Here is a 72,089-nt window from a genome sequence, read left to right on the forward strand (position 1 = left end):
GTCCCACATGGAGCAGATCTCCACGCTGCAGCCCCCCCATGGGTGGAGGAGGCCCCGGTGGAGCAGGTGGATGTGGCCTGGAGGAGGCTGCGGCCCATGGAGAGCCCCCGCAGGAGCAGGGGATCCAGCAAAGCTTCCTTTTTGAATGTTTCCTATGTACATTTGTATGAACAAAATATATCTTCCACTGCCATTTACAGCTGTGAATCATTCTTGTAGGAAAAATATCTCCTCCAAAATGTTACTAATCTGAACATAAAAGCAGATGCCAAACAGCCGTAGAAGGTGTAACAGAACACTTAATGAATGAGTCCAAGAGAAGAATGAGACAAGTTGCACACTTCATGTCTACAGTAAAAATCCTTCAAAGCTTACATACAGACTAACAAAAAAGGGCTAATATTTAAGTCTATTTTTGGCTTCATAAATTAGGTATTAATCCCTATTATACTGTCCAGTCCCATTTTTAATCCTTTAATCCGTGGATTTTCCCTATTTGTGAGTACTGCAGATAGGTTTTTCTTTACAAGTAGAGGGAGCCAGGTTTGTTGATGATAGTGGTGGTGGTTCTTTGTTTGTTTGTTTTAATGTAAAATAGATGTTTATATTCTAGTAATGCTTGAACACATCATTATTAGAACAGATTTTTGGCTTTCTTCTTGAAGATATTTATCTGTGTTTTTCACAATGCATTAGAAACTCTACCCATTCACATCCCTTTCTACTTCATTATTGTAAAATCACTCAGCATTTTTAATCAGGCTAGCTACTTTCCTAATCTGTTGATAATTTTGAAAACAAAGCACATAAAAATAATCTGTTCAAAATGTACTATTAAATATGCTTCTAAGGAAAATGTTTTTATATTTGCTTTTACTAAATATAATTGTAGCCTTAACCATGTCAGCTCATTCTTTTTTTTTTTCTATTTTTTTTTTTTGTCATTTTTATATAAATTTAGTTGAGAGAAAATTCAAAATAACAAACTAATAGCACTTTTTGCACACTAAAACTGTTCTACTACACAAGAAATTAAAACTAAGGTTTTTCAACAAAAGAAGAGATATTCCTCTGAGTTCTTTAATTGCCTGTATGAACTGTTTAATTTCCATTAAAAAATAAAAATAAAAATAAAAACAAAAATAAAAATAAAAATAAAAATAAAAATACTAAGTGTCAAAAGCTACAAGCTTTCTAACATTTCTCAGTGTGCTGAACTTCTTACTACACTTGCCTCTATACACGCTGTATCAAATATTTTTGGACTTTGTGAAACTGCATATCTTTGTGATATCTTTGTTGCAGTGACAAATTTTCTCACGTGAGACAATGTAATCATTTTCATTGTTCTCCCTGTACTCTTTGATTCTACTGTACCAAAATATCTCTGATATAGGCCTGCATGAAGTAGGAGACAAACCAGTGGGAATACTTGTTCAAGCTCACTCTGACAACTTTACAGAGATTCTACATCACAGATGTGACTGTGTTTTTTTTTTGTTTCTTGAACTCTTCCTTACTCTTTTTTTCTGCTCCAGTCCATTTGTCATAACCAGTTCTGATTCCTGCCCTTTTTGCAGCGAGGACAATGGGATTGAAGTTATTTCACTCAGATGAGATCCATTAGAGTGGACAGGGAGAGGAATAGGACCTTTTCTATAATTTCTGAAGAATATATTTACTTTTTTCATACTTTGGTTTTCCTTACAATGCCTAACTTTAGATGGATAGTATCACTAATAACTAATATCTAAATCCTGTCATTATGAGTAAGAATTTGGGTTTGGATTTTAAGAGTCTTGTGTGGATTCTTCTCATCTTCCATGGAATTGGTTGTGCCTACTGTGTTCAGTGGAAACAAACCATTAGAGCTGCTGAGGATCTGGTCCAAATAAAAAAAAATGTTAATCACCACTTGATCTCAAACTAACTAAACCTTAAAACCTTAACTCTGTTTCTAGCCATTTGTTATTTCTCATACAACATGATTGATAAGAGCAATTGAAGTGAAAGGATGAGAAAAAGACTGGAACTGGACATCACACTGGGAATGATCACCTATGAAAATATATGAAAATAACTTATTTATTTTAATTGCACTTTTTTTAAAAAGTTTAAATAATGATCTACAGTACATCAAGTATCTGATCTAGAAATACTAAAGATGGCAGATGGACATGCAGGATGCCAAAGATGAAGCTATTGTTCAAACAAACCTCCAGAAAGATATGCACTGTCTTTCTGGCCTGGTTTTGGCTAGGATAGAGTTAATTTTCCAATTTTCCTCTTTGTACCTGATATGGTGATGTGTTTTGGATTTAAGATGAGAACAATGCTGATAACATGATAATGTTTTAGTTGTCACAGAGCAGTCCTTACACAGAGACAAGAACTTTCCAGCTTCTCATGCTGCCCCACCAGCAAAGAGGTTGGGGTTGCACAAGGAGCTGGGAGGGGACATGGCCAGGACAACTAACCCCAGCTGGCCAAAGGGATGTCCCATAGCATGTGGTGTCATGTGGGACAATAGCACTGGGGGCATTGGACAAGACCAGGGGTTGCTGCTTGGGGATGGACTGGGCATTGGTCAGTGGGCGGTCATCAGTCACAATTGCATGATGCACCACAATTGCACAATTGCATTGTGCATCACTAGCTTTCTATATTCTATTATTATTATTATAATTACCTTCATTTTCTGTCATCATAGAATATCCCAAGTTGGAAGGGACTCATAAGGATCGTCAAGTCTAACTCCTGTCCTACTAAACTGTCTTTATCTTATATTAAAAGTTTTACTTTTTTTCCAATTCTCTCCCCCATCCCACTGAGGGGGGAGTTGGCAAATGGCTGTGTGGTGCTGAGCTGCTTGCAAGGTTAAACAACAACACTTTCTCAGATGATATTTACTCTAGGTGAAACTAAGATGTTGTGCTAAAGGACAACATTTAAGTCATTCCACAACTTGCAGTCTTTCAACGGATGGAGCAAAAAGGATCAACAACATTAGAGAACATGCTCAGCTACTCTAGGCCTGAGGCATGGCCATACCTAGAAAACAGTCCTAGGATGTGAAGCAGAAGTAGGTAGGGTGTTCAACATAAGCAAAAGGAATCTATTTTTTTCATGCAACATGTATTTCTTCATGTTGGATGCTTGTATGGGTTATACTTCTTAAACACACATCCAGACAAATTTGTGGAAAAAAAATCCATTGATAACTGTGGAAGTACATAAGGCACAATTCAAAGGAGGCTGCAAGCATCTTCTGCACAATTATGATACATTTTTTCCCCTCTCTTATGCTGTTCTTGGGCATTTGATGTAGGAATAACCAGAGCAAAGGTACTTGGCAAAATGCTGTTTTGATTTGTCATAGTTCTGACATCTCTATAACTGTGAAGCAGGTACAGGTATTGATGTGCCTTGCTATCTCCCCATTTCTAATTCTCATTTGGGACATACACATCTAAACTTTAGGCAATTCTAGTTTGCTCAAGAGTCTCACTGATGAAATTTTGCAGCCCATCAAACACCATAAGTGCATAAGTGCTACCAAAAATATCTGTCTCAAAATGTCTTTTTTTTTTCTTCTTATATAAATACAGTTATCAAATAAAAAGTTCCAGAAGAGAAACAGAAACTTATTATAAAGCAGAGTTCATTACAACCACAACTATCTCAAAGTCCTCTGGCAGCTGAGATTGTATTAGATTTTCTGTCTGGATCTTTTTGAGGCCATGAGAGTGAACCAGATAATAGAAATCAAAGGTTTATAACTAATACCTATTTCTATAAACCTCGGAGCAGCTTATGATAGATGAGAAATACAATGAAAGAAAGAAAAAGAAAAAAAGTTTGTTGTTAAGCAAACTGATAAGCTGTCAGGCTGAACTTTAGCCACCTTTGTAGAGAGGGCTTACATTTTAGCTTGCAACAATAAAGAAACCTCTAAGTAAACTCCAGTGTTTTGTCATTGCACTAAAAATTTCATTGCAACATGCTGAAGTTCTTTGCTACCCTCACTGGGAGTTAATATATTTAGAACACTCTGAAATCATGTTTTAAGCACAAAAGCTAGAGTTTGCTCAAACCAAACTCCCAAGGTATTGAATGGCAATTTGGCTCAGCAGGAAATTGTTATTACAGTGACTGATTTTCAGGAACATTAAGCACAAGCATGACTTTCATATTCTTAGAGATAGAAGTAAAGTTTCTGAAATAAAACGGCAAATACTTTTTTATATTATAATGTAGTAGCTTTAGGTTAAACTTAATTAGCTTTACTGGAGCTCAATAGTGCTCTTGTTAGAGTTGTGAAAGTACCACCCATAAGGAGTAAAAAGCCTGTGAGTCCATTGTGTTACAGCATAAATTGACTATAACGTTAATGCTGTGTTGGAATATACAGAATAGAATTGAAGATGTAAGACATTATCTTAATTATTTATCTTTTCCTGAGAATATACTAAGTTATTTACCTGGTCACCTCAGAGTGATCCTCAAGCACTGGTGTGTTAAACTGAATGCTTAGTCATCTCCCATATGGACTACCACAATTCCTTTTATTTTCTCTTTTCTTTGTGCGTGTGTGCTATTAGCATTGTCACAGCAATTTCCTCAGTGTTGGCCCCCCCAGCCCCTTTTTTTGGATGCATGCTCTTTTTCAACTTAAAATAGGCAACATTTGTATCTTAGGATAATAATATTAAGAGTTTTACTGAGATAATCCTAAAGTTCTCCATGTCGGTATTAGAGGTTTTTTGGTTGGTTGGTTTGTATTTTGTTTTGTTTGTTTTGTTTTCTGCTCTGGTTAAAGAGTTATATTAATGATTTTGCCACTGCATTTCTCTCCAAAAGTTTGTGAAAATGCACATACCAACTGCAGCCTGATGCCTTCAGGAAATAAAAAAATACTGAAGTGCTCCTATCCAGAAATGTAATCCATGTTGATATTAACTTCAGTCTCCAATTAATACGCAAAAAAAAAAAAAAAGGGGGGGGGGGGGGGGGGGGAGGGGAGAAGGGAGACTTGTTAAATCCCTGTTTAGACAAAATCTTTTTTCTCCCCCTTTTTATTGCTTATCATCAGTTAATGTGTTCACATTGTTCTTCAACTCATCATAGCAAATTCATCAAACAGAAAAATGTAGTCTAATTCAATTACAATTCAGGATATCTCATCCCATGTGTTACCAGGTATCTCTGAGGAGATTTGCAGGATTTATTTTATAGTTGCAGATTCCTTTTTTCAGTCTCTTAAAATCCAGAGGAAAAGAGGAAGCTAGTGATTAACAAAGTAGTACATCTAACTTTTGTGACACTGACAGTCAAAAAAGAAATGTAACATCAACGTGACAGTTCAGCAGAGCTCCAACAAGGAACATGCAGAAAGATTCATTTCAGAAGCAGGAACTTTGTGAAATCCAGCTCATTTTGAGGACAGACTGGTTGTCACGTGAAGTACATTTAGAAAACAAGTACCTCTAAGTCACTTAAATGGTTCACTGATCCTTGAAATAAAACCTTTCTGCCTTTCAGTTTGTTTGCATTTTTCTGCAACATAGGCTAGACTTTGCAAGGAGCTTTGTTTTGCTGTTATAGTCCTATTCTGAAACCTCAGAAGATACTTTAAACTTTTTTTTTTTTCATAGACCAAGCAAGAGACATTTTTGAGCTTAAGCGTGCCGTTTTTGCATGTAAGCAAGCCTTTTCTTACCTGTCTACCACAGGAGGAAGAGAGCACATGGCACCCATCTCTCTCTCTCATAAATTGATATTACAACCTTCAAAAAATATAACAGCCAGTAGAAGATTGATTTGTACCTTTCCCTACATACAGAAAACAGCAAAAAGTACTGCCAGCATAAAATTCTCTATCCATCACACACTCATTACAATCTCCCCTCCTATACCCATTCAAACAAGGCTTATTAAAATGTCTGTATCTTAGCCCTGAAATTCCAATGAATTTGTGATCTCTGGTATAACTGACTGCAATGTATAACGGCGCTAAGGAAAACTGCACCACCTATTTTCCTAAATAAAGGCTAGCAATAATAGCTAATTTTTCCACAGTAGCTAATGAACAACATACATGTATAAAGCAACAACCTGTTTTGCAATTTGGAAATGGGCATCAAATGACATTGAAGAGAACAAATCCTGTGTTGAGTTTAACCTTCCTTTCCATTGTATAAGGGCTTTGTTGGGGGCTGTGTGTGTACCAGTATAAGGTATATTCACTGCCATCCGAGCACAACCAGTGACAAATCAGAGGTCCCCAGCAGTTTCACTGGATTTCAGACCTGGAATGAAAGCAAGGGTGAAATAGGCAGTCATCCCCAGGTCCTCTTGTAAAACTGGCAAGATGTAACTCTTGTTCCTGTCAAGGCACTCTTCCTTTGAACCCCAACAGAATCCTTTATAACAGTATTTGAGATACCTAGTCCATTTCTGACCTGCTACTGGAAATCACAAAGGCGCTTCTAAGACTACCAGGCTTGAAGTAACATTGAAGTAACAGACATTGCAGTTCATTAACTGATTATAACCTTTTTTTTTTTTTTTTTTTTTTTTGGCACTATGAATACTATAAATAGGCTCTTTCGCTATGTGTGAAAATCAAATCAAAAGACATTACTACCAGCCACAACAGCAAATTTCAATTCAAAGTTATGCAAGTATGTAAGGGTTGATTTTATACCAGTTCTTTTCAAGGTCTAACTGTTTTGATACCATTACTTTTTATAAGTTTAGAAACTGCATGGACATCTTCCGCATTTTTCAATATGCAACAAGTTCATAGAAGAAGGATTACTGGTTACACTGGAAAAGGGTTATGTTCTTTTTGCCATGGAAGCCAAAGGACATCTCTTCAATAAAATTCAGCAATACTTAGCTTGGGTCAAAAGACACATTTATTGTTTTGAAGCTACATGTAGGATTAGTGCACAGTTAAAGGGCTGGATTTATGACAAGAACTGCTATTTCTTATGACAAGAACTGCTATTCTGCTCCCACTAAGCAGGAATTCTTTTTCTTTTCCCCACACATCCCAACAAATCAAACTTCAGAAGGGGAAAAAAAGGTAGTGTTTTTCTCATTACTATCAACATATTGATATATCTAAGCACATTTGAAAGAAAACAAAATGAGGATTTAATTAGTTTGAATTATTTTGAATCCTGGCATCACCAGAATCCTTAACTATGGATTTTATTTCCATGTTTTTTTTTGTTGTTTTTTTTTTTAGATAGAGTCCATTTGATGAAATGAACCTCTGTATCCAACAGTGTATGCTAATATGAGTTTTTGTTCAAACAAGTTTTACCATTCACAAAGCCAGAGATGGCTGCTTCACAGTCTTAGAAGAGCTCAGAGCAAAGATTTCAAGAGTCTGAAACAGAGTCTGTAAATGTGTTTATAAAATAATCTTATCAAATAAAATGGTTTATTGATAGGTAATTTTAGATTTTGAGAAACTTAGACAAATAAGGAATATTGGAATGTATGTGAAAATTAAGCACCAGAAGAGAGTAACAGCTAACTAAGAATGTCTAGAGAGGTTAGGAAAAGAAATTACCTGTCACCTTTCTTATCAGGTGATGTCATAATGCCAAACTGGGAGAACAATTTTGGAGCTGTTTCAAATTGGGAAATGTCTATCAAGGAATAGGTTAAGTAGAATAGTTTGAGAAGAGTGTCACATGCCCGAAAGGGGAAAGTAAAAAGGTGAATTACGGATTTTTTCCTTATTTGTTTGAAGAATTTTGAGGGAGCCAGGAGTGCTGCAATACTGACATTCCACAGAAGGAGCATTCTTGTGGCACAAAATTTGTGGTTTTCCAGTCTAAACCCATTTCTAGTTTCATTAGTATTTCTGGAAAGTTTTTGGTTGCTCATGTTTGGTATGCATTCATTGTGTAACTTTGCTCCTGCAAACTGCCCTACCAAAACTATCGTACAACTTGAAATGAGAAATGGACAAAAATCTTTGCTACTTTATTTCATACATCTATACTTCTTATATACATAGACCTATATGCTTATAAATATACAAACAAACAGACACACACATATATAAATATGATTTTACTCTAGTTTAGGGCAAAAACATCATAATATCTGAATGAAATGAAAATTCCATCCAAGAAATCCCAATAAGAAACAAGCAAAGATGAAAGTGTCAGTAGAAAATGCACAGCAGGAATAAGATATACCAGATTCTAAGGAACATGTTAATTTTTGTGTTTTCAGGTAAGAAAACAGTCACTGAAAAATCTCTATTCAGAAATATTCCAGATTTTTAGCTGGCATAATACTCCTGAAATTAGTGGACTTGTGTGAGCAGAGCGTCAGAAAAAAAGAAACTGCAGTTAAAAAAAAAAAAAAAAAAAAAAAAAAAAAAAAAAAAAAGACAGGAACACTGAATGTTTTTTAATCTGGAATTTCTCTTTCGTTAAAGACTGATCACAGAATCACAGAATCACAGAATTTCTAGGTTGGAAGAGACCTCAAGATCATCAAGTCCAACCTCTGACCTAACACTAACAGTCCCCACTAAACCATATCCCTAAGCTCTACATCTAAACGTCTTTTAAAGACTTCCAGGGATGGGGACTCCACCACTTCCCTGGGCAGCCTGTTCCAATGTCTAACAACCCTTTCGGTAAAGAAGGTCTTCCTAACATCCAACCTAAAACTCCCCTGGTGCAACTTTAGCCCATTCCCCCTCGTCCTGTCACCAGGCACGTGGGAGAACAGACCAACCCTCACCTCGCTACAGCCTCCTTTAATGTACTTATAAAGAGCAATAAGATCGCCCCTGAGCCTCCTTTTCTCCAGGCTGAACAAGCCCAGCTCCCTCAGCCACTCCTCGTAGGACTTGTTCTCCAGACCCCTCACCAGCTTCGTCGCCCTTCTCTGGACTTGCTCAAGCACCTCCATGTCTTTCTTGTAGTGAGGAGCCCAAAACTGAACACAGTACTCGACGTGCGGCCTCACCAGAGCCGAGTACAGGGGGACGATCACCTCCCTAGCCCTGCTGGTCACACTGCTTCTTATGCAAGCCAGGATGCTGTTGGCCTTCTTGGCCACCTGAGCACACTGCTGGCTCATATTCAGCCAACTATCAACCATCACTCCCAGGTTCTTCTCTGCCTGGCAGCTCTCCAACCACTCCTCTCCCAGCCTGTAGCTCTGCTTGGGGTTATTGCGCCCCAGGTGCAGGACCCGGCACTTGACCTTGTTGAACTTCATGCAGTTAATGAAAGATGAACCTGAAAGGTAACAAAACTTACCCAACTTCATGGAACGAGTAAAAGGGTATTTGAAAATCAACTTTCTGACCATCCAACAAAACATTTTAGAGTTTTTATGTGTTTGGTTACTATTAAGCCTTCAGAGAATCTAAAAAATATTGCTGATATAAAACTTTAATTTCCAAGTATGAATAAAATTCCCCAGTTTTCATCACTGTAAAAGCACTGGTAAGATGAATTTGTGCCTGTTGGCCAAGTCTTTTTATGAAAGTTTTAAATATCTTGCAAAGATGGCAAGAAGCCAGAAAGCCTTCATTTGTAACTCTCAAATGACGTATTTTCCCATCTGTCACCATGTGTTACTGCAGGACTGCACCTACATACATTAGATCACATGAGGCTGGAGCCTAATTTACTCTGTCTGAGAGTATGAAGTCTGTTCATATGATTTGGTTCAGCATTTACTGACTTTTCTTCCTCATGTTACAGTCCTTATGTTACAGTCCTTCCTCATGTTACAGTCCTTATTTTCAACCTGATAAATGTCATCATTTATCAGGTTCCCTAGTGGAGTTAACAATAAAAGTAGAATATAAATGTACAGTTGCATAAAATAGCAATTAACACCTCTTTGAGTCACATAATTGACTGGGTAAAAGTATTTTTCCTCACCTATTAGTTTAGCAAGATCATAACTTTATTTACTCATTAACACTGTAATAGTTCACAATGTGAGTGCTGAGGGCATCACTTTATCTTACTGCAATTACTGGATGTGATATACAGAATCACAGAATCACAGAATCACAGAATTTCTAGGTTGGAAGAGACCTCAAGATCATCAAGTCCAACCTCTGACCTAACACTAACAGTCCCCGCTAAACCATATCCCTAAGCTCTACATCTAAACATCTTTTAAAGACTTTTAAAGATACAAATACACAAATGAAACAACAACCTTCTGGAAGAAGTCATGTTCAGAACGATCAGACAGATGACTGTATGGGTTGAAGGGAATAACTTTGCCAGCTCACATTTATAAGCAGTATCTTAGAACTAGCACAGCAAGATGCCTTTAGAGTTGTAGGATCACAACACACAGTGTCAAAAGGGAAATGCGGTTAAAAGGCACTGAAAGAAAATCCAAAATGAAGAGAAGCTTTAATGATTTTCTCCTGCTGCTACGATCGCAGGCGCCCAGGGACACTGTGTTAAGAAGTACCACATGCTCTGTAACACAGCTGTGTGACACCAATGGTCCTGGTAAATTAGCAGCCTGCATTCTACTGAATCATCTCCTGGGGGCAGAGATACAAAGCAGGGGCAATGTCCCCTGCACTGCTCCTATGGATCCACGGTCCAATTCTGACCTTGTAGGAGATCACTACACCACTCTCACCTGTGCTACTGCTGCTAACCCTTCTCCAGCTTCTCTAGCCACAGAAAACCCCCGGGGCCAAACAGCTTTGGTCTGATCTTGCATGAGTTGCAGTGCTGTGTCCACTTGGAAGTTACTACACCAACAGATGACACATTAAAAACTAGTGCTTCTCTAGCTGCTTTTATGCCCTGATGAGCGCAGCTCCAGGGAAAGATCATGAACAGGTTTTGACAAAGCAAACTCTTGTTGTGTTTACTGCCTGGTCCCTGCTGGAATACTGCTTGTGTTCCCATCAGCAAAGGAACAGGAATGAAAAGCTGTTTATGATGTAACAACTTTTAAGTTGTTTTTACCAACTTTTATTTCTAAAAAAAATATAGTCTCTATTTAAAGTTGAACTCCTGAAAGAAGCCTGGGGTTCTACCACAGAAAGAAAATGTGTAAGATTTTGACAAGATTGAATGCTACTGGAGAGATGGAGAGAATGATAGATGTTTACTTACAAACTTTTTAAATTCATGTGAGAGTGATGTGAGCTATTGAAAACAAAACAAAACAACAACAACAAAAAAATGGTCCACTAAAACAGTAGGTATACAAACAATGTGAGATATGAGAGTAACTTACCCTGCTCTGTAAAAGGATTTCAAAACTCAATTGCTAACAAAATCAGTGTTAAGTAAAAAAATGTCTCTTTAGATGACAGTTATCATGGGCAAGAAAAGCCTTTTGCATGCTCACCCCTCTAAGTTAAGGGATCTTAAGTTATAACTGCTTGTATCTCCTGGATGTGCTGACCCAGCGCAGAGCCACTAAGGCTGATGCATGCTGTTTAGGTACGGTCAGCACCCACTTGGTCCTGTGACCATCACCCCAAGTGTTAGTATGTGCTGTTTGCCAGATGACAGCTCTGCATTCAATGCTGTAAAGCAGCCTGGGAGTAAGAAGTGAGAAGAGGAGAGAGAGGGATGTGCAACAGCAATGTTCCCTATTCCTCCTCTAGAGAATGAGCAGAAATATGGGGTGAACTAATCCGATACGTTCTGCCAGCAAAGCATAGCCCTGTGCTTTTAAAAGCTCTAATGTAAGGTAGGACAAAAGAGAAACAGAACAGCTTTAAAAAAATAATAATAAAATTAAATAAATAAATAAATAAAACCATAGTAAAAAGTCTTCCAGACACAGCAAGATCCAGCTTCCTAGGAGTGAGACTATGAGCTAAGAAGAGAAAGAAAATCTCCTCAGGGAAAACCTTCCTCCACACTACAGGGCAGATCTCCTCCCCTGCATGATGATTGCATCCTGCCAGTTATGAATATATTCACCACCTATCAGATCAAGTACATTCTTGTAAGATCAAGAAATAAACATGACAGCAAAGCATGCGACTAAGTTATTCTGGTTCCAGAAATGTATAAAAGCAGTTTAACTTCAGTGCTACTCAACTTCTTACTGTTAGTTTGATTATTGTAATTTCTGCCTAAAGCCCTGTTTTTAATTTTCTATCCTTTATTTTTATTTTTTTTATTTTTCCCTTTTTCTTTTTTTCTTTTTTCTTTTTTCTTTTTATTTTTTCTTTTTTAAATCTACTGTTTTCACATCATTCCCACAGATTCTTCTGTCTGGTTTTCTTTCAGCAGGACTAGTCTAAGAGAGAATTATGAATTTACTATGAATAGCAGTTACAATAGAAATCCTGACATCAGATTGGCACTTCTGAGATTTTTAAAGAAGTTTCCTATAAAGATCTCACATAGTCAAATCAGTAGGTAAATTTCACATTCATATCCTGTAGCTTATTTCTATTCTAATTGGGGAGTGAAGCTTGTTTAAATACGTAAATGCCAAATAAAAAAATATTTAATGAAAACTTTCTTGAAGTTTTGCCTCCATCCCATAACGTTAACAGTTTCTGGAAGGGGTGAAATGACAAGGCTGGAGGTGTTGCATTGCCCTTGGCACACTGAGAAAAATTCATCTTCCCATGAATCTTGATTTAAGAAAATCTGCCTCTTTCACTAGAGTTGGCTAGTAGGGTACAATCCCATGAAATATTTTTAATTAACATTAAACACATACTTATTAACTTGAGAGGTCAGGTTGGGCGTTCTGAAAGAAGGTGACACAAAAATCATGTAGCAAAAACATTCACTCCTCCCTGTGGTATTGAAGTTATATAAGCGCATAAAAATTACTTTGTCCACCTGCAAGTGTTTTGTGTGAATTATTTTTTTTAACTATAAAGATGACAAAGAATGATAAACTATGATCCATAGTTTAAAAATAAAGAAAAAAAAAATGAAGATGGAATACCAGTCAAAATACTTTATTAGCGAGCCTTTTTATCTTCTTGTTAGGACATCTAGCAAATCCCTCTGGTGATATCAAATCATTCTGCTATCATGGCATTCATATCAAATCATGTTTTCCCAGGTGACAAGAAAAAAAAATCCTACTTTTTAATTTATTTATTTATATATTTTTTTTGCTTAGTAAGAAGCAGTAATGTATATTAGATGGATAAAATGCCATCTGGTTTTCAACAGGTCCCTTGGTAACTGGTTTTCTTGATTCTTAAGTGATCCCAATTGACAGGAACATTCTGGATAAATAAGACCTTCAGTGTATGTAGAAAAGAGGAAAGATTCATTCATAAGGAAAATGGTAACTAATAAATGAGATTCAGCTTTATCTCTCTTACACAAAGTGTTTCAGAGACTGTTATTTAATCTGAATATAACCATTCCTGACCTATAAAGTGGGATTAATTATCTGAGCTTGATACAATGATTTCTTTTATGTGAGGAACTGTTTTGTCTAGGTCTGAACTTTCCATTAACATAAGAAAGGGACCCTACTCAAAATGGACATGGATTTGTTCATATGTAAAATGTTTTAGTTTTGTTTTTTTACTTCTGTCTACTTGCTTTTGATATTGTGTTTTTTTTTTTTTTTTTTGAAGTTTCCAATAGAAAACCAACAACAATAACAACAGAACGTTGTCTATGTGAAATAGTTTACACAACTGTGATTTTTCTAGTTTTGTTGCAGGAAACTTATATACCAATGGTCGTCTTAATTTTTAAGCTTAAAGAATGCATGAAACTAGAATACTTTGAACCCATGACCTAAAGTACTTTAGTGCTGATACTTCACACCTTTCAACTTCTTCATCTAAATTTTTTATTAAAAGAAAGGGCAGCTGAATCAGACCAGCTCCTCTGTGCAAACCACTGGAACTTCACTGTTTTCTTATGGTAATTCACATCATGGCTGGGCCACTTGTCTCCTTGGAGCATTGATTCAATGCAATGCAGCAATGGTCATAGCTTGTTTGCAGAGAGTAAACATGCCTGTTGGATGTTAGGTAATTAAGAAAAAAAAAAATCATGAGAAGAAAAAATGCCACAAATGATAATTTTAACATAAATCACAGGTTGTTTTGCTGCAAGGAAGGAGATTGTTTTGCTGCAATGAAATACCTTAAACCCATTAGAGGAATCTTACTTAAAAAGCAGACTTTTAACCAATACTATAAAGAGGAGGAAAAGGAAAAGAAAAATCAATTAACAGATTACAAGCAGAACATCCACCTTCATCATTATTTCTTAAGAATTTGATATCTTATCTGATCAAAGTCAATTCTTTTACAATGCAATTGGTTAAAAGGCAGACGTTCTATCTTGCTTTAATTATGTAGTTACTGTGGTAAAAGTAATGAGATGACAGTGAAAATCCGCTTAATTGTTCTGGAACTGTTGCTGACTTCATATTTAATCGTGTCTTGTTCCTTCTGTTCAGATGTGAACTTTCCCATGGTGCATAAGGGACTTTGCATGGTGGAGGCTGTTTGAGTCAGAGGGAATTAACGGGATCTTCCAACAATGGAAGGAAACAGAGGATTCCATAGTTTTAGTGATAAATTTGTCACCATTTCCAGATATAAATTGTCCTCATTTATCTGAGAGATTTTGAGTGTTGTTTTCACTTAAGGATCTTCCCTTTCCTTCTCCCTTGCCCTTGCCCTTGCCCTTGCCCTTTTCTGAGCCATTAGTTAGCCTGCTGCAGACACTACCACCAGGATAAAAGAATTTTTTGGAGGTGTTATAAATGAAGTCTCAACACAATCTGAATTTTGTAATACTTATAAAAGGTAAAAAAGCTAAAAAAGGTATAAAAGGTATAAAAGGTATAAAAGCTATAAAAGTTATAAAAGGTATAAAAGGCAAGTAAACAGCGCTGGGTGTGCGGGGAGTCTACGCTCTACCAACACACACACACGAACATCAAACATTCTAAATATACAGAACATTGCTTTACATACTAAACCCGAGTATGCTTATACATACGTACAATCAGGAAAGGTAACAAACAATCCTTTAAGTTCCATGACTTACTAAACTCGAGTACACCTAAAAAACATATGTACAATCAGGAAAGGTAACAAACAATCCTTTAAGTTCCATGACTTAACAGTCTCCATTTTCCATTGCTTTTCTTAATTACAAACAAGTCTCCATTTTCCATTCCTTTTGAACAATATGTCTCACTTTGAGGTGTCAAGCAACTTGGTCTTCAGGCCTTATGTATCCCGTTCTTCCCGGACTGAAGAAAAATGTATCCATCTCCTTTTCAAGGCCAATGAGGTCAAAAGGCATGTTCAGGTCACCAGGGGTCATAACAGCAAAAGCCTTCGATGGCTGTAGCAGCAGAGGGGCCGATGGCGTAGCAGTCAGATCAGTAAAGGAGCCCACAGCTCCCTCACTGCCTGGCAAACCACACGTTTCTGACTGTGGTCCCACGTGGCTCTTTAAGGCCTCAGAGATTGCTCACCAGATGCCGAGCAATCCCACCGCAACCTTGTCGTTTTTACTTGCAGAGTCCCACACCTTGATCTCAGTTTGGTCCCATGTTTCAGGATCATAAACTGTCTGATTGTTAATAAGGAGAATAAGCTGTAAGGTTACCAGGACAGTCTTTGTTCCTAAGGACGTATGATTCCCCATAATGCGCAACTGCTTACGAGTGAGAGGCAGTTGTGTGCGCAGCTCTGCTTCTCTCAGCTCAAGCTTCTCTCCAGCTGCAGCACGCCCATTTCCAGCAACTTTCAGTACAAGCTTCTCTGAGCAGTTTGCTGAGTTTGGCCGAACCCATCTTCATGAGGCGATCAATGTGCCTGTTCCCATCCTGGTCTCTGTTCTGCTAGCCTGTTCCTCTTCACTCCTTTTTCCTGCTTCTTTATTGATCATAACTTCATCAAATCATGTTGCCTTCCTTTTTTATCTTGAGAGCAGGCTCCCCTCTTATACCCTTCTCTCCACAGCAGTTCTTTTCAAAACAACTTTTCATAGGTCGAACAACTTTGCATATAACAGCAACAGCAAACAACCAGAAACTTCCATGCCTTAACGGCTGGAAAACAAGAAACCAGCTGGAGAACAAGAAACCAGAGACTGCATGGAGTCTCCTGAATCACCCTTCTTTGTTTCCTCTAAACTCTTTTACATTCCTGATGGCCTCGTCCTTAAGAGTCTAATGTTATCTCAACTACGGGGCTTTCCAACCCCCATGGCCACACTCCCAAATCTCCCCCTTCTTTATTAATATCAACCCTTTTCTTGACGTGAATTACCACTCCATATATAACAGATGTTTTTGAGCAAAATCAAGCAAGGACCCCAGCAACATACCCCTCACTGGGTGTGTGGCTGTTCTCTTGAGATGTTACCAGATGCTCTTCTCCTTTCCCACTTTTTTTGGGGGGAGAGGTTTGTGTGGGGTGGGCATGGAAATGATTTCTACTAAAGTATTTTTACTTATGACATTCTTAAAAAAAAAAAAAAAAAAAAAAAAAAAAAACTACCTGAAGATAAATGACAGAAGACAGTCAGGCTTCATTAGTATAGTATCCAACAACTGATTTAATTATGAAGGTATGGAGGTACACATTAAAATATTTGGTAAAGGATAATAAATCATACAGATAACACAGGAAAGGAAAGGAAATTCCATGTATACAACTGAACTTCCTGCATTCCCTAACAGCTAACTGTTTTTGCTTTTCAAGGCTTATCATATGTCCAGCAATGCTTTTCCTGAAGATAAGGGCATTATCTTTTAGGAAAAATTGCTTTGTGATGTATGCAGGTCTGTTATGCAGTTTCTTACACAGTACTGAAACACGACCATTTTACATCTGGTGGATGCAGTATGATGCAGCTGTGGGGAAAAACAGGCTGAGGTGAAAAGGGATCTAGGTAAGGACACTGACACTGGCGTTTGAAAGGCAGTGAACAAAGCACTGACAAAATTGCGTCCTCTGCCTGACTAGAAGCAGGTCTGGTAGCAACAGATCCCAGGAATCTAAGTGTGGGAATAGAAATGTTGTTTTTGCAGAGTTACATTGTTTAGAAGGAGGGAATGTGGTACTGAGATATGCTTACAGTGATAAGAAAGTTTAGCAGGCAACCTAGTAAAATGCAGACAACCAGACTCCTTAGGACAATTAGGTGAAAATCACGGTGTCAAGTCAAGTCAGATAAGTGAAGAAACATTACCACTTCAAGCAGTAAAAATGTCAAAAGAAATTTGAAATTTAACAGGCCGGCAACTGAAGGTCATGCATTGTTTGTGAAGCATCAGATAGATTGTGAACCTGGATTACCCACTCAGTGGGGAAACAGGGGAGGGTCCTGCCATCAAAAGGTATATAAACTGTGTTTTGGAACTAGTAGATGCGCTCTCTCCTGCTTGTGGGGCGCCCGCCATTGCAATCGCGAATAAATCACTACTTCACTGAGATCCTCGCCTGAGCCTAAGTTATTGGCTACAGAGTGTTTCTCACATAAGCAATTACACTATCATTAAATATTGAGGAAAAGTGTGATAAGTAAAGGATTTGACAGCCTTGAAAGAACCCTGCTCTTCCAAGAAACATACACACCAAGGTCTGTTCCCATCACCTGATGTCCTTCAACAGTCTAATTCTTTCTTCTACATCAGCCTTAAGCAACATGTGATTTCCTGAACTTTCATTTCTTAATGGGGAAGGATGCTGCCCATTTGCTGGTGGTCCCCAGATGGTTCTTGGCAGCCAAGGTCCAACCTAAAACCCATCAAAATCAAGGTGCTTTGGCTTTGTCCCCTAAATGGACATGAATAGTATCAGCCCCAGAAGGACCACCATCAGGGTAGGATCCTGCAAAAAAAACAAGTGTGGCAGCTGAACAATTATACATCATCCTCTGATCAGAACCGTTGTGCCTCTTTGGGAAATCCACTTAGCTCCCAGTAAAGGCCATCCCCAGTTTTTCTTACTTAAGATAGCACCTTCTCCCAGGCAGATGTTTGCACAGCGCTGAAGACATTGGCTCTTGCTGTGAAGTGTTCACAATTTAAGATCACCTGTTAGAGTTAACTGAAGAGTAATGCATAAGAGTAAAGTCAAATCTGATTCAATTAAACTCTTCCATCAGCAGCTGGATTTTTAAATGGACTAATTTTCAAATAATATCTGAACAAACCATTGGCAATACTGTTGTCATTCATTTCAGTTGCAAAAGGTGTTATTTTATAGTCTTTTAATATTTAAACTATTTCAAGTTGGCATCTTTAAAAATAAAAAATATTAAATATGTTTATTTAAATACACTAAATATAGAGATAGAAAAGAAATGCCAATTTCTGCTTTATGCCTTTCCAAAATAAATTTCAAACATAAACCTTGAAATCTTGAACAAAATACTAAATATCTTAATTTATATATATATCAGTATTTTTCTTTCAAAATACTGAAAAGATTAAAAAAAAAAAAAAAAAAAGGAACATGGTCTACAGGATGAAAATAAATTTATTTTGTTCACTTTTTGTGACCAGCTTTTTTTTTATATATATAAACGAACATATGCTTCTTGATTGTTTGCATTTCATGTAGTTAGGTTCACTCTGTGGCAGCATTTGGAGGATAAGCATTCTCCTTTTCTCATACACTTCAATTTCATTTCTGGACATATTCATGCCTATTTTATATGTGCAGAGTCAGACGACTTCAGAAAAGTTATATGGTAAATGTCTGGTTAGATTACGGTCCTCTTTTCCTTTAAATAGTGGTCAGGGCCTGTCAATGTCAATTATTGCTCTTTTAGCACTCTTTACATATCATTGCATAGCAAACAGAACAAACTATCAGCTAGAGACGCTGTTTTAATTTCCAGTCCCCATAACCTACTGTATCTGTATAAGAGAAGAACAGTCACAGAGCTGGCAGCTGTTTTCAACCCTTCATGTTTTGCAGACTGAGGGTATTCTAACTGCAAAAGCATTTAAGTGCCAACAGAAAGTCACATATGATTTATATTAGCTATTCCCCAACAGTTCTGTAAGTAAAATAATAGTCGGTGCAAGTGGCTGTGAAAAGATTTCCTGATTAATGATTATGAGATATTTCAGCCTATGGGTGAGGGAACACATTACTTAGTATCTTTGAGGACAAAGATACAGTGGGTCATGAGGCTATAGCAGTAGCAGAAGTTGGTCAGAGCTTCTCATCCAGACCTGTAAGCCTGAACTAATATCCTCCAGGACAACGGACCACGGCTCATGTGAGAAGCAAAGGAGTACAACAGCCAGGGATGGTGCACACGTCTGCTGCTCTGAGCAGCTGCTCACCTTGTGCAAGTCCTGCACTGTGCAAAACAATCAATCCTCTCTCTAACACCAGCATATTTAAATGAATGCTGGCTTTATTTACTTGTGTGTTTGCTTGCAGTATGGCTGGGAAACCCCTCAAGTACTTTAAGCCCGGGTTCCTGATAAGCACTTCATTGTTTTTACAGCTCTGTCTTCTTGGTTATTCCCATAAAGATGGCTTCTCTCAGGGGAGACAAGGTTAAAATTAAATAGACATGACATGAGTCAAAATGAATTTGGCATTCAGAAGAAGGTTGTTGCAAATACCCTGTCAAGGGGCACAATAAGTGAAGCCCCATTATACTCATAGAATCTTGTAAAACGTGATATATTTTAATAGCAGAAAATCTAGATAATCCATCATGTCTCAGAGAGCTGAAGTAGGGATACAGTTTCTCCTCTCCACTATGTATTCTCACCTGCTCACCTGCTCGAGGCTCAAACACCACAAGCAAGCAGTGCTCTTGTGAAAGTGTTGTAGATTCAGAGAAGTTCCCACCATGCGTGCTGGGAAAGGCAATGTGCTCACAGATGTCAGCAAACAGGAGGGTGAACAAACATCTCACACACCCTCCCTGTCTGCATTTTGTGAAATTTTTGTTACATGTGTGTTCTCCTAATGGGAATTCTACTTTTTAGTGCAGATCAGTAGTTGAGAGTGAGCAGGGAAACAGCAGGATGCTGTTCATATGCCACAGTGACTAGCAAGGCACATGCAGCACAGACTTTCTTTCTCCCTGCACCAATCCATGTGCAGATCTCTACCCTTCCTTTCCTCATGTGGAATATAAGCCAGGCCAGGTTTCTGACTCCTCCACAACAGCATACCTCAACCGAGTGGTCCATAAGCCAGACAAGGCAAAAAAATTGAACAGCGGTCTACTGTGGGCAAAGATATTCTGGGCCAAATTCAGAGAAGTTACACAATTTAAGTTTGTGTCAGTCACAAAAAGTAGCTGGGTAAATAGGTCAGTTTCCCTTCTCATTTCATCTTATTAATATTACTGATTCCTTCCTTTCTTCCCTTGTTACAGGAACTCCCATACCCAGAATGTCAGTTTCATGTTAATGCCACTTTCACCAACATTTAATAATGTGATTCACCAGAACATTTAGTAATGTGCATTTAACTGTAGCTACAGCTGAAGATTATTCCTCTTCAGAGAGCATTTGAACTCAAGCTTATCTGGAAGTCAGAAATAATGTTAGTAGAACTTAATTGAATATGTTCTTAAAGTTAAGGTTACATGCAGCTGGGAAAACCCTGGTAATTTTTCATTTTTCTCTCTGTCCTCCAGGTTTATTAGCCCCTTTAGTTTCTGTTTAAAATTCTGTTCCCTTTTCTGTCATTTTCTGCAAATGTCCCATTTTGCTCAAAAGGATTTTCCAACCGACTGTTTTCAGGGCCTTGCAATAGGGTCAGACTGATTTTTGTTATTCCAGCCACCAAATGTGTGAAATAAAGACTTGAGACTTTCTACTTCCCAAAGTAAGACCCATAATATCTGTGGGATTTAATCTAAAATAAAAAGAATTGGGTTGTTCTCTAAGGTTGAAAAGGCAAAGGTGATATCAGACAACTCACAGCAAGACTAAGTACATTATTTCTAGGGTACCAGCAGGAAGCATATGCTTGAGCTGGCTTTAAAAGCAGCTGTAGCTACCACTGAGTGTTAATCTTTTCTCTGGAAGATAACTAAGCAACATAAATAAAAAATTTCTGCAGACATGAGTTTACAAATTAGAATGACGGACTAAATTTTCTCAGAATGATTCCATTCAAGCCCAAAGAGGCTTAACTTGGGCTATAAACTGGACAAAGTATTTCAGTCATTATCTGCAGAAAAATATAATTCATTTTATTTTTCCTATCGACAATTAAGGTCCTATGACAGCTGGGTATTCTGTGAGAATTCTGCTAATATCTGCAGCTAATTTTCATCATGGGCCCTTTAATAGATCAAAGCGAAATCAGTACAGACTAGCTCATCACTATCCTGATAGCAATACTGAGTTTGTCTCTCTCTCTCACTTATTAACATGCACAGAATCAGCAGTAGGGACAACCCAAGGACTTTGTTTTTTAACTTTCTAATGAAAAGAAAGGATGCACAGACCACTACTTCAAATAATTTTGTGGATATGCATTTGTACATATGTGCCCATATACATGCTCTCCTATACAACCCACCCCAAAATTTGTGTGCACACATTTTACATATAACCATATATATATGAAATATAATTAATTGGAATATAATTTTAGGATGCTGTGTTCTTTAAAACCTATTGAAATTATTCCTTTGATTTGACGTAGAGATGTAGAGAAGATCTAGTGTGGATGTAGGATCATTTAGTATGATTCTGTGTCAGTCATACTGCAATGACATGTACTGAGAAACAGCTCCTCCATCAGCCTAGTATTTCTTACTGCATCTAAACTTCAGTTCAGAAATCTCTGCATAGACCACACACATCAGCCACATCACTTCAGAGAATATTTACATATAAGGCCATAGACACCTCAGTATTTATGTTAAAATGCACTCTGTTAGAATGTCACCAAGCACCAGTGTTGAAACAGAGCATAATACAGAAGCAATGTCAATGTGAAGTCTAGCTTAAGACAAGCAGATTCCACAAGAGCTTATGTGATGGAAAGTTCTTTCAGAAGTTTTGTAGGATGTGAAATTGACTACTACTGCTTCAGTGAGCTTCAGACAAGACCTGAACACCTCAGTCTACAATGAAGCCTGATGGGAGCCACAGTATGAGTTACAGGAGGTAAGGAGAGTACACAGCTGCTAACTCCTCAGCCCTTTGGATACACACAGCAGCAGGGGATGCTAATGGAGACGGGACAGGGGATGAACCAGCTGCAAAAATTTACCAACCTTCCCCTGCTTGCACCCAAGAAGCTATGTAGACACTAAAGACAAACAAACAAATCTAGAAAATATGTTTACATGCTTGTATATAGCTCTGAAATGTGATGGTAAATTTAATACAAAATAAAACAAAAACAGAAATCTTCATCTTTCTGCAGATTTATAGAACCATCCAACAGAACGGAATCAATGTGATCCTGTTATGGAGTTCTGAAAGACAGCTCACAGAAAATCAAAAGAGATAGCAACAGTATTATATCTTTCAGGATTTTAGAGTAACAACTATAAAACTCAGCTACATTCCTTGAGAAAGCTGATGGTCCCACAGGTATTAAAAGCCACTCAGCCTCCATCCGAGATCCATGCCATGTTCTCTCTTTTACTGAACATCAGATCTGAGAGGTTGTTAAATGTTGTGTTTGGCTTTTTTGGTTCACTGTGCTGTGAAGCACTAGCCTAGAGCCTAATTTGGTATTTGGGCCCTGCATTGCTATCATCTCTGTACTTTGGGAATGATCTCTTGTATACTATTAATAATTACCTTTTCTCCCTTTTGTACTCTAGGAGCCAATTGGTAGAGGATATAAGGAATGGTATCTCCTCCCTCTTTCCCTGTGGGCTAGTTAAAATATCTTTTGAGTACTTTGAATCTTTGGGTAACCAACATACTTCTGTTGCTAGGTCTCCAGAATGTGTTTCTGTTGCTTTGTTGTGTTGTGATTTGTTTTGTTTTGTTTTTCTAAGATTAAAAAATTAGTTAAGAATACCTCCCAGGAATCTGCTCCAAGGCAGTGTGGTGGTGGATGGCAAAGTACCTGTAATAGTTGTCTCCTCTGATGGTTTTGAACTTCACCCCTAACCCCGTGAAAACCTAAAAAAATTATAGAACGTTTGAAAGAAATATGACCTGATTCTGACAATGCCAGAGTTAAGCTTGCCACTCTGTGCTTAGGCATGGCCTTTGCCTATCAAATAGTAGCCAACTGTATTTAGAACCCTCAAGGGGAAAAGAAGATCACAGGGACTATGGCTAAATCAGACAGCCAAACCTTGATGGTATTTGTTGCCCCTGTGATCAGGAAGAAACAATTTCACGTGTTTCTTTTCTTCAGGAAATGACATCTCATTTAGTCAGGGAAAAAGCATCTCCTAGGAGGGAGCAGAAAGAAGAATCAGAAGAGGCAGGCTGCTCTGCAGAAGTGCACCCTCCTCCCCGTCCTTTTAACATCCAGATGCAAATTCTGCAGGGTGAACCAAGATCTTCCGTCCCGTAGAGGGGATTCAGCCAAATCTGTATAAATGGCATCTGCTTAGTATTTCTAATATTTTCAGGGAAATAAACAGACAAATATGAGCATGTTGCTTCTGATTAGAATTCAAAGTATTTATTGTTAATTTATTATTAACATAATTTTGAAAAATAACTTTTTGTCTTTATTTGTACACTAATCAGTGCCTGGGATAACTCCTGGATACTGAAAAACAACTGGCAATATGAGTGATTTATTAGGTCGTTCCCTGGCATGGCTTCAGCCTCTGCTAACCAACAGGTTACCATGGCGAGAACCACTGGCCATGATATGGCAGCAAGGGAGCTCCAGGGACCATTGCTAATTGACAGTTTCCATGCAGCCAACTTAGCCTGCACACAACGAGAGTTCATTATCATCAGCCATGGTCTGTTGCATGCCAGGTTGTGTCAGTCTGCAAGGATGTTTCCAAGTACACTTACTTCTCTGGTTTAGACACGACCTTTTATTTCTAGTTCCTTGATAAAGATTGAAGGGTTGGGAGGAACACTGTATAGCTATTTATATGTTTGCCTCTTCACCACATCCTTGCTTGTTATATGTATTTGTAAAACAGACATTGAAAAGCCTTTCACTAGTCAGTTTCTCTAATAACCCTTCCAGACTTTTCAGGGATTTATTTTCTAAACACCAACATTTTTCTAGGATGTACATTAGTTCTTTTTTTCCTGCTGCAATGACTGAGGATAGAGCACAAGCTTTAGTAATCAGTCGCACCACCAAGGACATTACTCATTCGTTTCTGCATAAATGTTCTGGTGAAAAGGGTTGAAGACATTTTTCCCTCAGTGAGGATGCCAGTGGCACATGGTGTAGTCAGCAGATTTTCTCCCTGGGATCTATGGCAGAGCAGAAAGAGGCCCGGTGGGGTGATTCTAAGCAGGAACACTTTTTGCTAAGTTTGCTAGCCAGATAGCTAAGGAGAGTTACATGTGTCACCAGAAGGCACGAAGGATGCTCTTGCAGTTCACTGAAGCAGGATGTCCACCCTGTCCTTGTTCAGAGGCTGCCTACAGGTATGATACAAGTAGGATATACTAAGGATCCTCTTAAGGCCAAGTCCTTCAGGATAGTTTACACAGAGCTCACAAATCCCGAGACTCAGCATTCTCTGCTACTATGCATGAGAGCAGAAAGAGGTTGTGCAAGTATTGCAGTGGGATAAAATCTCGCTTTGATTCTTCTACTACCACCTGGTAATATATAAAAGGCATACATGCAGTCATGCAGTGGAAGAGTAAGGGGGAATGTCCCATGTATCTTGGAAAAAGCACAACTGAGCTAAAACCTAAGGCTTATTTCACACAAGAGTAATGTATTCTCTTCAGAATGAAACACAAGACTTCTCTGTGTGCACGTTATATCATATGTTGTAGGTTTGTATCTTGTCCTGGGAAACATATATTGTCCAAACAGCTACTGAAATCAAAGGAGACCAAAACAAATAAATAATAAAATAAAATAAATAAAATAAAATAAAATAAAATAAAATAAAATAAAATAAAATAAAATAAAATAAAATAATAAAATAAAATAAAATAAAATAAAATAAAATAAAAAATAAAATTAAAATAAAATAAAATAAAATAAAATAAAATAAAATAAAATAAAATAAAATAAAATAAAATAAAATAAAATAAAATAAAATAAAATAAAATAAATAAAGATACAAATGTTAATTGTTGGGTATAGATTCTTCTTTTACCTTACAGATATCTTGCAATTATTAAGTGCAGTGAGAAAATTGTCTTAGGTAGCCATATGAGCAAGTAAGTCATAAATCTGGATTGCAGGAAAAAAAAAAAAAAAAGATTGTACACAAAAAATTCCAAAAGCACACTGATAAACACTGCTTTGTTAAAAACACTCATCTCTGGTATGATAAATTGCAATCATAACTCTAAGCCTTATGGGGCTTATGTAGCATAGCTCATAAATTAACATTCTGCTGCTCTCCAAGTGTCACTGCTACAAAAATTGTACAGTGAGTTGTGCTAACAACTGGTGTGAGCAAAGAAGAAAGGAAAATATCTAAGACTTCTGACATTTTAAAAATATCACTATAGAGATTATTTGTATAGTTTAGAAAGCTTAAAAACATAAGTTGCTAGGTTCAAGCTGTTGAATATCCATTTAGGGTCACAGTGAAATAAGATGGGTTTCAGAAGTGCAAATTTTCACATTGGGTGTTGTTTCACTTCTGAAATATCAGGGCATATTAAGATTTCAGTATGATTCTAACGTAAAGTTGGTATTTCTGCTTAAAATAATACTGCTTAGCATCCTCCACTGTAACTTGGGTATACAGCCTTGATAAACTTTAATAGAATGTTATTCTTCACCCTCATATTTATTTTCATTCATTGTGAACCTGAGTGTTTCTGTGTCATAATACGAAAATAAATAAATAAATAAATAAATAAATAAATAAATAAATAAATAAATAAATAAATAAATAAAACTGAAACCAAAAGCTTCTCCAGTTTCCAATCTAATTCCCAATACAGTAAAAAAAAAAAAAAAAAAAAAAAAAAAAAAAAAAAAACTCTGATTTCTGGATTGAACAGATTAAGGATCTACTTTTTGATTTATCCATTAAAATACTGCTTACAAGCCTCTAAAAAATCTACTTATACATGTGAAGGATTACCATCATTTGTGTCCTGTAAAAGGCTCCAGTGCAGTAGATGCTATGAGGAAAAAAAAAAAAAAAAAAAAAAAAAGACAGAGGTATTGACATAATCACTGAAAGGACAATATGGGCTAATATGAGGATGAAAACCAGATGATTAGCAGAGGTAGCAGATGAAGTGATTAGCTGATATGGGTGGCAGGTTAAGTGATCTGGATTCTGAAAATACAGCCTTAAATTTCCAGAAACTCGGTTTCCAAAAGCTTTATATATTTTTCAGACTTCAAAAACATAGAATTTTAAGGGGGTATGGAAGAAAGTAATTGAAGAAATTTTTTTTCACTTGTTCCTGAATCAATAATATTGTGACTGGAGGCATGGAAGGACTTCCCTGAAGACAAAGGAGGCCACAGTCACAGACTGACTAGGAAACACAATCAGCTCACCAAGTACCAGGCAACAGACAAGGTAGGGGCATGCCATGCAAGGTCTCTAAAAGCTCCAACATTTAGATTTTTTTATAAGATGAAGATAGAATCAGTGGAGACAGAAAAGGCATTAATAAAATGAAGCAATGGGCAAAGAAAAGTTTACAGTAACAACCTTATTATGCATGAGAAGGACACTTCTGTATTTCTCATGGCTATGGAATATATCACAGTAGTTAGCCTGAGTTCTGAAGACATAGCCTGAAAGAATTGTAACGCTGTGGATAGGTGGCAGAGGGTGTATTTTTAGAAGGCAGAGTATGAACTACTTCAGTTGCAACACTTTCTTCATAAGGAAATACTTAAAATACTCTGGGACTTTACTTCTCGTGGCATTCCTATAGGAAAATCTGCATGGCAGCATGATAAATATATTTGTGTTTTGTTTTAGTCTTAATGGAAATGTTACTTTTGTACAATTGTCTCAAAGTGAAAAGCGAGGAACAGTTTAATCCTTGGTGATCAAACTGAACTTCAAAATAACAGCCTTCAAATAAAGACTAAACACTCTTTCGAGCAATTAGTTGTACTGAAGTAGAAATTAATGACTACTGAAAGATATAATGGGCCATAAAATATATAGAAGCAGCAGACTAAGACTAATCAAAGACTCACACAATAATTTAGGTTGGAACGGCCCTTAAAACCATCAGCTCCAACCATACAAGCTAACACTAAACAGGCCACCACTAAAACATGTCCCTAAATGACACACCCACACATCTCTTAAATACATCCAAGGATGGCAACTCCACCACTTCCCTGGGCAACCTGTTCCAATTAAATACCATGATTAATAAAAAGAATTTCAGCAAAGCTTTTGGATGACACTTTGCATGAACATATACTTAATTTGCAGCCTCAGCACAACAAACCTGAAAAGTACTCAGGAAAACAGAACATACAGGTGAACTGTTGTTTTGGGTGCCCCATTTTTTTTCTGGATCAAGAAGGTTGTCTGCAAAGTCAGGGGAAACAAAGAGGAGGTTGTTGCAGCAGGCAAAAGATGAGCTCAATACACTTAAAATTTCTTGTTGCTCATGTTATGGCAGAGAAACAAAGATTAAGTGACCTTTTTCAAATTAGGGTACCCAGACTAGGGTGCTAATGATGGCCTCATCTTCAACTGGCATGTGACAAAACCAAGTCCCAGGTCTGATAAAGAGTTTGCCCATTTCAGTTTTCACTGAGATCATGATTCTGAATTGCTTTTTTTCAATTTTGTTTTCCTCTTCAGTGTATCCTGAATGCCTGTCAGGCTTGTGTCTTTTAACTTCTGTGAAGAGGCATGCTTTTAATTATGAGTGAAAACTGCAAAACCTGTAGTACTGTCAGGCAACTGGCCAATAACACAAACATATGTCTTGTATAAAAACCCTTAAGTCCTTAAGAATCTCCAAAAGAAAGATCGCACAAGGTTACCACATTGGTGCACATTTAACACATACTGAAATCTGTATGTCAGTATTTAATAGTATGTGTCCTATATGATCTTAATAAAATATATATTTATAGATTATTGCACCTGTCCCAGCTAACTGAATAATCTTGTTCCAAATGTGCAGGCTTTAAATCTTCATTGCATGTCCTCTACAATACAATTACAGCTTTGCCTTTATTTATGAGGAGACGGTAGAGAAGAGAGGAAGCAGAAGGACAGAAAGATGGGAGGAAAGGCAAGGAGTGTGAAGAGAGAGTTGTGGCTGGCAGAGCTACCACTCAGTCTTTCCAGTTGCCTTGTGCGTCTCTAGTTGAAAGTTCCTGGAAATGAAATCATCTTCAAAAACCTCAGTAGGGAGTATCCAGACACTCCACCAATCCAGCTAATTTTTCACATTGGGTCATTGCCACTCCACCATAAAAGATGAAGTGCTGAAGTGATTTGTTATAGCTGTATAGTCAGCAGTAAACTCACTATCAGGCTTAACAATTACTAAATCATTGTTCTAATTTTAAATTTCTAACCAATACTGTAAAACATTTACTAAAATGGCCCAAGATAAATCTCATTCTATTTTCTTACCAAAATGTGGGCTTTGAGACCCTCCCATGACACTGGTTTTTATAAAGTATTAACTTCATATAAAATCTCAATATTTATAAACCCTGTTCATGCACTAATATCTCATATATTCAGTGTGATGTAAACAAAACAGAGAACATATTCTTTTTCATGTGACTTACTATCCCAGTATAAGACAAAAGGGAATGTGTGGGTGCAAAGACACATGGGATTTAAGGAAATAAAGATGGAATATTCATGCTGCTTAACTTCACAGATGTTAAGAGGCTAACATACTAATTTTCCCTAATAACCCTAAAGAAAAGGAAAGTCTTCAAAAGACAACTTACAAGTAACACACAACAGTATCACCTTATGCTGGAGCTTTCCCCTAACAGCAATTTTACCGGAAACCTCCAGTGGCCAGATCTCTAACTGTACACAGCACATTTAAACAGCTATGAGAATACCCTTGGAAAATAGCAATTCTCCTTACTGTTTGCCAGGACACCAGGACACCAGACAAAAGCAGTGATTACCTCTGTCCTGTCAAGCTGTTGTTTGTTTGTTTGTTTGTTAGCTTGCTTGTTGGTGGTGCTATTATTATTAATATTATTTATTTATTTACTTATTTTTGTAAGCATGACAGAAAAAAAAGTTCAGGAGAGAGAATGGGATAAGAAATTATAGGGATGTACAAACTCAGGAAGGTGTTCACACGTCTCTTGGAAAACTGGTTTAGGGAAAGATGCTCAGACATGGAGATGACGGTGATTCTCTGAAGACATCACATGCCCACATCCACATGTTATTGTCACACCCCATTTTGTATGAATAATATCAATAAGCTAAAGTGCTTGGATCCAAGGAGACACCAGACATCAGTTAACTTAAACAATGCTGTGAAACTTGTCACTGACCACACTCTCCTCTGCAGATTGCCAGTGTCAAGGCAGACACCCCCACAGGAGGATGCAAATTAACATGCATAATCTTCTGCAAAAGAGGATGATGCAGGAGAGCTCCTTTGATTTCCTTTCTGCATTTCTGTGAGTTTTTCTGTTGAGAGCACATTGTACCACAGAAATAATTCCACTGAAAACATTACTGGGTACCATCTCACCTTCATCTTCAGCTATAGCCTGAGCTCTCTACCATGAATAATGATTCCTCCAGCTTGCATCATCTGGACATTGGCCATTACTAATACGAAGATGAAGAGGAGTAAAGAATGCTTCTTCATTTCAAGGATTCAGTGTTTATACTGAGTATTTCCATGTTGTAAACAAGTGTACTTGATAATAAATAAATGCATACATACATACATACATAAAATAACTTAGCAGTAGCCAATCCATTTCCAGTGTTTTTAGTCAGCTGGTTTCCCTGTCCCCACACTCAGAGTCTCTGATAACATGTTAGCTGCAGCATTACATTGTGTATTTTACAAATGGAGATACAACACTTTTGAAGAAATAAAGCATAGCTATCTAATTTGTTTTCCATTTCCAGAAGGAAGCACAGAAAACTCTTGTAGGATAGGATATGAATGGTGCTGAAGTCTGGAGACTGTATAATCTTATCTAGCTAGTCAATGCATTAGCTATACTACTTGATGATAAGCTAAATTAAATAGCAGAAATACATTTTATATGGGATATTACCTTGCCTTGCTTTTTGCTTTGCCTTGTGTTCTATCTTCTGCAAAGTACAGAAATCAAAAGGCACACAGCATCACAAAGAAATGATTACTCCACTCTCTCTAAACCATATATTTTTTTTTATTAGAAAGCCTCATATATATGCAGCTAACAAAACCAGAAAAAGATGCTTAGTATATTATTTACAAAGAGAACAAGATCTACTGATAAATATGAATGAGCTTTAGAAATGAAAAATTATCCATATCAAGGAAGTAAATCTTAAATCCTTTTTTGAAAGATTTCTATAAAATTTTTTGCAATAGAAGTTAAAATGGAGGATCATCAATAATGACAGAAGTAGATGTGTATTGTATGGCACAGGAAATGAAGTAATGTCTCCAAAGCATCCAATGCATCAAGAAACAGATTGCTCCTGTGGGAGCATAAATTCCATCTTTCGTGTCAATGACTTGGTAGAAAGACTTTTAGGCTAAACTACTACATGTGCTGAATTAATCAAATTATGGATGGTGCTTAAGGTGTCAAAACACTTATGTAAACTCAGATGAAAATATTAATATCAAATTCAAGCCATAAAAACTAAAAGCACATTAGTTTGTGGGGTTGTTGTTGCTGTTGTTCTGTTTTGCTTTGTTTTTGTTTTATCTGGATTTATTTTAAACATAACAATCTGTTAAACAATCAGATCCTAGAATATTGGGTAGTTGTTTCACTGGAACCAGTGAAGTTAGCTGAACAGTATCTCTGAGATTTTCACTGTGTGTAAAGAAGTGTTTCTCCAGTGGTGAATTTCGTATTTACTGCATTATGAAATTCTGTATAACTAGTATTTCTCTATCTAACTGTAAGTTGTCCAACTCACTTCACCAAACAAGATGAAAACACCCCATGGCTTATTCAACAAAAGGCATCATTCTGTTTGGACAATTCTCCATTGTTAGATCAATTACTTCTCTTGCTTCTGCCAATTTTAAATAGATTTTAGATGTACTTTATTTTATATTCTGCAATAATTTCACAATAATTTTAATAGAAAGCATTTGGAAAAAAATCATTTAATGTAAAATTGTTTGATCATAAAGTCATTACACAAATTAAATATGCTTTCAGCAAACTTCTAGGCAATACATGAACTAAATATTTAAACAAAATATTCTCAACCTCACAAAATTCCTAGAGAGTCTTGTTTCTTTTATATTAATGTAAATACCAAATGAAGAAAATCCTCCTGAAATAATGCCTAGTGTGAAAATTATTTTACTACATTTTATGTCTTTTGTCCTTTTTTCATTTTGCACAGCTTAGAAAATTAGTTAGCTCTAACAATCATAACTTGGATGAAACAGTGCTGTCTGTTGGTTTGTCTTTGCTTTCAGTAAGATAACTTGGGAAAAAAACAATCCATCAAACTGAAGACCAGCACTTAGACAACATTCACAGTGTTTGTGAATCCCAGACTAGGTCTCCTTTGTTCCCGCAAAAATCAATTTTGAAATTATTTCAGTTTACTTGTGATAACACAGATATAACTCAAAAGGGAACTTAGCACTTTTCAAGATTGAGCATGTCACTGTGATTTGTTAAAAGCTGGGTTTTGTTAATGATATTGTCATTTACAAATTCTTTGAGAAGCTTCACATGCTACTGTAACTAGGAGTGAAAAATATCAGGTCAAAGGCATGTGGGGTTTATCCATAACACAGAAGTTTAGCAGCTGATGATTTACTGCAAGTATGCAGAACATCTGTAAAAGATTTATTTTTTTTTTAAGTAAAAGGGGTTGCAGGAAATACATGTGAAAATATAAGGATGAGCTTCCAGCTGTTAGGTGGAAATGCAGTATCTCAAGACTTCTTTGAATTTCTCTGTTTCTCAGTAAAAATGAATATGTTCTATCAGCAGTATAATAGATGTAGAAATGGTGAAAAAAATATACTCTCACACATACATTTAAATCAAGACTGTATTGTCTCTTTCATGGCATTTTGTCTTACACATCATTGGAAGAGGAATCATACTGTGGTTTCTCAGGTCCATGGTAGCAAGTGACTTATTGACTCCAAATGTGAGAAAAAGTTTTACTCAGCTCCTGAGATGTTGCCTGAAGGATCAGAGCAGTACCTTGTGAATCTTTGCCTTCTGCATTCGTGTTACCTTGCTTCAGAATTAAAAGTCATTATGTAAGATAAAAAAGAAAATCAGTTTTCCATGGTGTGATTTTGAGTGCCTGGAAAAGACAAGTAGCACTGCATAAAGCTGTAACTATAAAAGTCAAACACAGCAAATCACCACCTGCAGAGATGAGGAAAGAAGCTATTGAAGAGTGAAGCTTGTATTTACAGTAGACTCTAGTACACTGTTTATAATATTTATGGCCACAGCTTTTTTTCTTATACTTCTGTTGATATCTTGGAATAGGCTAATTTATAGTTCCGTGAATCTGGATGTCATGCTTTCTTTCATCCACATAAGAGTATATATTCTGGTTAGCATATTACTACAATAAGTTAGAGTAGCCAGGAGGGGCACAGGCCTGCTGACTGGTAAGGGAAGCTCTGGGCTGGTGAAGCCTCACCTTGAGTACTGAGTGCTGTTTTGGGAATTACAATATAAAAAGTACATAAAACTTGTATGTCCAAAGACATAAAGAGGATGTCCAAAGGAGGGTAACAAAGTAGTGAAGGGTCTGGAGAGCAATACACATGAGAAGCAGCTGAGGTCCCTTGCTTTGTTCAGCCCAGTTAAGAGGAGCCTGAGAGGAGGCCCCAGAAATTTTCAGAAAAGAAGAAAGTAATCTTGCCTTGTGAGTTTGGAGTATACTTTTTTTCTCTGTGTACCAGAAGAAGATATGTATTTTTCTTACAGAGGCAAGAATTAGAGCAGAGACTTAAACATGCATGGTTAGCACTCTAAAAGAGTCTTCTAACCATAGGAGTTATCATGAGTGGTGCCACTGTTTCTTAATACCATTTCATATCTCAGAAAATCATCCCAAGGAAATTTGAAGAAAACAAACAACATCACACACACATATGCAAACACACACACACAAACCTAACAAAAAAACAAGGGAAAAAAAAAAAAAAAGACTATTGTTTTTGTTTTGCTTAATCATCCTTTTGCATAAACACATTTAGCTGAAAATGTCCTGATTAATATTATCTTTTTTTACTAAGTGGTTCTCTATTTGCAGCCTTCAATCATAACACCTGGGCAGGTCATTATCATGTGTTTATTGCCATAAAGCTCCTCATAAGTCAAATTTTCTGCCTCATTTGTATATTACATACAGAAAATGAGGACTCAAAGCCAGATTTATTTAGGGAAACACTCTATTTATTGGACTGCTCTTCTACTACAGTTTTCTGAGGCAAATCAATAAACAATGACCGGCAGTAGAGATTTCTCTAACGAAATAAGAATAGCTATTAGTTTCAATTCATGGTATGACCTCATTTTCTTTTCAAAATAATTTTTAAATGTTGTTACATTTTTTTTTCCTCTTCTTATTCTATCCAATGCATCTGATAGCTAATATTCTGATGGAAGTGATAAGATACTGTAAAAGAATTGTAATTGAAATAGTCTAATGAAGTTTCTCTCTCTTCTATCTTCTGGATTGGAAAAAAAAAAAAAATACTTATTTTACTCTTGTCCCATTCCTCTCTGAAGTATGGTAGCTCTGATTAAATGAAATGAAAGGAATATAGAAAGGCAGGGAGGCAGGGCACAGAGCAAGCCAAGAGTGAGGAGTGTGACCAATGGATTCATCTTAAGAAGCTATGAGAAGAAAAATACTTTATTCCATAGGACAGAAGCAGACATGTTAGCGGAATATGAAATAGGCCAAAGTGTTTGAAAAATACCTCCTGAATATTTTGCTAGTGAGTACCTCCATGAATGAAGAAAGTGCCCAATCTTGTGTCATTTCATGCCGACTCTTAAAATATTCTTGACTATTTAAACCCAGTCTCAACATTCCTCCAGTTTCCTATTTATGATGTTCTTGATGCACATTATGGAGGAGTTAATTTGTCCAAGATTCAAATCTCTTGTTTTAATTGGTCAGAAATTAGAAGTCAAGAGTGTCCTGACTGTTACAGCACTGAAGGCCCATGCTCAGGAAAACAAACCCTTAGGTGCTGTCCTCAATATAGATATTTTCCTAAATCAGGGCCAAGAAAAATATTTAAGATGATAATCTGCTGGAAGGCTTTAAAAAATAGGTTCCATGATTTGAATGTGGTGTTTCCATTAAACTCAACACAAATAATCTCAATAAAACAGTCATTATTCTAGCTCAGCTGTAGATTCCTAGATCTGAGTTACTCTGTATAATTTAATCTAAATGCAAATACATCATTGAAGTGCTTACATTAGCTAGAAGTACTGTGCAGAGATAGGTGTAGATAATAAGTTTCACTGCACCCTTAATTTAAAAAAAAAGAAATTAAAAAGATATTAAATGTAGAAAGTAATGGGTTTATGCCTTCACTGACAATGATTTCTAAAGTGTGAACTGAGGAAATTCAGACGAAGGAGTGCTGAAAAACAGGAGCCAATCAACCGATACCAGGGAGGAATCTGCTGAAGGAGGTGTTGCCTGAAAGTATGAGTATAATGTGTAGATTGTATGAATTTCATTAACTGCTGTTTTAATAGCAAACTTAGTGTCAAAAAAAAAAAAAAAAAAAAAAAAAAAAAAAGCGCTGGAATCTTGAGAAAATAGTTAAAGCAGGTATTTTTTAAAGCATGTTATTTTTCAGTATTTACAGAGAATAAATTAACAAAATGTATTAACACATTATGTGCACATTTTCAACTTTTGCTACATCTATTCAGACCTTTGTGACTAAATATTAGGTAATCTAGCTTTTAGCTCAAACAAGGTATATCTGACAAAATCAACATTATGGTGTTACAAAACCTTATGTCTTAATAAATATGTAAATTTAACAAACTTCCCCTGAGGTCACTGTTTCTACTGTTGCTCCAACAGCTAGAAATCACCATGGTTCCATACAATCTTACCAAAATTTTAAAGGGACACAATAATTGAGTACAGTCTGATTTTCTTGGAGCCAACACATGGGAGGGGTAGGAAAAAAAAAAAAAAAAAAAAAAGAGAGAGAGAGTGGAAAACCTGAAGACAAGTTCAGTTAAAGCCAATTTTGGGTTTGTCATCAAAGCACAAGAGACATAATATAACACTTTTTATTTTCACTCACACAACAAAATGAAAAGGTAGTATTAAGCTTGTATTGGTCAGTGTCTATAGTGAAAATATTCAGCTGAAGTAAATTTTCATACTTTAGCTAGAGAACTGAAGGTATGACAGCTTATATGAGATATGGATCTGATCCAAATTGCTAAATATTATCTGACTAAATCTTCTCGATATCATGTGATTCAGTGTCTTTCTTGGGGCTTTATTACAAGATATACAGTATTTTTCTTTCAGCTCTAAAAATCGAGTGACATAAACTTGCCAAGTTTCTTACTCTTTTCTTAAGTAATGATCTAATGCACTGAAAAGTTTGAAGTTATTATCCCTAAGACTTCATAGGCCAAGCTCAGTCTGTTTATTAAGTAGTATGAATTTTCAACTAATTTTATCTTGATTCCTGGATGGCAAAATATTCAACTCCCTTGGAGAAAGATTCTCCTTTTTCCTTTTCCTTTTCCTTTTCCTTTTCCTTTTCCTTTTCCTTTTCCTTTTCCTTTTCCTTTTCCTTTTCCTTTTCCTTTTCCTTTTCCTTTTCCTTTTCCCTCACCATTGTCAGGTGAGTTAGAAAGTTAATTTGTTATACATGTTATACATGTTATACATGTAAGTTCTGCTTATCTGCAATGAGTTTAGGGCTTCCTGTTTACTTTTTGAAAATTAAGGAAATTACTTACTACTTACAAGAAAATTCTGCTTCCTTGTTGTTAATAGTAAGTGATAATGAGGTCATAAACAGTGTACAGAGCATTTATTGTTACCTTAAAACATGGCATAAGAGAAAACAAGAGAAAATCAAATAAGATAATGACTGTATGATTGTATGTATGGCATTTTAAAAGAGTTGAGAAATTCAGTGTCCTGTAAGTATAGTAAGAACAGCTATAAATCAGCTTGAAAGGTCTGTTTTCCAGCACCACATTTATGGCTTAGGGGGAAGAGGGTGAGACCAAATGGACAGTAGCCCTGCTCTTTTGCTGAAGTTCATTAAATGCATTCTCACCACCCCATAACCTTATATCTGGTATTTTGTGTCTTCCTTAAAATGATGGACGTAGTTGATATAGAAGCTTCAGAGGTTAAATAAATAAATAAATAAATAAATAAAATCTTAATCATAGAGGTAGGAAAAACAACTGGATAATTTAATCTCTGAGCAAAGCCTGTCTTTCACGATTCCTTTAATCTCTCCAAGATCAGAGCTTTCTGAACCTCTAGTTAACGAAATGATCTAATGAACTATAGCTTGCAACTCCTGCTTAGAACATTCAAGTCTCCAAATTTAGTTAATGTGAGACACTGTTGTGTTTGGCTTAAATATATAGCATCCAGATCACTTCAGTGTGAAGCTTTTACACACGAGCAGAAGCTTACACCGCAGGTATTGTAAAAGATACTGTGAAAACATACTCATTTCGTCTAACAGAATTAGCATCATTTGTGCTCCTAGCTCATTGGAAAACACTATTCAGAGGGAGCACATTTACTCCAAAACCGTTAGGAGACTGAGGAAACACCTTGGAAGCAACTGAATTACCAAGTTTACTGCTGTGACCTTTGCTTTCCAAGTTTGACAGTAAAACATATATAATTACAGGATGCGGATTACAAAGCCTTAGCCATAAGCAGAGAATCTCTGGTGATCTTCAGCAGAGCATTACAAACACTTGTATTCAGTATTTCTGGAGTTAGTGCAAATGCATTGCCTCTGAATTCTCCAATTTCGATAAATCCTTTCAAAATGTTAAATTTAATATCACATTGAAGAAGAATCATTTCTTACAAGTTACTGAGCATGATGGGTGCTGTTGGAAGGGTATGCTTGTCCATGTGTCCCTGTGAGTTCCCTCCACCCACAGGCAATTTTTGTGTTATTCCTCGTTTTTGTACCATGGTGTGTTGTTGTGTCCAAATGACTTTAACACAGACTGGAAAATGAGTAGTCTACTTTAAATATCTGGTCTCCAGTTTTCTGTTATCTCACAGCTTTCATACACACACACACACACACCACACACACTCACAAATAAAATAAAAAAATCTGTCTGACTAAATTACCACATATCTGTGTTTTGCAATGTCTTTTAAGTGAAGTTTTGAGCAGTTTCCTCCAAGACTTGGCTGAAGCCCAGGGCAAACCTATCAGTGCTTGAGGCTGAACCAATCTCAAATCAATAAATATCTTCATCCATTGTATAATTGAGTTAATCAACGAACTTGACTGGACAGATAAATGTTCTCATTCTCCTTCATTTGCTTCTGTTACCCAAAAGCAATGAGTAGTTTTACGAAGCTTCTTTTGTCAGAATGTCTCAAAAGTCTAGTTGCTCTGAAGAAAAAAAAAAAAAAAAAAAAAAAAAAGTGCTTATTGACTTCCTACCAATATTTGTGTAACAAGTAATTAGTTTCTTCAATTGTCACCTGCGTTCCTTTTAAATAAAATCATTTATCCCACTCAACCAAACAGTCTCCTTTTGTACAAAGAATAACAAAAAACACAAGCATGGGAAAATAATTCCACAGACCTACCAACCTTATAAATTTATAAGAAATAGTAACCTCCTAAAAAGTTGTCAGTTCAGAGCTGTTTGGGAGATATTTTAATTAAAATATTTTACCATCAGTTAGTTAGAACAACGACTTCATTGGAAAGGATTACTTCAATCAATTTTCAACCTCTGCTTGGCAAAAATTTGATATTTCTTTAAAAAAATATATAGAAAATTTTTGTACCTTCTGAAGAAAATAAAATGATTGGCATAAAAGAAATTGAAACAGTTCACAAAGGAAGAGGGAGGAAGTTTGGGGTCCTTATTTTTTCTCCTTTTCTCTCTGCACAGTAAAAAAGCTGAGTAGCTTGAAAACATTCTCAGTGATTTTAAATATCTTTCCAACTGGCCCTACTAAGCTAACAATGGTTAAACTGGGGTGATGCCAAGACCCTGGGCCTTGGAGTTAACCCCCTGCCCCCTGCTCTTGGAAGAACAGAGGTTCCCCAAGCTCACCGTCACTGTCTCTAGTAGACCAGAGCTGGAACGACAACCTGCAGTAGCAAGATTCACCTTGATGTTATCCGGATGATCTACAGAAAATAAAAAAGGAAGGAATGAAAGCTTCTCCTTATACAACATAGTGCCACTCAGAAGAACAATGGCACTGTCCTGGCCCCACTTCTCCATTAAACATTAGACCTCTAGCTAAGGCAGGTTCACACCCTTCAGAAAACAGATTGAATATCTCATTATTGACAAATCTGTGCTGAGACATATTGCACTTTCACCTCAAATTGATTTCTTCACACACATCCTGAGTGAAACCACACAGGGCTCATATGCTGTTAAATATTTACCAAGTCACTCTGAATAATGGCTCTGCATATGTCCCCTCATAGCTAAGCTCCAACTGTTTCCTGACAGGTAAATGAATGTAAGCTAATAAAGCAAAACTTCAGCATTTTAGGACTGGAATATATATGTTATTTTCTTCCTGAGTTTTGCACTTCCTTCTGGATTGCTCATTGCCTCAGATATTGGAGGAGTTTACCCTTTTTGGCACACAGAACAGTGGTTCTTTGCCTACCTGGCCACAAAACTGGGAAGTACTAACTCTGTGAAAAGGTCCAATTGTGATGGCTTTTCCCACTGCAAAATACTTTTTAATTTAAAGGAAATTAGCCTTGGTAGCTAATAAGCACAGAACTACCCTTGCGGTAAGCAAGAGCTGTTTAGCCCAAACCTGTATCTGATTTCTATGACTATCCTATGACATGATGAAGGAGAATGATGAGCTGTCTCAGACCTATGCACAATGTTATTGGGATCCATAGCTTACTGATTTCCTGAGCTGAATATTATATGAAATAACTATCTTGAACACTCATACTGAATTGTTCCCTCAGAAACTTGTCTATTTGCTTTTTGAACCTATGACAACTTTTGTCATCAGCAATGTTATGTGTCAGTGAGTTTCGGAATTGAATTACATGGAATATGCAATACATGGAAATATACAAAAAGTGTTTCTCTTTTCTGCTGCCTGATAATTTCATGTCCCTTTCCTTTATTTCTGTTTGCAAAGCAAGATACAGTTTATGCACTATCTATTATCTTTATAATATTCATGGACTTTTACCATTTTAACATTCTTCCTTCAGTTGTATCTTTTCCAGGTTGAAGCAATCTAGTAAATTTAACTCATTTTTCTTTATAACACTACTGTGGTTTCATATATCTAATAATTCTTTCAATTCTTTTCTGTTCCTATTACAGTTCTACTATAATCTTCTTGAGATATTGGGACCAGAACTGCATTTAATATCCAAAATGGCATCCTTGACTTATGGAGCTAATAGTATGTTCTGTTATTTTCTCTGTTCCTTTCTAATAATGCTAACCATTAACTATTTTTGACAGATGCAAGGCAGACAACTGTTGCACTGACTCCTGTGTACTTCTGCTGACTGTGAAAACTTCATTGAGAACCTGTGTATGCATAGTTAAGGTTGTTTTTTTAATATATACATTACTTTCCATTTACTGAAAATGAAGTTTATCTCATCCTTAATGCAGAATTGTGAACTTTCTGCGACTTTTTAAACTGATAATTATCATTAATCTAATATTAATAATTTGCCCTGCAAAAATTGGCGTCACTAGCGAGCTTCACCTTGTTTTCATTTCAGCTTGGAAAGAAGCTTGAAGTGAAAAAATCTCTGCAAAACTGTTCCTGTACACTTCCATGATTCTACTTACCAATTCCAGCTAGCATAGTGTAATAGGCATATACTGTGGCATTGCTTCTTTTCAATTCTGAAGGCTGGGGACATGATTTTTAAAGCCTAACAAGATTGCAGAAGTAGGGTATCTTTTCCATGTGCAATGAAAATTCTGATATGCTGAGCAGCTGCAAAAGCAGAAAGAATTGCTGAAGTGCTTTTCCTTGAACCATTCCAACATTCGAGCTGCACTAGCATTATGGGAGATGTAGGTTAATGGGCTGGTGGCATCCTTCTGCCCCACTGGCCATGCAGCTGTCAGGAAAGAAATTGCATGTGTAATGAGAAAGTAGTACTCTCCCTGAGACTCCAGCAGATTTATTTTCTATAAAGAAGAGACTGGATAGGCTTCATGAGGCAATGTGAAATACTAAAGAATGGGCGTCCACTTGAATGACTTAAATAAAGCAATTGATAAATATTTAAGAAAATTAAATCTCATTTAGATTTCTTTCCACTTTTCTCCCCACTCCAGACAATGAGAGAGAAGTTTTTCACCTTGTAAAAATATATACTTTTTACTGAAAAGCGTTATGAAAAGTAATACCAGATCAGCAGATAATAAATATATATTAACAATGGCTTAGCAAGCATTTTATTCATGACAGCCATAAGATGCAGAACATCATCTGAAACTGGAATGGTAGTGGAAATGTCTCATTCTAAACCAGAAGAGGGAGGTTGCAGGTTGTAATGAATGACACTGATGGAAGAAGAGGATGAAGAGCTCTAAGTTTCCATGGTAAATCATCACTTGCTTTAGACTGCAATCTATGGTCACCCAGTGATCTTTTTTTCATGTGATGTATTCATACATATTTGCCATATAAGATATAGGATATATTATTAAACATATGGAGAAATAGAAGGAAATTAAATAACTTTCTCCAAAATACATTCAGAAAGAGATTAGCTGAAACAATAAAATCTCTTTATTTCCCTAGACATACAGGAAACACTGGGTTAAACTGGTGAGAAATTTATCTCTCGCCTTGTCAGTTAGGACTTCATTTATGTAACTGCCCTAACTTAAATGGTCTTCATTTGCATGAATCAGTGAAGTTATGTAACTATGCTTAGTGAACTAAATTGTGAATTAAAACGTGTAGGACTCACCTTGACATCTGCAGTGGTCAGCATACTACCATTCATATTTGAACTTTGGGAAACGAGTATGTCACATCATTTTAAGGGAGAGTATAAACTAAACTAACTTCTACAGCAGATCTGTCATGTCCATTCATTTACAACTTTGTTGCACCTAAATTACAAATGAAGATGTTTGAACTCTTTGCCAGTTTGTTATACTGAAGATCACACAATTCATGTGGTCTAAAGAAACACTGCTTATGGTTAACCCAGTTGTTCCATGCATAGAACCATTATCAGTCCAATTACAGTGATCCTACTAATTCTGGCTCCAATTACATTCAGTTCAAACTGCATATACAAATAATTTGTTACCTTTCTTTCTCTGATGTTATGGCTTCCCTTCTCATGCCCCTCTGGGTTCTTGGGACAATGACTTCAACCAACAGGGAATCTGTAGACAGTCATCAGCATCCAGAATCCCTCGTTGGAAGCACTTTGAAGTGGATGATGGGGGTATCTTCCTCCTCCCTCCTAGTCCTTTTAGAGTTGTCCTTGCTTGCTAACACACTCTTCCTGTTCTTCTGTCATTGGTCTGTAAGTTTATTAGAATTTACTACACAAACAATGTTTTACCTTCTTTAACGGATATTTGTCCTGGTTTCTCTCTGTTATTCCCAGTAAAAATTATACATCTTGCAAAGCTCAGTTCAGCTACTGAAGATCAGAGAGCTGCCTAGGACCTTATGGTCTCTAGTATCCTGTGGCAAGTATCAAGTATCCTGTGGCCCTGCTATCATCCAGTGCCTCAAATTCCACTCTTTGAACAGTTGCAGAGAGCTAAGTGAAAACTAGAAAAAATAAAAAATAAATAAAAAATAAAATAGCACAAACATAAAAATAATAAAAATGAAGTGAGTCATCCCCATCATTTGATATCCTTTTTCCCCATGTCACTGATCCTTATTGGCTGAAATCTACTGCAATATGATAAGAAATGATAAAATGTGGCTAAACACCAAGCAGAAGGAAATGCAATCAATTCCCTGCAGTGTGTAGCAAGAGAGATTTTAGCATGACAAAGACTGACTTTGCAAGGGTTTGCTTTCCATTTCTTAGTATGCACTATCTATGTTTCCACTGAAACTGCAGAAGAGAATTAGAAGGTACTTTGGAAGTCCTCCAATTCACAAGCAACCAAAGAACTCTGCAGGTGTTCTCCTTATCAGAAACAATGCTTTGTCGTGTTGGACTGAGCCAGAAGATTTTCGCTTTCTCAACATGCCTGCAAGGGAAACTGACCCAGAGCCTCCCATTCAGTGGTGTGATTTTGGTGGCAGTACTGACTCTTCTGCACTGCTGCACTCCAGATACTGCTCTGTTAATGCAAGACCAGAAAATTATTGTTGTGACCAACCACAGATCAAGACACATAAAGTGTTGGTATTGTCCTGCTAATCTTACTAAGCTGTACTGACGCAAACCTCTTTTGACTTAGCCGTGTTTTTAAGAGGAACTTTCAGTATCTTATCTTTTTGACTGTTTTGCATTATTTTAACTTAATTTTATTTTACTTGATTCAATTGGCTAAAGTTATTCCTTCTGTTCTACTTTTCTTCTTTCTCTCCTTCTAAATAGGTATCAAGACATTGATACTTACAGTGAGTAATAAAGGCATGAGTGGCAGTATCACAGAATCACAGCATGGATGATGTTGGAAGGAACCTCTGGAGATCTCGGCCAACCTCCCTGCTCAGTCAAGGTCATCTACAGCACATTACCCAGGATGGTGTCAAAACAGCTTTTGAATTTCTCCTGGGAAGGGACTCTCTCTCTGCAACCTTACAGCAGAAAAACTGGCTCTAGTGCTAATATTTGAACTCTAACAAGTATAATACTGTCATGGCCTAAAAATTAACATGATATCAAAATAATTCTTGCTTTGGGCTTAGTTAGGTCCAAACCCAAACCAACTTCACTTTTCTCTATCTGTATGCTATTAACAAGATCAAATACTTCATTTTTCTTCAGTCTCGCTTTAAACTTTTCTCTTACTCAAGAAATTGAACTGTATGTCAGCATGATGTATTTAAAGTTAACAAAAGACTTTAAAGCACAGGAATACACGGTAATTCTGTCATGTACCTTAGAATATTGTTAATATTAAAGATTTTAAGTTCTTCATCTCTATGATTCATTCTCACATTAATATATAATTCCTATTTTTCATTTGATATTACTTCTCAATTTGTCTGATAGCACTAGGTCATAAAGTACTCAACTTACTGTTCATTTAGATTGCTTTAAAGGTTTAACCCCTCTGATTTTAAATTGGAAACCACTTTCATGAACTCACATGATGGAAAAAGAAAGTACATTTCCATTTAGACCTACCTACACTGGTTGATTTTTCATATTCACTGGCTTAATAATTACGCTTTTTCACAGTGAATATGACTTCTTTGAAAGAACATCGCCTTTATAACCTCCAACTCCCTGATATTAGCAGGCTGTTTTTATGATTCTTACCAAGAATCCTGTTTATGCAACTACTGACAGATAATTTCATAAATACATCGGCAACAATTCACTAACGTGTGCAAACCTAAGCATGGTTTTATTTGCCAATCCTTGGATTCTATTGTTTGAATTTATTACATTGAAAAATTTTACCTGTGACTGACTGTTTTCAGATATTAGTAAAGTAGACACTTGTAAAAATACTAATAAAGTTACATATCTTATTTTAAAAATACAACTATTAAAGTAAAAGTATTCACCAGCCATCTTGTTCCAGTTTTATGAAGTGACCTTGCAACAATCTTTTTGGTTTCAGTAATGCCTCTTACTTAAAACTATATTTATCAAAGCAATTCAGTCAATACCCAAAGAGTTAATTACTTTGCTGAATGACATGCAAAATGGCATGGAATTGCTATAAATAAAGGTGGCATATTTGGGCCCTTATTCCTTTTAAGGATAAAAAACAACAACAGCCACCAAAACTCCTGTGCCAGTTACTGAATAACTGATATTGTAAAACTCTGCCAGTCTCAGGTTTGTTGACAGAAAGCAAGAGAGGTATGGCAGTTTTGCCTGCAGAGGTCAGGAGGAAGAACAGCAAGGTCTGGCTTCCAGAAAGCTTCCAGCTCATCAGTGGTGACTGCTTGCTCAGGGTGGGTGCTTGGGATCACACAGGGGCAGCATACACTGCTCTGAGTGTAGGGCAGCTGCCACTTACAGGACAGAGAGTAGGCTGGGCAAGGTGCTCCCTGTTATCCTGACCCAGGTACAGAAAGTGTGTATGACCAGAAAACATAAAATGCAGTAGCCATGCAGATGAAGGGGTGATGAGAATGTCAGCCACCTCTGCCACACCTTCTTGTAATTCTCTTCTGTTGCTGACCTTCTTAATGACAATAGAGCAGACGAAGAGGACAGAAATTTTAACCCCTGTTTCAATGGATAAAGAAAAAAGCTATCCTCTTCAAGAAAAATAAATACAGAAATACAAAATAACAAACCAATATTTAAGATCAAAATGGTGTTTGAAGGCCCCCCAAAAGAGTGGAGGCTACAGAGGTTAAGGGATGAAGTACAAAGTGTGGCCTCACATGGCAGTAGGAAGTATGCACATATGCAGTGAGAGGATCAGTTTGTTCTTCAGATGTAAAAGTAGCTGAAATGGAGCACCTGAGAGAAACAGAAGCTCACAGAGAAGGCTTATGGAGGTGTTATATTGCTGCTGCACTCCCTGAGCTGCAAGACACATCATTAGGAAGGAGAATTATCTGCTAGGAAGGAAAAGTCTTACATCTTATATGTATCCAACCCTTTAATGGATGTCACACAATGTCTGAAGAAGTTCCTGCAGCACAGAGGGCCCTTTCAAAAGCATGGAAAAGTGGAAGTGGGAATCCATGATTGGTGACATCAGGGAAACCTGCAGGATAACTTCATGATGGGTGCAAAGCCAGCAGAACTCCTGAGACAAAATAAAGCAGAGGAACTACAATAGGTGGTATCAGATGACAACCCTGACATAATAAGCATCTGGGGTACTTGGAAACAGGATTAGTTGGACAATGTTACCTAGCATTTCACTTTACATGAGCAACAGATTTAATACATTCAGCAATGCTGCCCACGAAAGAATTATATTAAGTGTAAAAACATCATAGAAGAGCCCACTATGTAATCATTGTGTGTGAATGTCCCCGTACTGACTGCTAAGATCATATTGATCCTGTGACCAGGGCGATGGAAGTATTAATCTAAATTTTATCAGTTGATAAATCAAAGTGAAAGATTTCAACCACCTGTGGAAAGAAAACTTCAATACCTACCTGAGTAGTGTGGAGAGAATTCTTGCACTCACTAAATACTGATCAGAATATCATTTTTGTCTTGTCCTTGAAAATGCCATTATAAATTTGGTCTTGAGTAGTTTGTGGGACCTAGTTCAAAACACTGCAGGAGAGTTGCTCTGTATTAACAGTAAGGCTGGCTTATTATCAGTAAGTACAGCTTATTGTAGTGGGAGAGCAGGTCAAATAGATTCAGAATGCTAGCGTTCTTTTTTTGAAAAGCAAGCTACCTAAAAATGAGGCAATGAGTAAAAACAAAGCAAAAAAATCCAAAAGAACCCATTTGGATGTAGTCTAGAGGTTAAAGAGAACCCAACAATCCTCCACGAAACTAAACAAAAAAAAAATAAGCCATATCTTTATATGAGCTCATATCTTGTGCTTTATTTCAAAACTAAGCAAACAAGAAAAACACAACAGTAAAAAGCATGAAGTTCTTGGACTGATCAGGTATCACCTTCCTAAATCTGGCATTTAAAAACATAGTTTCATCAACGTGAATAAAAAAATCCACAAAAGTATGCTTGGTCAAAAGGAAACAGGAAATAAATACGCTAAAAATACATTTACAGATCACCTGGAATTAAAGACGCGTGTGAGCTTCCCCAGTCTTTGTAGCAGACACATCAGAATAGGATGTTTGGGAAGTGTTAGATCAGGAAGATGTCAGTGAGCCAAGAGTAAGTCACCAAGACAGATGGCATCACCAAAGAGTCCCAAAGGGCTCCACACACAAAACAGAAGAGCTGCCGGTCAAGGTGTCCAGCCAGGCACTACTGATGACCCCTGCAACAGAGTGGAGGGGTGCCAATATACGCCACACCTATTCAGAGGGCTCTGCAGCGGATCCTGGGAACCAGTGACCCAGTGAGTCTCTGGGGCAGAGTCTCTGTTAAAAAATAAAATATATATATATAATTAAACATGGAGGTAAATATTTTTTTCTGGGAAACAGCCAGGATGGATTCTTTCTGGGAAACAACTAGGATGGCTTCTCTAAAAGGAAGTCCTCTCACACCTGCGGATTATGTGAAATCTTGTCAATAAGACAAGATTGGGCTTGTATGTGGGCTTGTATGTGTGGAAGGCATAATACAGCTGGATTCTCATGATTTCATGTTAGAAGTTGTTAAGAAGTAAAGCTACTACAATATTTGAGAAAACACTTTTCTGTAGACTGACATCTGGCTGAAGGGTCAAAAGTAAAGTGCAATGTTTAGTGTTCATTTCTCATGCTGAAGAAGAGTCATCAGAGATGTCCCTGGGATCAGTGAAGTGTGTGGTTTAATTCACTGAAAAAAGCCTGCAATTATGACAACAAATTCCAGAAGAACATTACGAAACTAACCAGGCAGGTGTTAGGTGAAATGCAACACAGATAAATTTTACATGTTTTGGTAAAAATAATCATAGTGATGTCTACGGTCTGCTGAAACTTGTTTTAATACCTTTGGGATGATTTCAGAGCTCTTTCTACAAAGGAAGAGCTCAACAAAACCTTTCGGTTTACACAGGTTCTAGAAGAGGAAGATGTACAAGAAGTGCCTAAGGTCCCTTGGTTTGTTCAGCCCAGAGCAGAGCAGGCTGAGGGGAGGCCTTCATGGTGGCCTGCAGCTCCCTCAGGAGGGGAGCAGAGGGGCAGGCGCTGAGCTCTGCTCTCTGGGGATAGCGACAGGACCCGAGGGGACAGCATGGAGCTGGGACAGGGGAGGGTCAGGCTGGGGGTTAGGGAAAGGGTCTGCACCCAGAGGTGGTCAGGCACTGGGAGAGGTTCCCCAGGGAAGTGATTCATAGCAACAGGACTGCTGGAGTTCAGGAAGTGTTTGGACAATGCTCTCATACATGTGGTTTGAATTTTGCTGATACTGTGTGGAGCCAGGAGCTGGACTTGATGATCTTTGTGGGTCCCTTCCAACTCAGGATAGGATATTCTATGATTGTACGCTTCTATGAAAATAATAAATAAATAAATAAATAAATAAATAAATAAATAAATAAATAAATAAATAAATTGGTTTCACAAAGTGCTCCTTGGCAATAAAGAGCACACAATTAGGTAAAATCTTGTCATGGCTACATCTTCAGACCTGTATTTGGCATGATGAAGATGAGCAGCTGATTTAGCTGCTCATCTTCTTAGCTGATAAAGATGAACAGCTGCTATCTGGAACTCTTCATTTTGGAGAGAATACTGAAGCAGAAGATGTTATCCAAGGCTCATAAATCATGCACAGAGCACATGGACAAGCTAAATGCTGAACTGGTCATGGCATACTGGTCAACTGGCAGAACTAAGGAAGGTTTCAGGGTTCAGGTCTCTCTTTTTCCTTTCTGGATATGTAAAACGGGGGACCCATCTGCCATTGTTCATAGCTGTGATCATTCATGTGAAGGAGAGGTTGTTCCTCAATCATTGTGTTCTGGAACAAGGAAGATTATTGGGTACTATAATTTACAAGCTTTACAATTTCAAGAAAGCAAGCTTTAATTGGGAAAATTTTGTTCAAAATCTAAGGGCCATATTTTCAGCCCAACTCTGAGAACAATTTCCTATAACCAGTAGTCAAAGCAGCACTCTGCACTTAAAGCAGCTGACAGACATTTGTCATAGGTCATGTGATTAAAGTTTTTGTTTGTTTGTTTGTTTTTCTCTGCAGGTGTGTATCCTTTCATCCCTGAAGCATAGAAATCTTTAACAAAGTCAAAGTAAACCTCTCAGATAACATGTTCTATTTAGGATTGCATCAATGTAATTGAGAAGATGTCTTTATTTCCAAGGCCTTTGTTATTCACTAGATTAGTTTAGATTAGATTAGGCACTGGTTTAACTGTTACACTTTAGGGAATATGATGAAGGATTAGGGAGTAAGTAAATAAGTTTTATTTGTCTGGCAGTTTTGGTAGAGAATAGCAAACATAGTAATCTTGTTTAGAAAAATAAAAAGTACATAACGCAGTTGAGGAAAAATATTGCCTCACAGATATTCTGATAAATGCTGGTGGAAACATGATTTATAGGATTGGGGTGATGCCCATTCTTCCAAAGGACCCTGAGTGAAAGGCTCACCCTGTATATTGGAACACTGCTTCAGATGCTGCAGCACTATCTCTTTCAGCAGCTGACAGTCTAGCCCTGAAACTCTCCCCCCCATTATGGTTAATGTGGCAAACAGGCAACTCAGCACCACACAGCCATTCATTCACCCCACCACCCCAGTGGTCTGGGGGAAAGAATAAAGAGAGAAATAAATAAAATAAAATAAAATAAAATAAAATAAAATAAAATAAAATAAAATAAAATAAAATAAAATAAAATAAAATAAAATAAAATAAAATAAAATAAAATAAAATAAAATAAAATAAAATAAAATAAAATAAAATAAATAATAAAATAAAATAAAATAAAATAAAATAAAATAAAATAAAATAAAATAAAATAAAATAAAAGTTAATGGGTTGAGATAAAGACAGTTTAATAAGAAAGAAAAGGAAAATAAATAATACCAATTATAACAATATGATGATGATAATAATAGAATGTACAAAACAAGCGATGCACACTGCAATTACTCACCATCCATTGACTGATGCCCTGAGCAGCAGTTCCCCCAAACCAACCAGCCACCCCATATTAATTGTTCACCATGACACCATATGGCATGGGACATCCCTTGTCCAATGGGGTCACCTGTTCTGGTTCTGTCCCCTCACAGCTCCTTGTGCACCCATAGTCTCCTTGCTGGCAGGGCAGTGTGAGAAGCTAAAAAGTCCTTGACTTAGTATAAGCACTGACCTGCAACAAACAAAACATCAGCGTGTTATCAACATTATTCTCATTCTAAGTCCAAAACACAGCACCATTCCAGGTACTAGGAGGAAAATTAACTCTATCCTAGCTGAAACCAGGACACCCCAAACAAAGACTCTGTCAATTTTAATCAGAATGTGTAAATATCTTGGACTACCAGAAAACGGTCACTTCAGCAAATTAAAGAATTCTCTCAAAATACAACGGCTCAGCTCTGCACAGGTAGCTTGGAATTTAAATGATTTTTACTTCCAGCTTGCTGGTGCTTTCAAGAAATTGTTGTCATGGTCTGTTGCTCAGATCCTCCTTGTCTCAGTCCTTCTCTTTAATGGTACAGGCACATGTGATCAGACCGAAAGGCTCTGCCCATGGGTGATGGCAGATGCAGAGGGAGGAAGAAGAGTGGGGAAATGCAGTCATCAACTTGCAGATAGGGCCCTCATATTTAGCACCCTTCTGTGGATTTCTCTTTCTTGAATTGGTCCAGTGATTTCTGAATTCACTATGGAGCATTAGTTTCCAATGATGCTTCAAAATGCTATTGCATTTTAAACAACAGGACAGAGAGTACACACTGCCATGATAGATTGCTAATGAACAGAAAATAGCAGGCATATGATACTCCACTCTAGCTAGGAGAACAGGATATTTTACCCTCAGTAAATTCTTTAACTGCTGTGCCAAAATGACTCAAAATATTAGATGCAGAGTTTTGTGCCATCTGATCATTTCATCTTCTTAACTATAAACAAGTGCAGAGATAAAGAAATTTATAAACTGCAAAACCATTCCATAAACATTACAAGCCTTTTGAGAATCAGCTACGTGTCACATGTTGGTGCAATATTTCAAATAAATGCTTTATAAATGGAAAAAAAGGACAAGCCAGTCATTTTAGTAATATACATAAAAATAACACATATTTAAAAATCAAATGTTCTTGCATAATAAAATTATATCTAGGATCTTCAATCACAGGAGTTCTAATTAAAACTCTGTAGTTTTCCTGCATTGCAGTCTATCACATTCAGGGGTTTTATGCATATTAATATCCTGGGGCTATCAATTAAAAAAAAAAATTACCTCATGTGAACTTAAATGCATTATTTTTTCCTTTAAGACACCTCTCACAGCTTCTCTTCTCTGTAACAGAAACAGATTTTCCTGTAATTTTTCTTTCTGTAAGTTGCATTCAAACATAGTAGTATAATCAGGTCAGTCTGTTGCAAATATATCACAGTCCATATCTTTTTACTGTATAGTTTAATCATTTTGAAAATTGTTTTCCATTCATTCAACACCAGTGCTTGAACCTAACTTTTTTCTGTAACTCCAACTGTTGATAACAAATAAAATTAAGAGTTTAAAGTATGAATGAATTTTTGACTTGAAAAGGGATGTTTTACAGCTCATTATAGCCTGGAGATAAAAGAGAAAAGTGAGAACAGGAATACAGAAATAAACAGCAGTGAAAAAAAATGTGATTCTTGTCTCAATCTACATCCATGAAGTACATTCTCGAGAGGAAGAAAAACATAACAAACTAAAGAATTAGCAAACTGGCCATAAATTTAGCTTAATAATTTGGAAACGGTTGCTGAGTGGTGTAGGCTGCTAGAACAGCCTTCTGGGAAACATAAAATAATAGCTAACATGAAGATACCTTTAAGGTGTATACTCTGTAAGTGCTGGCTGGGCTGACGTACAAAGAACTTGATGATGTATCTGGGCTCATAACTAAGTGCAGGAAAGCATTTTGTCTGTCTGTTGCTTTATTTACTGCAGGTACAAAAGCTACTTCCTGGCCAGACAAGGTGCTAGCCTGAGTGCTTGAGGTGCTCCCAATTTAGGCTCCAGGCTCTCTGAGAGGCTTGACCCCCAGAGGCAGGCACCTGGGTACTACCTGTGGTGTGGGCAGAGTTACCTGCTGGCCCATACCAGGGGCTCTGTCAAATTGCCATCAGCTGCCTCACACCTCCAAGGGGAGTTGGCATGCTTTTCAGAAATTCCATTCTCTCCTTCACATTTCAGAAAGCAACCTGGCTACATTCAGAAATAGCAGTTTTGGTGCTGAGGAAATTTCAATTCCAACACAATTCAGGCTCCAGTTTATAGCTTACAGAGTTTGGACAATACAGACCAAGCCAGCAGCACCTACCTCTCCTAGTGAGGCTTCCAGAGGAAATCTTTTGGGCTGCAGAAGACTTGAGGAAGCTCACTCCCTGTGTTGGCTGTTTTGCACTCACTGTCAATCATCTTCTGCTTCTGGAAACATAAAATTTGAAAGAAAGCACTTGTCTCTACTGTAAAGGTGTTTCAACATCAAGAATTTTTAATGCTGTGTAATGAGACAGACTGGAGAACTTTGCTTACCTTTATGTGCAAAAGAAAAATCAAAAGCAGAGCTCTAGGCATTAGCTGTTGATGAAAACTTCCTCATAGTTCAGTAGAGGTACTTCTTATTTTCTTTGCACCTGAAAAAAATGAGCTTAGATGTGAAGTAATGGACTTCTTCCAATAAACAGACTTCTGAATTCTTGAAGTTAACTGTCTTAAACTGAAGAATCAAATTTTGGGGTTTGCTTTGTTTTGTTTTGTTTTGTTTTGGGGGGGGGAGGGAAGACTTCTTTCTATTCATTAATTAATTATCACTTTGGTGTGGAAGCAGAAAGGGAAAATAGCATTACCTAATCCTGACAGCAGGAAGAGAAAGAATTTAGGTTGAACATTGGCAAATATATCGTAAGATGTGCTTACAATACAGTGACCCATTTAGATGCTTCGTTTCACAACAGGCTTAACTACTTCCTTTGCTTATGCTAGTGTTTGCATTCTCAGACAATAATGACAGCAGAATGTGTTTTTTTGTGTGTGCGTGTGTGGTTTTTTGTTTTGTGGTTTTTGTTTTTGTTTTTCATTAAGATCAGTTAAAAACTTCACAAATAACCCTGCAGAGTGCTTTCAGCATTTAGGAAAATCTATCGAGCAAAGGTATTGTATTATATCTGTTAGCCTAAGTGACTTGAAAGCTGGCTTAGCTCCGGAAGCCCTGACCCCTCTCTCAGCAGCATCAGTATGCACCATTTCATCAGCCTCAAGTGCTTGTTATCTACAGCCATGTTCAAAATGCCTGTTAGAATACAGCAAAAACATTGCTGGTTTTCTCTTCAGATGATGGGGACTGTGAAGGACCATTATCAGGAAAGGATGAGATTCACCTAAAGAGACATTTTTAACACACAGTGCACGTTGACAAGTGTGACTTCTCTAACAAGTAAAAAAGAGGTGACTAATGGAATATGTATCTCTTCATAGGTGATAAAGACTGCAAATAACAATTCATATTTAGAGTCATAATGGAGAATACACAGGTAGCAGCTACCAGCATGGTGTGTAGGCAGAACAAAGTTCTTCAGTTTCTCCAAGTAAAATGCCTAGTTACAGCAAGTACATTCCTTCTGTGTTTAATGGTCCTCATACATCATTTGAGAAAGGACTGGATTATTTAGAGCTGCAAAATATCTACATTTTATTTGTCTAGAATTATGTGCACTTATATATAGAAATTATCACATTTTTAAGAAATGCGTTTAAGTGGTTATAGAAAAAAATAACTCATGAAAGGATCACTGGTTTACTGCAATGAAACAAGGAAAACGAACAAACAAACAAACAAACAAAAAAAACATGTGGCGCTTCACCATCAAGGTGCCTGCCAAGATCCTTTTTGATTTCCTTCCCTCAGCAGGACAGGGGGGGAAATATGAAAAAAAAAAAAAAACTCACGGGTTGAGATAAGGACAGAAAGATTGCTCATTTATTACCATCACGGGCAAAACAGATTAAGAATGAGGAATGTTAACAAGATTTATTGCCAATGAGTAAGAGTAGGATAGCTAGAACTAAAAGCAAACTAGAAACTTCTCCCCTGCACCCCCTTCTTTACAGACTCAACTTCAATTTCAATTCTCTACTTCCCCCTCCCCACCTGCGAGCAGTGCAGGGGAAGGGGGACTGGGGGCTGCGGTCAGGGTCAGTCCCTGACGCTTTGTCTCCACTAGGTTAGCAACATATCAAGAGATGATTACATGAGCTTTGCAGCAGGGTCTTTGAACAAAAGAGGCAACTGAGATGCAGAAGGAGAGAAGGGGAGGGGGTTCTCTTTTTTGTTACATTAAGAAAAAGAATTTTCATAGTGTCTAGCCAAGTACTATACAGCTCCTTACTTCAGCAGGAAGCTTTTGCAACTCCTGCTCCTCAAACAGAACTCCTTGTTTTTATAATACAAAAGACAATGAACAAACATTTATTGTGTATTACAGGCTGCAGCTCCAGCCCGGGGCCTGCTCCTGCGGGGGCTCTCCATGGGCCGCAGCCTCCTCCAGGCCACATCCACCTGCTCCACCGGGGGCTCCTCCACCCATGGGGGGGGCTTCAGCATGGAGATCTGCTCCATGGGGGACCCATGGGCTGCAGGGGGACAGCCTGCTCCACCAGGGGCCTCTCCCTGCACAGCCCGCAGGGGACCTGCTGCTGCCTGCCTGCCTGCAGCACCTCCTGCCCTCCTGCTGCACTCACCTGGGGGCTGCAGGGCTGCTTCTCACTTCTCACTCTCCCAGCTGTTGTTTTGCAGCAGTTTTTTTGTTTTGTTTTGTTTTCCCTTTCTTAGATCTGTTCTCACAGAGGTGCAAACAACATTGTTTATCAGCTCAGCTCTGGGCAGCAGCAGTTCCCTTTGGAGCCAGCTGAAACTGGCCCTTACCTAACATGGGGCAGCTGCTGGATTCCTCTCACAGCGGTTCATTTTGAGCTTCCTCTTGTTATGTATTCTGGGGACATTCAAGGTGATTACAAGCATACATCAGACCCACAAAGAAGTCTTCACAACTGAAACTTTTGAAAAGATAAATAGGTCATCTTCTTTTTTATTTTCCTCTAATCCTGAAAATACTGTGATTGTTTGATTATTAAGGAGTCAAAATGTTTGTAAAGATGTCCTTCAAGCACCTTTGCTGCTAAATTCAATGCTTCTGGAGTAAAAGATATAACATATAAAAATGGCACTGTCACAGATGTTAGAATTGGTTACCGTATGATAATAAGCTTCTCTGCTATGCATGTGTAACAAATTTGGAAATAAGTCTTCTGGCAGTTTTTAAATAATAACAATAACAATAACAATAACAATAACAATAACAATAATAATAATAATAATAATAATAATAATAATAATGAGGTACCCTGGGTACCATGACGTGCTAACAATGGCTTCTGCCTGGGACAGGAAATACCACTACTCAGAGGTGGAGAAAAGAGCAGTATTCTTCCTTAGCTTCCTTTTTAATGAGGACTTCCTTCAGGACTATATTATCATCAGGACACTTGAGGGAGTGCTGCTCTTTGTAGATGTTTCCAGTGGGCTGAGCACAACAGAGCCCCCATGGACGCAAGCCACTGGGGCACATCAGGCCCCTGGTGCTAGCTGCTGAGTAGGTCAAGTGTCTGTCTTATCCAGCCTGGTTTGTGTGAGGTGTGTGTATTCGCTAGCAAACTTTAAGCTGGACTACCTGTCATGTAGCAGGGTCCATGTGCAGTATGAGGGACCATGCTCACTCCTTGCTCTTTATGTCATTTAATAACCTTCACTAGCTGTATCAACCTCAATAAACCCAAGAGGGAAGCAGTTCAAATAGTTTGTTTCTCGGGGTATCAAAGTAATGCAAGCAGATGCAGTCATTGTTTCAGAGTTTTCAATGCACAAAGACTTGGTCTCTCCTCCTGAATTCCATTAATGCTTTCCACAAAAGCTTATTCCTCTGAATCCACCATAGTATGTATAAAGTGACAGAAGTCCTGCCATGTTCCCTGTGATTGTAAAGGTCTGAAGATGGAGAAAAATGTTTTTAGCACAAGGTACTTCTGCCAAGCTCTTCATAGCTCTGAGTTACAGGCATCATTGTCAAAAGACAAGGTTTTGCCAGGTGGGTACAGAAGATTGCTCTGTCTATAGAAATCTTTAAAAAAAAAAACATCATTCATCTCCAGTGAAGCTTTCCAGTTTTCTCTTCTTCAGAGCACAGCTATCTGCATTCAAAACCATTTTGTAGGGATAATCAGAGGTGCATGTTTGCTCAGACAACTCATTCAGTGGGGATTTGAAAATGCAAAGTAATGCAGCATGCTTGATGTTCTTTGGCAAGCTCAGATAAACATGCTTCACTGAAGATATTTCTCATTTGAGCGTGGTCGTCACTGAGGAATTGTCCCGTGGCTTTCTTGTTAAAACTTTTATTCATCCTAGCAAAGAGAGGCAATTTTGGCCAAACACCAAGGATCGTGATCAGCAATACCAAATCTGGTTGGATGCCAGTAACTAGCAATGTAGGCCTGTGGTCAATAATGGGTCCAGTCCTGTATATCATCTTCATTAATGATCTGAAAGATGGAGCAGTGTACCCTTCAGCAGAGACTGCTGAACTAGGAGGAAGAGACTGATACATCAGAAGGTCATACTGCCACCCAAAGGGACCTGGACAGGCTGAAGAAATGGGTTTACTGGAAGCTCGTGAAGTTCAACATGAAGAACTGTGAAGTCCTGCTCATGAGAGGAATAACCACAAGTGCATGCTGAAGGCTGGCAAGCTGGAAGGCAGTTTGGCGGAAAAGAACCTCGGTGTTTTGGTGGACACCAAATGAAAATGAGCCATCAATGTGTCCATGCCACAAATAAGGCTATCAGTATCTTGGGCTGCATTAGAGGGAGTGCTGCCAGCGGGTGAATGGAGGTGATCTGTCCCCTCAATTTAGCAGTGGTGATGCCCAGCACAGTGTACCATGTCCAGTGATGGGCTCCCCAGTACAAGAGAGACATGCCGGTATTGAGGCTGCAGGGGGCTTGCTTAAGCAGGAGGTTTTACCAGGTGACCTCCAGAAGTCCTTCCCAACCTCAACCGTGCTGTGGTTCTTTGATTAGGTCCATACTTACATAGAGAAAATAATTTTTAGTGAGAACTGCTTCAGTCACTGAGTGAGAATGACTGAATTGCATCATTGTAATTCCCTCCTGTCTTTCATCACTGTTTGGAAATAGACTTCTCAGTCTTCATTACAGAATTCTGGTCACTAAACTTACAAAGCAACTGGTAGAATCTGTGGTATGTCTGTATCACTTAGCTTATGAGGGTGACAAAGAGCAAATATAATGCCAGGCAATATTGTGCAATAAGACTCCAAGGAGTCGGAACTGTTGAAGTAATGTAGAAGTTCAAAATGAGTTAACACTGAATATTTGCTGAGCTGGATAGCGGGAAAAAAAAAATGGACTGTCAGTGGGTTTCACTCATTTTGATGAAAGGGAAAGAGAACAGCAGAATATAGTAACATTCAGTTTGGTTCAGTTTTTCTGTATGGCAGGATGATGAGTCTCCAAGGGTTACAGAACTTCACATATATCACAACTGGAGCCATTGCACTTGGATACTACCAAGTATTTCTCTATTTTTTAAGAAATCACTTGCTTTATGATTAAAAAAAAAAAAAAAAAGGAGGTGGGAGAGAGGTTCTTTGCATATCTAGAAAAATGTCACACACAAATATTTTCTTGGTATTCACACATAATAGCAGCCACACCACTTTCAAACTACTTATTACCTGGAGTTTTGACAGTTAATTTTTAGATATTTCAGATCAGATCATCAGATCAGATGGCTATGCACATTTTTCTAGAAAAACAGGGGAAAAAAAAAAAAAGTATTGCTATCTCTTCAACTAATTAATTACATTATAATAATGGTATTCAGCTGCTAATTAGTTCCACAAGAGGAAATGGCTGACATGGCAATATGCTTTTAAAATTCATTGAATTTGCAAGATAATAAATGATTAGCTTTTTCTCCCTCACTAACAGAAGAGCAATAGGAAGTTAAAACTTACTCTTTGGAAAGGTATAGATTCCTAAATCCAATCTTATGAGTCTCACAGTGCACTGTATAAGCAAATCCAGATAGGAGCAGTCCGTGTCTACAAAGAAGCAGCATTTGAGATCTGTCTTTACAAGAGTCAGAAAGGAAAGTGTCTATGACAAACCAGAAAGGATCTGAAGCTAGTTTCAAAGCAGAGGCAACCACTCTAACATTACATGTCTCATTGAGAAGTTAGAGAAGTTAGTCTAGTGTAAACACTATGTAGATGTGACTGAGCCCTGCTCTTTGACCTACTCCATGGCATATCAACCAAATGACTGCAAAGTCTCACTAGATAATGCCCATTTAGAGACAGAGGAAAGAAAGAATCCTCATTTTCTACAGAGGAAAGAAAGAATCAGGCTTTAAAATGAAGAAATATAATGAAATAGTGAAATATTTACTAATGCAATCCATAATGTAATGGCAATTCCATTGTGTCACGAGTCAAGCAAGCAGGGCAGAAGACCAGCCTGGCTGAACAGGGAACACCTCCTGAAACTAGGGCAGAAAAATAAAATGTATGATCTTTGGAAACAAGGTCAGGCTTCACAGAGAGAGTGCAGTTCACATTTGCAGGGAGAAAACAAGAAGAAAACAAAGCTCAGCCTGAGATGACAGTGGCCAGTGTGGTGTCAGAAAATAAAAAAGGCTTTCCTTGCTGACTGGAAACTAGCCGATGTTATACTGATCTACAAGAAGGGCACAAGACAAGACCTAGGAAGACCACGGTACCTGGAAAACTTATGGTGAAGATTATTTTGGATATTACTGAAAGGCACTTAAAGAACAAAGCTGTTATCAGGCACAGTCAACATGGGTTCATGAAGGGAAAGTCCTGTCTTAATAAATGGGGGTGGTTGACAGTCACTAGAGGTGTGGGCCAGGGCTCAATTCTTGGACCAATTTGTTCAATATTTTCATCAATGATCATTGCAGGAACTGAATGTATCCTTAGCAATTTTCCTTATGATAATAAACTGGGAGGTGCTGTTGACCCTCTGGAGGTCACAAGGATGAGAGGTCTTACAGAGGGAACTAGATTGATTGGTGCAATGGCATGAAGTTCAACAATAGAAAAACTGAATTCTGCACTTGGGATGCAGCAATTCAGGACATATACAGATTGGAACATAAGTGGCTCGAGAGCAACCATGCAGAAAGGGACTGAGAGGTGCTGGTTGACAGCAGGCTTGATGTGAGCCAGTAGTGTGCCCTGGGAGCCCAGAGAGCAAACAGCATTTTGGGGTGCATTAAACACAGCATAGCCAGCTGTTCAAAAGAGGTGATTTTCCCACCATGTTTAGCAATGATGTGGCCTCACCTTGAATATTTTATGGAGTTCTGGGCTCTACAATATGAAAAGGACGCTAAAATACTTGAAAGCATCCACAGGAGGGCAAAAAAGCTGGTAAAAGGGCTGTAGGGTATGTCCTATAAGGAGAGGCTGAGGACACCTGGGTTGTCTAACTGTGAGACAAGGAGGTCTCAGAGGCAACCTCATTGCTCTCTGCAACTCCCTAAGGAGGGACAATGGAGAGGGAAGTGCTGGTCTCTGTTCTTTGCTCACCAATGACAGAATGCACGGGAACAAAGCTGTGCCAGGGGAAGGTTCAGACTGTAGAGCAGGAAAAAATCTATTTACTGTTAGGTTGGTCAAACTCTGGGACAGGCTTCCTAGCGAAGTGGTTAATGCTTCACGCCTGTCATTGTTCAAAAGGCATTTCAATAATGCCCTTTAATAATATGCTTTAGCTTTTTGTTAACCCTGAAGTAGTCAGGCAGTTGGACATGATAATTTTTGAAGGTCACTTCTAACTGAATTATTTTGTTCTGTTCTGTTCTTTTCTGTTCTGTTCTACCTATCTTCTGTCGCAGTTCCTCACTGGTGGGGCAGCACGAGAAGAAGAAAAGTCCTTGACTCAGTGTAAGCACTGCTCTGCAACAACTAAAAATATCAGTAAGTCACCACAAATGTTTTCATCAAAAATCAAAAATGCAGAATCATGCAAGCCTCTGTCAAGAAAATTAACTCTATCCCAGCCAAAACCATGACAAAATTCAAAATTATTCAAAATTATTCAACAGCTTTTGTCAAAGGGCTCTTGGACTGCTCACTATTTATGGAGTAAGATAATTGACTTATGGTCATATTTGCACACAGATGTTAGTTTCTTCCAAATTTGGCTTAAGTCAGACTTTCTTCCAAATTTGGCCAGCACTACAGTTAGTGGTGTCTGGGCATGCATTGCTCAAATTAGTCCTTGGCTATTTGTCTTCTGCCTTCCCCAAATCCAGGATACCAGCCAACACGACCAGACACATCCATCATGCCTACAATTGATGGTTATCTGCTTAGGCTAGATGTTCTGATCAAGCTGGGGGAAGTACACCATCACACAAGCTTTAACTACATATTTAGAGGAAAGATACTATAAAAGTACTCTCCACCTCTAAACTGCTGAAAATACTCTGTTTATAAAACTATAAATAATTTTGTGAACTTTCTCAGGAATAATGAAGCAACAATTTCTTTCTCTCCAGCAGATATGATTTTTTAAAAAGGCTTCATGTAGAAGACTCAAAGAGTACTTACCAACAAACCTTTATATCATTTATACTGACATCTTTGTTTACAGAGTGATTTCTACTTTGATTCCAATTTATCTGGTACCAAAATCTCTACTAGTATTAAGAAATGCCAACCTCTTATTCTCTCAAATGCCTTGTTGTCTGACTTAATGAGACACTGGCACTTCCAAGCACCTTGCATCTTCCATGACAGTCTTTTCTGCATTGCTTCATGCTTCCATCCATCTGGTCCACATACTGTTCTGTGTTGGTGAGTTGGGTGTTTTTCAGACACATGGAGTGTCCTCAGAAAGACTGTAATCTCCATCATCAGTGAACTTACAATTAGTGTAACTAACACAAGGGCCACATGAGCCTTGACATTAGAAAAATACAGTATTGAACTCCATGGACAGCTTTCCATGCTTGCTTAAAATTAACATTAATTCTAATATCAGTGATTGAATGTGACACAGTTGTTAACCTTACCAGACAAAATCTCAGCATGCTATGAAATTAATATATTTTCTGACTGACTGTTACTCAAATGTCTTTTCTAGCTTGGCTGGAGCCTATAAGCAATAATTAATTGATTCCCTGACCAATCAATTTGTTCTAATTGAAGGAGAAAATTAAGTTCAAGCATGATTAGTCATGTATACCATCTGACTTAGCACAGTTATATAAAGGGAGGTTGTTATCCGTAAAAAGTTCAAATGATAGTCATGGCAAAGAAAAAGAAAAGTATTCTAGAAATAATTTACGGAATGCAAGAGAGGGTGGCATTTTAGCCAACCGAACCGGTTGTTAGTAGAAACCTGGTCATGGAGGATAATAGAGTACAGAAGATATTGAGAAGACATGTTAGGCTGAAGAAGAGATTAATTTCAAGAACTTTAGGTGAAAAGAGAAAAGGGAACAGAAAATATAGCAACTCTGCCACCTCCCCTCCCACCAAAAAGACCATGAAGGAATCATATGATAGAGGATGATGCCTTTAAAAGAAAATTATCATGCCCACTATTTACAAAAACATCAAAACTAAACTACGTAGCAGCATGTAGGTATATTCCCTTAAAAATGTGCACATAAACCTGGTTGCAGTATCCTTTAACCACTACCAAAAGAAAGACAACAAAGGAAGATATGAAGTGCAACCTCTTTTTATATTTAACATTCCTGCAGAATGCATTTCAAAATGTGATCATGCTGTTTGAATACATTGTTCCAACAGCGAGAGGTGGACTCTAAAATGTTATGGTAGATCACACCTCTCAAGTCATAGAAGTGTCAAAGTAGAGAAATAAAAGACATGTAAACTGTGAACCTAATAAGAGACTTAGCAGTTAATGGGATTTGTCAGTTTCAGGAAAATTTTGGCCAGATTTCCAGTGGTACTGCAGATGTCTATTACTCTGTGGTTGGTAATGGGGGAGTCAGAAATGCCTGCAGAATCTAGGAAAAAATGAAAAGGTATACAAATAGCATCACTCTGAATTACTGAAATCAGACCTCACTGGGGCAGAGAGACATGATTCCCTCGCAATATTGGCTGGGCTCATGAGCCAGTTGCAGGGAAAAGGAATAGCTGCTCCAACTGAAGCTCCCACAAACCCAGTATCAGATAAGTGCAACTTAAGTTGCACCTCCTGGTCAAAACTTAATACAGATTCACCAAAATATACTTTGGAGGTCTGTAGAGTTCCTCATGAATTTCAAAAATCTTGTCTCAGCTTTGCTTACTGAAACAAAAAATAAACACAAGTTTTATTAATCTTTCCTTATACTGAGGACATGAAGCATCTTTGTCTGAAAGTTTTTATTGCCTTCCCTGAACACAAACAAAAGTAAATGTGAAAGAAAAAACTCCTTATATTGTGTTATGTCATTCCATTGATCTTCACTTAACTCATCAGAATCATAATAGAGCTTGCTGTTGCAATGTTTGAGCTTATTTTTGAATCAAACTATTATAAACTATTTTAGAAATGTGGAGTAAAAAGTATGGATTAGTGTTTGTAGATCACCCTGTGCTAATTCAGTTTGTTTCAGCTGTGGAAAACTGGTACCTATGAATATACACGTAGCATTTATATGTTCAATAAAGTCTGTAGAAATGTTAACCAAAACTCACTGCCTTCTACAGCTTTTTCCTTACCATAATAATAATAATAATAAATATTTTTATTTCTACAGAGCAAATTTAATTCAAGTGCAGATGTAGTTGAAATTGCTTCAGTACACTTATAAATATATTTTATTCAATTTCTTAGCCACTTCAGCCTAATTTCAACATTCTTTATTTCTGTATAAAATTTAGCCTGAAGCTTTTCAATGGGCAAGATTCAATCAAAAGTGAAGGAGCCCTATATCTTTTTGACAGAATATTATGTATGCTTTGCAGTTTTGCAATTGCTCCCTCTGCTCCTTTGTAAACCCATTTTAAAAAGTCACATGGAAGGGTGTCAGGGAAGGGGCCAGCAGCTCCACAAAAGGTGAACCTCAAGCCTCTGTATGGCTGGTGTTAGCAGTGAGCTGACCAACAAAGAGCCAGGAAGCACAGCAGCAATGCCAAGACCGGATCAAGCCAGAAAGTGATCAGGACCACAGTGACACAGTCAAGTGGTAAGGCAGTTAGAGGTCAAGCTGGGCAGCCTATTCAGTGGGTCTGGGTCGAGGTGAGGACTGGGTGGCCACATCTACTGACACAGCTGTGAAGAAGCACAGCAGGGATCAGCACTAAAGCCTCATCCTAAGAGCAGCTCCTGGGGAGAGGAGGGCCAGCTCCTAAGAGCATAAAAATAAAATTAGGAAAGAAAGTTCACTTTCTTTTTACTTTTTTTTTTATGTAGATTAAATTATATTCTTAATTGCAATCCTAATGAAAAAGTAACTTTTGTATCCATTTTCTCAAAAAAAATGTTGTTTTTTTTTTGTTTTGTTTTGTTTTGTTTTGTTTTGTTCTTTTCTGTTCTGTTTTGTTTTAATAAGCATATTTCAGGAGAAAAAAAGTAATCTTCTCAGTCCTAGCTTCCTGGCTTAAAATACCGCAACATGAAAGAAGGTATAATAATCTTTGTAGATGTTTGCAAAATCAGATTAATGTTGCAGAGATCCAGCTAATCTCATTTCTAATAGGAGCCAATAACTGATGCTCATGGAAGGATTTCATTACAAGGAAGGAGTGGAAGTGATGTTTCCAGTTTAAGGGTTGGAGTCCTAAGGAACTTGGCTAGCCAAACCTTACATATTTATTTCAAGAATTTGTATGCATCATCCTTTCTGAGTTGTCACTGTAATTCCATTCCTCCTACCCAACAGTTATCAATAATAAAGGTGTTTGCAGAGAGCAGAGCCATAGTACAACTTGGAATCTCTGCCAACTGTATTATTTCCACTCTTGTCTCTGAAAGAATAAAGAAATAGTTTCTGACTTAGAAACACTGCAATGCTTCATATTTTGCAAACATGTCTCAAGGAGAAGGGAAATATGCAAATTAATTTTTATCTCTACAGTTGAAATTAAGTTTTTTTCAATTAGTAAAAGTTGCCAGCTAAGGATCCTACTCATTAACAAAAACTCCCTAAAATGTGATATTCACTATGCTGAAATACTTTCTAATTTGCTTCCATATGTTGTGAAGAATGTGTTGCCAAATTAATAACAACGAAGATTTGGCTAATTGTTTGCAATTGATTTCCACCCTAATAAATGCTTCTGTACTCTAGTGATTTGTAGTAAAAATAGTTTCTGCCATTTGCTTTTCTTCCTGTGGTCTGTGTATAAATCTGTGATTGTACTTTCATCAGAACTTCAGACACATTTTGTGCTGAGTTTTAAAAAAGAAAGTGTCTTTTCTGATGCAAGTACAAGATCCCCATCTGACAGCAATTGTTATTGTCAAACAGTCTTCTCCAAGCAGCCAAAAGAGAAGACTCTTGCCCTGAATACAAAGCAGCAAGTAAATGTTTTGCGAACCTCTTTTTGTATTTCCAGGAAAATGGTTTAAAAGATAACATGAGAACTGTAAGACTAAGGAAAATAAGCTTATCATTCCTTTAAAATTAAGAACAAGGGAAAATAATATAGGAACCATAGAATGCTATGAGAAAATACCTTGTTAAATCTCCTTTGTCTTGACTGGGAGCCATTTGCTGTTTGTGCACTGCAATGGGGAAAAGCATGCTATTTCTAACAATGACAACACTTCCCACAGTGCTTCCGAGTTGCTTATTTTGATTCAACAGGCTGTCAATCAAACCTGTTATAATCTTAGATCACGTTTTTAGCTCTCTGCAGTTGTAGTTGCTCAGTATTGTAGAGATCAGGTACTATGGAAAGATATAGTGGTATAAAAATCACGAAGTCCCAACACTACTGACATCAGCTTTCAACCTCTAGTCAAATAAGAAATCATTGCACGTTCAGTTTTGATTCTTTATCTTATTCAATTTGAAGGGTGTTCACACTCCAAAAAATGTTAAAGTTTTAGTTGTACGACCCTGACCTATCAGGTGTTTACTCTTTTTGACATCTGCATTTTCCTATCTATCAATAAATGTGAATGCAGAGTTGATGGTCTCATGAATGATAACACTGAATGAAACTTACCATGAATTTCAGTTACTTTTCTGTCTCCCTGTACCAAATTCTTCCAAAATAAAGGTGATCTTTAGCTTTCACATTTTAAAGTCTTCCAAATTGCATGGCTAATGGCTATCTCTGCTTTTACATGAGTTGCTTATTTTGCACAATTAATATTACTGTTAACAGCCAAATGGTACGTTCCCTAAATGTACACCTGTTTCTTTTTACACCTAATCATAGCAAACTAGACAAGCTACCAAAACAAATAAATAAACAAAACGTTGATAAGAGTCAGGACCAGCATCTTATAAAGAAATAAAATCTTGTCAGTAATTAATGTCCTTACACTAAACTAATGTCCTTACACTAAACACTCACTACTTCTACATGCTCATAAAGCTACTACATTCTTTTCAATGCTCTCCCTCCTTCACTGCCCAAGATATGCAATATTCTTGTACCCTTTCTATACAAGTCCTGATCCTATTGCTGTCAGTAAGCCTTCACCACCACCACCACCACAACAACAAAAAAAGTCTGTAATGGAATTTCTTGTAAATGTCCACATTACATTTAGACAGCTTCTACCAATTTGTTTCTTTGTTTGTTAGCTCTTCTTTCTTTCAGCAGCATACCATTTTCTTGTTAACACCTTCTTTATCACAACCAGTAAAACATAGACCATTATCTTAGCTTTCTCTTTCCACATCCTTTGAAGCATTCACTAAAGTCTTTATCATATAGGTAGGTGAGGGAGAGAGCCTGGTGTGGGAGGAGAGAGGAGTTCTGTAAAATTTGTTTTGATCTGTTCCACTTTGCAACAAAACTCTACAGAGAGTAGAATAAAATAACATCCAGATTTTACTAATATATGTATTTCATTATGAGTAATATACTTTGGCATGTGATGATGTTTTGACTGATAAACTTTTCAGTGATGTTATCAGACCTTCCCATATTTAGTCCTAGACAATAAAGCAGATGGTTTCTAGCATGACAGATCTGATGGATGCCACTGATAGATTCCTCCGTGTGTACAACAAACATGACTGTTATCTCCATTTCAAGATGAAATAGTTTGACAGTTCATAGCCGCTAAAGTTCATCAAATTTATATGCAAAGCTAAACATGGCCATAGAGGCATGTGGGCAGGACATAGACATTCTGTTGATTAAAACAGGCAACAAAAAACTGGAAAGACAGAAATTCAGTCTTGTGCCTATTTTGGTAGTTTGTCTCTGCAAAAACTTGCAAAAACAGAGATTCTTTTTCTATGTTACATGGCAACAAGTATCAGATACCCCATTTCTTTAGCAACTTGGAAGAAAATGAACAAAAGGCAATATATATATCCACACATAGATGTACATTATTATTTTTCAAGTGCTGTGCAGTGATCTCAGGGAGATGCTTTCTTATGTTGAATGGTGCATTCTTTACATGCACTCCTCATATGTCTTCCCCTCCAGACCTTTCACCATCTTCATAGCCCTTCTTTGGACACTCTCGAATAATTTTATATCCTTCTTATATTGCGGTGCCCAAAATTGCACACAGTATTCAAGGTGAGGTTACACTAGCACAGAACAGAGTGGCACAATCCATTCCCTTGACCAGCTAGCCATACAGTGCTTGATGCACCCCAGAATACAGGTGGCTGCCAGAGCACACTGCTGATTCATCCTGCCATTGACCAAAACCCACAGATCCTTTTCCAAAGGGCTGCCTTCCAGCCTCTCATCCCCTGATCTGTATGTACAGCCAGGATTACTCCAGCCCAGGTACAGAATCCCACATTCAGTCTTGTTAAATTTCATGCAGTTGGTGATTGCTTAGCCCTCTAATTTGTCAAGGTCTCTATGTGAGGCCTCTCTACCCTAGAGGGAGTCAACAGATACTCCTAATTCAGTGTTGTCTGCAAACTTACTTAGTATTCACTCAAGTACTGCATTCAAATCATTTATAAGAGCATTGAAGAGAACATGCCCTAAAATCAAGCCCTGCAGAACCCCACTAATGACTGGCTGCCAGCCTGATGTAACCCCATTTACTATTACCCTTTCAGCCCAATTCATAAACCAATCATTCACCCATTATATTCTGTACTTATCTAGCTGTATGCTGAACATTTTGTCCAGAAGGATACTGTGAAAAACAGTATGAAATGCTTTGCTAAAATCAAAATCTAAAAAGTCACATCTACTGGCTTTCCTTGGTCAACTAGAGAGAAGCCAGTTCACTTTTCTCATAAAATTAAATTAAATTAGTTAAACAGGACTTTCCGTTCGTGAACTTACTTTGACTATGACCAATGGCTGCCTTGTCTTCCAAGTATTTCCCAGTAACTCACAGAAAAATCTTCTCCATAATTTTACCAGGCACTGAAGTGAAACTGGCAGGCCTGTTATTACTGGTGTTTCTTTTCTTAGCTTTCCCAAGGAAATGGGACAAGACTTGCTAGCTTCCAATCAACTGGGACGTCTCCAGATTCCCAAGACCATTGAAAATAATTAAGAGAGGTCTTGGTATGAAAACAGCCAACTCTTTCACTACCTTTGGATGAATCCCATGAGGTCCTATAGAGTTTTGTGCATCCAGCCAGAGCAGCAAAACCCTCACAAGAATTAAAGTAATGAGGTTCTTTGTTAAGGTACTTTAACAAGAGAAAAGAGAATGAGCTATTGATCAAACATTTCTAAATTATGCTAGAAAGCTTTTTTTTTTTTTTTTTTTCACATATTGAGTTGTGGTCAGATTGATTGACAATATTATACAGAAGCCAAAACATGATTCTTTTTCTACATTCTTTTCTGACTCAGTGAAGACTTTGTATGCTGGGAAGCATATGGACTTGCACTTTTGCAATCATTCATTTCTGTAACTGACAGATTATTGAACATACAAATCTGGACCAGTTATATAAAGAAATACAAAAAGGATTCACCTCTAGTAACTGCACAATACAAGGTGTGAAGTATGTCTTAATATATTATCATTTACAATATTCTCAACTATTCATTTCATATTTTGAAGCTATTCAGATAGAAGTAGAACATTTCCAAATGGATATCATTAATTCCTATTTTGTCAGGTTTTTGGGCTGCACATTCTAAACCTTCAACTCCTTTAACTCCCCTCATCACCCCCATAAGCTTACCTACCATTGCACTTAGTTTTTAACTGTACTAGAAAGCACCTTCTTCCTTCCAAAAAATAAGTTTAGACCATCCTGCAACAGATTGCAGATTTAAGTCTTTGCTTGAAACAGAGGGCTTACATGCCAACTTAAAGCACCAAATGCCATGTGACTATCAATATACTACAAATGTGTATGCTTTAAATTTAGAAACGCATCTAGTTACACTGTTAAAGCCAGGCTGTACAAAAGGAAGGAATCAGCCTCCAGGGGTTTTCACATGGGAGGACAAGTTTTACTTCTTTCCAAAATAGCTTTTTTTCCGCACTCTGGTGGGTTAAAAAAGAAAAATATCTGACATAAGTTCGCTGCTGTTTTTCTTGTTTGTTTGTTTGTTTTTTAAATAATTCCTTCCATGTCCAATAGCCACTATTTTTCAAATCAGATCTAATAATTCTTAAAATGCAGATCATCTCTAAACATTTGAATTCTATAATAAACATGAAGAAGAAAAAATAATTATGAGCTTGAAGGCATTAATAAGAATAACAGCTTTGGGACCATGATACTTTTTATATCTTTTAAGGGGAAAATTACAGTAATTATCTGGGTCCAGTAGGTCTCTACACAGTAACGTTGTTTATCTAGGTCAATGGTGCTTGTCTGACATCCCATTTACTGCTACATTCATTATGGTATATGACACAGCTGAGAATGTTTAAAGATTTGTTATTCAGAAAGAAGAAGACATAATTGAAGTCGGTGGTTAAGACAAAATACCACTAGTTCCATTAGTGGCCAGTGAATATGATGTACTTCAGTTCCAGCACATCTGGAATTTTAGTTTAGAGCCACATAGATGATGGACAGGTAGAAGGATCTGACATATGAGGAGAGACTGAAATATCTGGGACTATGCAGACCAGGTACAATGAGCACAAAGTGAAATATGAGGAATTCCATTTAAACATAAGAATTTATTTATTTATTTACAAGGTGGTTAAATGTTAGAACAGGTTGTTCGGAAAGTTGTTCGGAAAGGTTGTGGAGTCTCCATCCCTAAAGACATTAAAACCTGACTGGAGCTGGTCCTGGACAACCTGCTGTAGCAGTTTGAGCAGCAGGCCTGACAGTACCAACCATGCAGTGATTTCATGAAAATTATTTCATTTCCAGGTATTGCCAAGGAGAAAAAAAGGAAGAAAAGAAAGAAAAACGAAAGAGGAAAGAAGGGTATTTGGGACTTGTTTATTTTGTTGTTTTTGTTGGTGGTGGTTTTGTTTTGTTTTCTTTTGTTTTCTTTTGTTTTGTTTTAAGGAGGAAAACTAACACAGAACACAGTGGTCACTGAAATTTGAAAACATATTTGTATGACTATCCCACCACAGATGGACAGGCTCTTTTCCTACTTTGTAGACCTCTTTTATTAGTTCTGTATTGAATCCTACAATGTATGCTTAGAGTGAAAACTAAGAAACGAGAGGGAATAATGATGTGACCCTTCCCTTAAGACTTTCCCACAGGTTCAGGAGTGATCTGTAAGGAACTTGAGACCAGAGATACCTTTTCTGCATTGGAATGTTTCAATGTTCATACTTCTAGCTTCTTCAAGAAATGGATGATTCTACTTAGAAGATCATGGTTATGTTTATTCCCCAAGTGTGGGAATGCTAAGTGCATGAGAAAACATCACTGGATTCAAAGCCCTTTCCCAGGCTTATGTCCAAGTTCTGTTAACAGCTAGCCAGGACCTGACACCTTTAGGTTTTATCTGTCACATTCACGTATGAAACATTTCAGTCAGAAATTTGTGCAGCAAAAAGAAAGTGAGAATTATTTGATCTCACAGAATTTTCATAAAATCATAGAATAATAGTTTGATAGAATGGTTTGAGTTTGAAAGGACCTTAAAGTTCAGCTATTTCGAATCCCCTTGAAAGTGACAGGTATACCTCCCACTACATAACGTTAATCAAGGTCCCATCAAACCTGACCTTGAACCCTTCTGGGGATGGAGCATTCACAACTTCTCTGGGAAACCTGCTCCAGCATCTAACACCAAGGAGAAGAATAGAGTGAGAATCACCTCTTTGACCTGCTGGCCACGCTGGCCATGCATTCTTTTGATGCAGCTCAGGATATAGTTGGCTTTCTGGGTTGCAAGTGTGCATCGCCAGCTCATGTTAAGCTTCTCATATGCTGGTACTGAAAAGTCCCTCTCTACAGGGTTGCTTTCAATTCATCTGTTTTGTGTGTGTTTGGGATAGCACATCCCCAGATGCAGGCCCTTGCTGAACTTCTTAATGTTTGCATGGATCCACTTCTCAAGCCTGTTCATTGCTCTTTGGATGGCATCCCTTCCTGCAAAAGTATCAACTGCACCTCTCAGCTTGGTGTCACCTGCACACTTGCTGAGCGTACACTCAATCCCACTTTTTATGTTACCAGTGAAAATGTTAAACAGTGTGGACCCTGAGGGATACCACTCATCTCTAATGTCTACCCAAGAATTGAATTTTTTACCACAACTCTTTGGATGCAGCCATCCATCCAATTCCTTACCCACCCAACAGTCCATCCATCCATCAAATCCAAGTCTCTTCAATTTAGACACAAGGATACTGTGTGGGACTGTATTAAAGACTTTATACTAGTCTAGGTAGATGATATCTGTTGCTCTTCCCTTTTCCACCAATGCCATGACACAGTCATGGAAGGACACCAAATTAGTTAGGCATGCTTAGGCCTTTGTGAAGCCATACTGGTCCTCAGTCACCTCCAAGTCTTCCATATGCCTTAATATGATTTTCAGGAGGATCTGGTGCATGATCTTACCAGGCATAGCAGTGAGGCTGACTGGTATGTAGGTCCCATGTTCGTCCTTTTTATCCTTTTTAAAATGAGTGTTATATTTCCCCTTTTCCAGTCAGTGGGAACTTCACCTGACCACCATGACTTTGTAAATATGATGGACAGCAGCTTAGCTACTTCATATGTCAGTGACTCAGCAATTTCATCTGCCAGTGGCTTAGCAGTTTTATCTACTATACATTTCATCCGCCAGAGTCTTATAAACATCAGCCCTATCATATGTTTACAACAGAGGACTTCGTAATCCTAACTATTATAATGAGCACTGAACAGGGAATTCAGTATATCTGGGCTGATTCTCAGCTTATAATTACTGAACAAAACAAGTAGCTTTCATTTCCCTGAAGGCTTTTTATCAACCTAATTACAAAAACTGTCTGTTTAGCTTTTCCAGCTGCAGAAGAAACAAAGCTCTCAAATAGTGTGAGGCTGGTGTTCTCCAACTCCCTTCAGGTCCAAAAAAGACCTACTTACTCTCTGAGAAAGTCTGTGCTAGCCTGAAGATGCCATTTCAGTTTATTTGGCTGGATCCAAACATGGGCTGAATTTAATAGTATGTGGGTGTATATAGAGTCCAGGCACTCACATAGACTTTGCCTGCAGTCATAGGCAAATAGTTGAGCCTGGCAAGGTGTCAGGCTGCTTATTCCCAGCTTTTTGTTGCGCTATCACTACCCTATGGCCCCCTCCTCCTAATTACTGTATTATGATTGTAACAGCTCTTAGAGTATTAGAGCCCTCAAAGCAATTTGTTTCCTGAGCCAAGCTCTGTCTCAAAATGGATTCACACTGGAAAGTGTACCTTATAGAGTTTCCTACACTGCTTGGGAAGCTAAAACTGTAATTAACTTTGGTAATTAGGCTTAGAATATTGCAAGAACTCTTCTCCCAGTATGACATTTACCATGAAGTTAGCCATCTTCTCTCTGGAGCCACACAGCAATTCTTACGTGAGCAAATTAACACACTGACCACATTGAGATGCACTGTATATAGTCTTCAAAATAAAGCCCCCAACCACTGCAGTCCCAAGGATTCCTGAACATCAGGTTTAAATAATGGCAAACACTGCATTTGAAATTTTGATATGAATGTTAATGAGTTGAGGGCCTGGTTCAGTCCTCAATGGACTAATGGGCTTGGAAGGGAGATAGAAGCTGGCACTAAAGCTATTGACTTTACTAAGTGCAGACATACCCTATTGACACTCTGCATGTTTCTAAGAGAGAAGATTTTGACACAAGGTGTTTTTATAGCTTCATTCCACCACCCCACCGGTTTCCATGTGAAATGCTCAATGCAAACCCCTCTCTGCAGCTATAAAGAAACTCAGACAGCCCTCAGCAGAAGCCGAACTTAGATGGCACCTTCGTGCCAACCCTA

At 37.6% G+C, this 72,089-nt stretch overlaps 2 long non-coding RNA genes across 2 annotated transcripts; one reads left to right on the top strand and one right to left on the bottom strand.

Annotated features, from left to right (window-relative positions):
• The first annotated feature begins 21,924 nt into the window (after positions 1-21,924).
• Positions 21,925-44,169, top strand: LOC119714356 (uncharacterized). Its single transcript, XR_005261469.2, has 3 exons — positions 21,925-22,116; positions 39,953-40,040; positions 43,042-44,169. It is a non-coding gene; the product is annotated as an uncharacterized lncRNA (long non-coding RNA).
• A 1,855-nt stretch (positions 44,170-46,024) lies between these two features.
• LOC113840096 (uncharacterized) lies at positions 46,025-54,443 on the bottom strand. Its single transcript, XR_005261775.2, has 6 exons — positions 54,157-54,443; positions 51,952-52,052; positions 51,737-51,843; positions 50,662-50,721; positions 49,459-49,563; positions 46,025-46,659 (listed from the first exon to the last, which is right to left on the bottom strand). It is a non-coding gene; the product is annotated as an uncharacterized lncRNA (long non-coding RNA).
• Between the last annotated feature and the right edge of the window lie 17,646 nt (positions 54,444-72,089).

This window comes from Anas platyrhynchos, chromosome Z, assembly GCF_047663525.1.
Source record: "Anas platyrhynchos isolate ZD024472 breed Pekin duck chromosome Z, IASCAAS_PekinDuck_T2T, whole genome shotgun sequence".
Lineage (NCBI taxonomy): Eukaryota > Metazoa > Chordata > Aves > Anseriformes > Anatidae > Anas > Anas platyrhynchos.